At 38.0% G+C, this 67,263-nt stretch overlaps 4 protein-coding genes across 10 annotated transcripts; 2 read left to right on the top strand and 2 right to left on the bottom strand.

The window, feature by feature from the left end:
* The first annotated feature begins 27,407 nt into the window (after positions 1 to 27,407).
* Positions 27,408 to 37,180, top strand: prdm1a (PR domain containing 1a, with ZNF domain). Its single transcript, XM_079469927.1, has 7 exons — positions 27,408 to 27,560; positions 28,826 to 29,077; positions 30,609 to 30,728; positions 31,975 to 32,227; positions 33,921 to 34,828; positions 34,928 to 35,056; positions 35,154 to 37,180. The coding sequence occupies exons 1-7, from the start codon at positions 27,534 to 27,536 to the stop codon at positions 35,739 to 35,741; spliced, it is 2,277 nt and encodes a 758-aa protein (XP_079326053.1). The 5' UTR covers positions 27,408 to 27,533; the 3' UTR covers positions 35,742 to 37,180.
* Positions 37,181 to 41,122: 3,942 nt separating this feature from the next.
* atg5 (ATG5 autophagy related 5 homolog) lies at positions 41,123 to 58,487 on the bottom strand. 4 transcript variants are annotated; one of them, XM_079470145.1, is made up of 8 exons: positions 57,428 to 57,516; positions 56,909 to 57,065; positions 56,708 to 56,835; positions 55,556 to 55,634; positions 55,313 to 55,475; positions 54,825 to 54,919; positions 52,065 to 52,182; positions 41,123 to 45,017 (listed from the first exon to the last, which is right to left on the bottom strand). In XM_079470145.1, exons 2-8 carry the CDS (start codon positions 57,017 to 57,019, stop codon positions 44,881 to 44,883), a joined length of 831 nt encoding a protein of 276 aa, XP_079326271.1. In that variant the 5' UTR covers positions 57,020 to 57,065; positions 57,428 to 57,516; the 3' UTR covers positions 41,123 to 44,880. The 4 variants fall into 4 exon arrangements, with proteins under 4 accessions (XP_079326271.1, XP_079326270.1, XP_079326273.1 ...); XM_079470147.1 differs by lacking the exon at positions 57,428 to 57,516 and adding an exon at positions 58,435 to 58,487 and having other exon boundaries at positions 43,465 to 45,017; XM_079470146.1 differs by having other exon boundaries at positions 43,465 to 45,017; positions 57,462 to 57,528.
* On the top strand, positions 57,802 to 61,053 carry med18 (mediator of RNA polymerase II transcription, subunit 18 homolog (yeast)). 4 transcript variants are annotated; one of them, XM_079470154.1, is made up of 3 exons: positions 57,802 to 58,153; positions 58,822 to 58,932; positions 59,434 to 60,386. In XM_079470154.1, the coding sequence occupies exons 2-3, from the start codon at positions 58,860 to 58,862 to the stop codon at positions 59,985 to 59,987; spliced, it is 627 nt and encodes a 208-aa protein (XP_079326280.1). In that variant the 5' UTR covers positions 57,802 to 58,153; positions 58,822 to 58,859; the 3' UTR covers positions 59,988 to 60,386. The 4 variants fall into 4 exon arrangements, with proteins under 4 accessions (XP_079326280.1, XP_079326281.1, XP_079326279.1 ...); XM_079470155.1 differs by lacking the exon at positions 57,802 to 58,153 and adding an exon at positions 58,474 to 58,758 and having other exon boundaries at positions 58,846 to 58,932; positions 59,434 to 60,524; XM_079470153.1 differs by lacking the exon at positions 57,802 to 58,153 and adding an exon at positions 58,484 to 58,701 and having other exon boundaries at positions 59,434 to 61,049.
* On the bottom strand, positions 60,690 to 66,180 carry sri (sorcin). The gene is made up of 8 exons (XM_079470156.1): positions 65,783 to 66,180; positions 64,677 to 64,748; positions 64,199 to 64,268; positions 63,998 to 64,041; positions 63,738 to 63,885; positions 62,596 to 62,709; positions 62,381 to 62,439; positions 60,690 to 61,881 (listed from the first exon to the last, which is right to left on the bottom strand). Exons 1-8 carry the CDS (start codon positions 65,822 to 65,824, stop codon positions 61,855 to 61,857), a joined length of 576 nt encoding a protein of 191 aa, XP_079326282.1. The 5' UTR covers positions 65,825 to 66,180; the 3' UTR covers positions 60,690 to 61,854.
* Positions 66,181 to 67,263: the final 1,083 nt, after the last annotated feature.

Raw genomic sequence — 67,263 nt, 5'->3', positions numbered from 1 at the left:
TTAGTTTCCTTGTTGCTTGGAGGATTGCAAAAAAGTTTGCAAAAGTTGTGGTTTTCAATGTGCAATAGCTTGTTAAAGCTGCACACATTTTTCAAAAGTTCATCAACAAATCAGACCGTGAGAGCCCATCATTTGTGTGTGTATGTGTTTAAACTATAAGATAAGGTATATTTAAAAAAGGCACAGCCTACCACAGGTCAGAATGACAGGGTTTCTACACTGCTCTCCATTGCCCACATACTGTATGTTAAAAGGCAAGTGTGACGGCTTTCTCAGCTACCAAGCAGCCTTTAATCAAGGGGTTCTCTTTCTTTTTTGTGCCACAATCCCCCTCCCCAACCTACTAATACACCCACAAACTCTCCCGACATTATATTTCCTCTAAATTTCTTTTCCCACCTGTGCCCCCCAAGACTGGTTCTGGGTGGTCTCGGCTTCTGATTCTCGCCAGCAGTATTCTGGGGGTAGTTACAGGACTTCCTCCTCTGCCTCTTAGCTTCCTGTGGTATTACGCTTCAAAAGGCCTCACAACACCCACATACGAGACGCACACAAGGGATGTTTCCTCCGTCAATGTTTAGGGTTAACCGCTACTCCTCGGTGCACCCCTTCCCTTGCAAATCTGTGTGCCACAGCTCCAACACTGTACACACAGTAGTTAACGGACAGTTGGTAACCAACCACACATGGGTCCCTTTCCGATCTTAAATAGGAATTCATTCATTCATTTCACAACATTGTTGACACCTGTAGATGAGGAAAGCATTAATATCTTCATATTTTCTCTTAGAGTAAATGTGCAATGAAAGAGCGGAGCAAAATAAATGATTCATTAAAAAATGAAACTAAATGTTGTTTCTCAAGCACTTATAAAAATCTTTTGTCTTGATCAATTGTTTTGTTCTTTCTTTCTCCCTAAAAAACACAACACTGTTGTGATTTGATGGAGAAACAAATGTTATAAGAGTGATATAGTTTTATAGCAGCATTCATGTAGTACTCATGCCATACTGATAAACATCCATAACCATAAATAAGTTTGATTCATCACTCAAATGAATGTCAAATACACCAGAAAGTAAATATCTTTCTTCTTTTTATTAAAATGCATTTAAAAATGTGTATGCATGTTGCATTGGTGTGTTTGGAGTACAAACTAAGGTTCAGCTTTGAGAATCCTTTTCTGAGGTTTTGCCAAAAAAATACACACAACACATGTACAAAGTTTATGAAGTCACAGCCCGGGACAATGAATACAAAATATGATCACAAGAGAAGATCAACAAATATTAATAAGAGATCAATCGAAGTCGATGTAGCTCATTGTTTTGAGCATTTTGTGCCATGCACCTTATATTTAATAAATATTGCCCGTTAACCAGAAGAAAACTTCTGCTTTTCTCAAAGCTTAAAGAAGGACTGAGGGGCTTGTGGGAAAATTCATATATAGAGAGAGGCTATTTGAGGAGCTAAAGTGATGGTGATGTCATAAGACATTAGAATTGTTCCTGTTTTTCACACGCACATGCTTCATTTCTTGTAGGTTTAGACGTACATTTTCAACAATATATGAGTCTTGAGATAGAGTCTTGGGAGTGTTTGCACTTCATTGCTTTCTTCACACCAGAAAATCCTAGTCCTATTGTGACCCCACTCTGTCCATCACTGCATATGGCCCTGAACAAGGCAAAATTATGTGAAGTGAAAGTGTGAGAAAGTGAATTCAGAGCTTTTCCAGGCATTACCATCCAGAAAAGTAATTGCATTTGTGGTTTGATTTGCGGAAGTGAGAGTCATTGTTTGTCACTGGAGGTCTGACATGGAAACACTTTACTGCTGAATTCAGATGTTTACATCTGTATTTTACTTCTCACCACACATTTCTGCTTGTCTCTGTATCAGTTACCGCTCCTCTCTCTTTTTCAAATTACAATTAAAACTTCCTCAAAATAAAAAGCATTATAACGCTATAGGCCTATCCATTCTTTGGCTATTTGTAAATGTATAGGCCCACTGTTGACTAGACAGACCAAATAACACAAACACATACAATAATAATAATTATTATTGATGCCAGGCATTTCAGCCTTCTTAAGCGAATTGATGCATTTGTTTAAGAGAAATATACATATTCCATATTTACAACTTACAGCGATAATGTCTAACTTCCATAATCCGTTGGCCGCGCATGCACATGAGTGTTGGTGATTTCCGACAAAGGACGCAGGCGTGTCGTAAGTTCCGATGACGAACACGGTAGCGCAGCAAAAAAGAAATGCATGAAAATGCCACCCAGACCCCATGCACCGTCCCCTGAGTTCTGAGGAGTCACACCTGTTCACAATCGTGCACCACTCATCTCCCTATATAAGCACACACCTAAGTCACAGCCTTTGTCTTTTCTTGAACTGAGCAATGGAACCTTACAATCTCTCCATTTTATACTTCAGCGAGCGCCAAGATGTAGTCAGTCTCCTGTATTATTTCCAGTTCTCCTGAAGGAAGACCCCATACTGTTCTACTCCATTGCTGGGTAAAATCTCAACAGTGTTCTCACCTGGCATCTATGAGGTGTGTGCTTCACGTTCCTTCTCCAGCTTCCTCACCAATCATTCAAGATCTTCTCACCTGTTAAAACGTCACAGATACAACTGCAACAGTGTGCTGAAACCATTATAGGTTTTTTTTTGCTCTGGGCTCCAGATTTTATTGCCTTTTACAAGTTGTCTTATTACAACAGTCATACAGTAATTGGCAGCTTTGGAGAACATTACTCTTGATCCTTGAGGGAATTACACAGGGATTTTTTGGGACAGTAACTACCCTGTGAATTGTCTGTTGTTAATGATAAATATACAAATTGACGTGATCTGTTTAAGAAAGGCAATGCAAATCTTCATGGAGGAAATTTTCACAGATGGTGATTGTTATTGAGAAATCTCTGAAAGTCAGTTGTGGTTGATTTGTTGTTACTCAACAAAATAGAAAAAATCAGAGGTTACTGTCAACAAGAACAGTCACACTGGCTTTCATCTGATCTTCAGCACACTCTTTCAAAGCTTCTTTTTAGAAATGTTCATGACGTGTTTCTAGATACTAAATTACAATGTTGTGCAACTGGAATTCCGTTCCTATACACATTCAATAAAACAAACTATACACTACTCAATGAGAATTACAAACATAAACTTGTCTGTGATGGTCCTCAAGGGTCATTTGTTGAATTGTTCTACTATGGCCTTTTGTCTGTTGGTTCACATTCCACGGTAGGGGCGGTCTTAGAGGACGCTACCCCTAAAAGAATTTGGGAGGGGGGTGCACTAGGCAGCAAGCTTTGGTGGCCAAAAAGCATGAGCCTGTCATGGTTTTCAGCATGCCCTACACTGAGGTTCGCAAACCCATTGTTGGCAGTGACCAGAACCCTAACCGTCATGGCCGCCATGCCACAGACACCCATGCCAGTTTTCCCAAGTCTGGTGGTCCGAGAGTTTCTGCCACTGTTCTCTAAGCTGCCAGTGTTTCCCACCGCCTTATGGTGTGTTGGCCTAGCCCTTGCTCTCTTCTCCATCCTCTTAATTGCACGTGGCTCCTTTGTCTGTTTCCAGCTTGCTCATCTGCCGAATGTTACACGTGGCCATTTAATTGTACAAGTACAATTATTCTGGGACTTGGGGTCCTCAATCGGGTAGTTGCAAAATATTACTTTCAAATTAAAATTTTGAATTAAAATAAATTACAACCACACTTTTGCACCTTTAAATGTCACTTAATGAGATGTCACATGAAGAGAATTGTCCCAGATCAACAAAGAAATGTTGTTTTTTATCACTCCCTTACCAAGTCACAATGGGATGTCACCCTTCAGAGCTCACACATCAAGGTTATTGCCCATAGGAATGAATAGGTCCAAAGTCCATTTACAGCTTCTTGCCACTCAGCAGCCATGTTCTGCAATACCATTATATGAGTTCCCTAAGCTTAAATTGCAGTAAAAACACCCTTTCCCTGGTCTTTACTTTAGAGAGAGCGAAAGACAGATAGAGAGAGCGAGAGATCTCTTTGAATATACACACGTGTTCCTGCACTTCTGTCATGTGGACTGCCTAGCTAAAGGCTTTTCTCTTTGCCCAGTTTTTTAACCTTTTCCCTGCAAAGTTGCCCTCACCCAATTAGACAAGTGTTTCTGAAAAAGTAGGCAAAGATTAGTTATAGAGTTACTGGTCGAGTTTAAATTTCCTTTGTTAGTTTCTCAGCTCTAATTAAGCATTGGCTCCTGAAGATGGCCAGTGAAACAGATATGGATGTGTAGTGAGCTTTATACTGTCCCCCTCTCAGTTTACAAGCCACTTTTTCAATGAAACCCGCCCTTCATGTTAGATGAGAAGACACAATCGGGATGCATATGGCAGAGTTCCAGTAAAACCATGTTCCTGATTTTAAAAACCTCATATTTTATATTTTCCTATGGTTAAAAGCTTTTAGTCTTAACACGTATTGTAAATATTGTCTTTACTGATTATACAGTAAATCTTGGTATAGGGATATTTAGATATTTCTAGAGGAAAACAAGACAAAAATGCCGGACTTTGAACATCTTTATGGACTAATTGCACGAATCTAAATTTAAACTATCTAAAGTTTGACATACAGTACTGTAACTGAAGATGTCGGGCCTTTGCAGCCAACACCTCACACCGTTACACCTACCTTCCATAAAAAATTTACACTTCTCGTTTACACATAATGACACCTAAATGGCTTTCTCATCAATAAAGAGTCAAGATGAAAGCAGAGAGAGAGAAAGAGCAAAAGAAAAAGGTGTTCAACTACATACGTGCAAACAACACGCGTATGTGTTTCTTTGATATCGATGTCCAATAAGATCCAGAAGTTATTTCGATTTACAAGAGGAAACATATTTTATATATAAAATATGTGAAAGTGCACCTGTCAAAATCCAAAAGCAGCAATGGCTTACATTTCCAAAAAAACTACAGCATTCGGACAAGCAAAAGTGCATACGTCTGCTCGGATCCTGACACGGCTCTAAACACTTTTTCACGTGAAATACATAAAGAAAGATCAATAACATAATTTGTACCGTTACTGCAGTTTTCTACTGGTTTTGAACTGTTGTGTTGCATGTGTTCAGTCAAACAGTTAATCAAACTCTTCTGAGAAAAAATTTTGACAAAATTCTTAGATGCTTGAGTAATGTGCCCTCAGGTCTTGATGCTAAACCAGTCGAGATCCACCACTTTAATGCTCATGCTTTACACATGTTTTTATAAATGTCTCTATAGTTATATATATGTACAGTATGTTCATTATTATGTACATATCGATAGCTCAACGAGGCCACTTATTTTCCATCTTGTCTTGTTTTAATCTTTTCTTCCTCTCTTCTAACTTTGTCTGTGGCTTGGACAATGAGCAACAGCCCGCTGACTGCCTGAAAGTTAGTCACCTCCAAGACACCACTTCCCCTGGTTGAAATAGAGAAGCGTTTTCTTCCTCTCTTCTTGGCTTCTCCTTTTGCTGCAGTCTAGACCCCTTAAACAATGCCATCTCCAGAATTTTTAGAAATTAAGAGAGGCGCAGATCAAAGAGCGGTGTGTAACATGAGTCCACAGAAAGCGGGTTAAGCAGCATGCGTGCTCAATGCCGCTCTTTATGCTGGACGAGAAAGATCATAACGGAGAAAGGACTTCAAAGTGACAAGCCTCAGTCTTCGCTGGCCTATTAAAAGGGAGTCGGGGGAAGGGATGGTTGATTTCACAAGAGATGTGTGAGGTGCCATCACAAAGATGCTTTTTAGCATATAGAGGGTCTGTCTATGCGTGTAAGAGAGGGAGAAAGAGAGAAAGTTAGGGCCTGGAGCGCTTGCATTTTGGGAATGCTCCAAAGAACATTCATGGAGGAAATGTGGTGAGGTAAACAGGAGACAGGCTAAGAAACACATAAAGCAAGTGCTCATTCATTACAAGATTTATTAGTCATGTTTGCGCATTTATAAAAAATGTAACTGTGCGGCTTATTTCCAGGAGGTGCTGATACAAAGGTTTGGATTTTTACAATAAAATGAACCCAAAATTTGATGGATGGGCAAAGTGCACTCTGCATTCCCATTCCAGGTGTGTTTTTGCCAGTTGCTCGTGTCTCATCACCAAGCTATGTCCACTTGATATTTGTGGCTCACTGCTTATTCAGGCCGTACTTCTGCCTTCTGTGGAGATTAGAGGCCGGTTGTCAGACACACGTCTTGGCATAACACAGGGGGCAGCGTGTGGGGTCACAGGAGCAGTGTGTGCTACCGTGTGCCGTATAAAGCCAGGTGTCACTGAGAAGCTAGCACCGCATCACAGATCAGCCTGTCACAAAGGCAGGAGCAGCCAGGTCTAAAATGGTCAGCTGTTACAGGACACGTGTTGTTTTTCTAAGGCTGTCTCCAGTGTCTAAACAGGGTCTTGTTTAGTGGGTGTTCTAGCATTAACGCCCAGGGTGTAAAATAATCGTTTTATTTGTTTCTTGTAACGGAAGTTAAGGATCACAGCACCAACTTTCCAACCACGGTTAGAATCAAGGCACTTTTGCTACATGCATTTTATGTATTGAAATATACATCATGCCTTGAAATGATGTCAGCTTTGTTAATCAGATTGAACAATATGGGTTTCATTATCAGACTAAACCCAAGTGCTTTAAACTCTGTCGAGAGCTGTATGAACTGTTCATATATTGTATCAAGATTGTACTTCTTCATAACTTATTTTGATGTTGGGCGTAATAGTAAAATGTTTGCCTTGGGGAACATTGGCGTAAGTCAGTAGCGTGCATGTGTTGCAGTTTTAGCCTGCAGGGGTTAAAGAGACATGAGAGAACAGGTGTTTCTCATGTTGGAGTGAAGAGTTCATACTGTTAAACAAAAAGGGAAAGTCTAACCGTGCATTAAAACATGCAACAGAAATTGCAGGTACTGCGTGGGAATCGGAGGCTGACCGTACTCTACATTGATCAGAAACACTGTTCGTGTACATTATTTTATCCCACAGATCAACATTTATATCTATTGAGTATGATATTGGGTTGGGTTGTTATGCTAAGACTGGTGAGCTGCTTGGCCGTCTATTGCCTGTATAAACAGTGGCGCTATAAAGCCCAAGGACTTTCCGGCATGTGGACAGTCTGTGTGATGTAATTTTTGTAATTGAGATCAGATTTTTCTATCCACGCAGGCAACAGCAAATATAGAATGGATTTGTTCTAGATTGAGGGGTCAACAAGGTGGCAACATGTGCATCTGTGCTAATGCTCAATCACTTTATATGGTTTGCACGTTCGACTGTGCATGGGACAGAGAGAGAAATAAAGTACCTAGGTAGTCTCTTCTACATTAAATGTCGGATTTTAGACACGAGGAACTGAACTTATCTAAGTCTAATGTGTTTCCAGAGATTTTCAATGGATACTAAGCTCGTTTAAATTATTAAAATGTTCTGTATGTGCTCAAACACTATGTGAGTGTGTGTTGAGTTGTGTAACAGTGGCCTGCCAGCGTCCTGTTTGCTCATTGGAACACAAGCAGTCATAAATAAGGAGAAGTGGCCTTGCCAGATGAAAGCTGAAGTCCTGTTGTCTCTTCCTTACCGGCCTCTTATTAAAAGCCTTTTACATGTAAACATTCCAGCCTGTAAAACGAACAGCATTGCCTTTTAATTTGAACTCTTTCCTGCACATGCACACGTATTTGCTTTGTTCTTTCCAAATATCTATAATATTTGCTTTTCAAAGCGTTTTGCATTGTTTGAAGTTTGCAATTTCAGTTTATTAAAACGACTACTGCATATAAACACCCAATATATACAGTATGTAAAGGCACACAGATAAGGAAGTAATGCGAATTTATGGCTTATAAATTAATTAGATTTTCATTTGACAAATTTGCGAAAGAAATCATTGGCACTTGGTGAACAGGTTTTTGAAAGTAAAATATTAAACTGTTTTGCATCTTGACTTTTTCACATGGTAAACGGAGTATGGGAAGTATCGTTTTCTCTTATCTTTATGCAAAAGAGGCTACTGCTATTGATTAAATCCAAAAAGATATGAGCAGTTTTTCTGAAACTGAATGAAATATCATTCGATAAGATCTCTTTCATTTCTTGTATTTTTGCCAACAGTCAAGAAAAACCAGTGCCCAAAGCATATTGTTAAATATCGTTATTTTTCTTTTTGTCTTTCATATCCAATACATGATTCCTTTAATCGCCTTTTATAAACATTCATAACAGGGTGCTAAGAAAAAGGCACATTCACATTCATACATGTTTATGGGGATTACTATTAGCTAGGACCAAACTACCCCAAACGTTTTCATACGAACAAACACACATCTCTTCTCTAAAGAGATTGTGGCCTGCAATGTAACGCATTAATAAACAGAATTTACAGCGCAACTACTTTTTTACAACAATGTTCCTCTACTGTACATATCTGTAGATAAAGTGGAAACAACGTGTACATTTTAAGAAATAAATGGGTAAGAGCATGGAAAATAAAATATAAATATTTATGAAGGAACTGCATAAACATCCAAATCAAACCGCTCTTGAACTACTTGATTATTGTCTCAAAAGATCAACATGGATTTAGCATAATTTACACACATGCATGTATTGCTTGCACAAAAACTGAACACACACTTTTCCCCCATATATTATGTTTGCTATAATAATAAAATAAGATCCACAGTATCTTATTTATGGGTACAATGTGATTGCAGAAATGTAGTGTGTTCACGATATAATTTTTGTATAACATACTGCAGGTCATGCATAACACGCTTTATTAAAATAGTTACCCTTTAGTTTTAAAATACTTACAATATAAATATTTTTTAACTTTATTCCCCAAACTTTGTTTAATGTTCCCTTTTACCTACAGATATGTACTGCTGAGGTACATTATTGTTACAATTCTGATTAATTATTCAGTACATTGCGGGCCGTGATCTAAAGTGTTACCCATGTGCCTTGTCATGTGAGCCCAGGTGAGGTTTTTTCAGACTGATCTAAGCTCTAGAGATTGTAGCACTATGGTAAAGTAAACCCCCACAGACACACATGCGCACATTTGAGGCACTGGGTCGTGTGTTTATGTTCATCTTATATAGGCATGAAAGGGAAAGCATCTCTTTTAGCTCACCTGACCTGACCCATAACAGAAATCACCTCTGCTCATGAAAGTACTCGGTTTCCAGGCCTGGGGCCGAGGGACTTCCTTTGAAGTGACACACTACCTGTGTGTATTTGTGTTACAGAGAGAGATTCACAGAGATTATTCATGTTTATATTTAAAGCATCCTTACGTCCTTGTGTCCGAAAACGAAATATTTGTCCATGTAAATGTTTTCTCCCAGTGGATTGTCGATGTGTGTATGGGAGCCCTGTTGTTACAGGCAAATGGACGCAGTTTGGACGTATGTGTTCGAGAGCGAGGTGATAATAATCTGAGTCTTTCACACTCTCACACAGAATTGTTTTGAGGAAAATGGAGACTCTTTCTCCCGGTGACCCAAAGTTCACACATCTCCTCTAATGTGTGTATTTGTGTATTTCCTGTGAGGTTTGGCCTTTTGCTCTATAGAGGACAGGAGAAAGACATGTCACACCTGTCGAAAAGAAAAGTGATCAGTTATATCTATAATAAAGTTCAAGACTGATATCTCTGTCCTCACGCCTGTCTGCTCTGAATGTGCTGATAGGGTTGAATGAGATGGATGAGGGTCAGGAGAATGGAGGAAGGAGGAAGTGGCTTTCTTGCCTCGACAGAATCACAGAAGAGTGATTCCCCAAACGAACCAGAGTGTTTGCAGACAACGAATTAAACAAATGCATGAATAAAATACATTAAGTTTCCTATATAAAAAACCCACACACACCTGTAGTGAAAGTTTAAGTTTACGGAAATGATTACTAAGTTTTACTTTTGTATTGTCCTTTTGCGTAAAATGTGTTTACTTAGAAGCAACTAGAGTCTTTTACAGTATACTGTATATATTTAACTAGAGAAACAGACCCCGCTAATCTTGCATGACTTTCATCATGTCTTAAGTCTTCCCAAAATGCAAAACTGAACGGCTCTTGTGACGGGGCATTCATGAAATGAAAATCAATTCTATTAAGTCTCCAACTGAGCGAGAAATCCTTCCTGTTTTGGTGTCATAACATCATTGTTTGAACTTTTGTATGTACAAACTTCTTTATTCATTGCGCTTTTATAGATGAGTGTGTGTATGCAGTAGCTAAGTGTGTGTTAGTCGTCATGCAGAGATGAGTGTGTGTTCTTCTCTTATCTTAATGGAATCTGAGGCTGGCTGTTTGTTTAGCTGAGGGCTGGGGTGTGGTAGACTCCATTACAGGGTCTTTGTCATGCTAACCCGTGGCTCAGTGCTCAGCTCCCCACTGGGCTTCATCTCTTTTGTGTGTGCCTCACTCTCAGCGGGGCTGTCTACACTGCACAGCAGGGGCATGCTGGGGGGTGTTGTGCCCCTGCGTCAAGTCTCCAGTCTTGTGTGCTCTGTGGGGTCCCTATGATTATCAGCCCCTCAACCTGTGTGTGTCCCCCTCATCCATGTCCCCTCCTGTACTGCCCGGCCCACCCGTCACACATCATGTTTCTCCTCGGCTTCTCTCTCCTGTGGATTGGGCGTGAGATTGTTCTGCATTGAGAGCGAGAGCATTTTTTAGACTAATGTGTGTTTTAAGGATTTGTGTTTGGTTAAAGGGTGTGTTCCCCAATCCACCTTCTTTATACTTAAAAATAACCTTGATTTTAATTCCATAACATGTGATTGGAATTTTGAGGTGCCTCTATTCATATCGAAGACCTCTTTACCATCCTGAGGGCCACAGGTAACTTTGGATTTTCCCTAATCCCTTGAAGTGAAGTCTAATGATTTATCACTGTTTCTCTGTTTGAATTCACTTTTTTCACATCTAGTTGGAATAGCCGTGGTAAAGTACACACAGAAACAGTAATGGCTGTAATGTGTGTGCGTATAAACTCCATAGACTACAGTGAATTTGTTTGTGCACATGGCCAGCCTCATCTCACAGGAATTCGTAACTATTTTACAAGATGCCCAACTTGTAGGAATTCGTATGATGTAAATCATACAAAAACATAGAATTATTCGAATTTTTCTTTTCAGATTGCCTTCCACTAAACCAAATCAAAAGCAAATGATACGAAAACGTACAAATTAGGCATCTCCTAAAATAATTACAAATAATGAGATTGTGTTGCCATGACTGTTTGTTTTTGCGCCATTATTGAATTGTGTTGCTTATAATGAAAGGTGTGGTCTTAAGCTGGGCATGGCTCTGAGGGGCAGATTTGAGGGGGATTTGAGCGAACGCAGACACTTAAACATATGTCTCTCTGGAGGAGGCCACAATGCTAATTTAAGAACAGAAGCATGTCCCTCTTTATGATCACCCACAGGCACGGGGCAAAGAGAGACAGTGTTCTCAGAGACCTGTTAAACTGTGTTGAGGTTGAACAAAGTTTCACAGATTCGTTTTAAGCTCCTTTTTTTCAAGATCATTTACAGTGTTTTCATTTTCAGGTTACCTTTAAAAAACTCTGATAGTGTTTTCTGTCGTGTAAGTAAATGAATATGTGGGTTCAAAGAGTGATGGGTGAGCATGGGAAGCAGTCCATATACTCTATTTTGCACATTCAACAGTTATGTAACAGTCCAAGAGAATATACACTACCAGTCATTTTTGCAAACATTTGACCAAAATATTGGCTTGTACAAATTTATGCCCAATTTGTAGACTTGACTCAAATTTGAACATTTTCCAATGCCGTTGAAATCAAAATGGATTTGTATAGTACACCTGGCAATTTAGCAAGCTGAATACACTAGCAAACAACATATTAGTCCAGACGGTCATTATATAGAAAAATTAATTATTATACATTATAGAAATCTGGAATCGAGAAAGGTTTCGTTTTTTAAATTGTCCATACACAATATTTGAAACCAAGGCATTCTTTTCTCTACATTTTACATAAAAAACATGCAACAGGTGTAGCCTAGTTGATAAAAAAGTGGGGGAAAACGTTTAATCATAACGCTGTTCGTGCAGACTAGACTTGAGGTCATCATTCGGAGACATCTTTGCTTTTGAATTATGTTGGTTTTAAAATGTTGGTTTAAAGTTTGGATCTCCTGGGAACTTCTAGAGATTTGTATGGTCCTTAAGGGAAAAAGCGCTCCATTTTAAAAGCTTCCATTGTTGTCTATTGGTTTTCTTTCTCATAGGCAGCCTTAAATGTTCATTGCTTAATGTCCATTACCTATCTGTAAGGCATTAGGAGCAGCGAGTGGGTCAGTGGAATATTAACTCATTCTTCTGCAGTGTAATTGCAGCCCCAACATCCACCGGTGAATGGGTGGAGTTCATTGGCTTTGTTTGTCTCTTACCGGGCAGCTGCCTTCGCTGCAGCGTTTTACTCTTTTACGGCTTTTGTGGTATTTACAGTGGAGCCACTCAATGCAAACACCCTGTTCACTTTGCCACTCTCACCCCTCTTATCTCCTCTGTCTTTGTTTGAGCGTTGATTTCAACATTTCTGTCTGCCTCTCCCTCCCTTTATTTCTCACTGTTTCTCTCTTCAGGGCAGGCATTCGGTTTTATGGGAGCTGCTCTGCGCCCTGCTGGGGCGACAGCTTGACCCAGTCTGTGTCCACCCTGTCCCGCAGGCCTGGGATTGTCTGCCACTAATTGGGAGGAGACTTTAAAGCTCTTGTCTACCATGGCCAGCATAACCCCGTCTATCGGTCGAGCATCAATCAATATCCATCAATGAGTAATTCAGCAATCCTTCACTGCAGATACACACATACACTCAGATGACAGATAGACTGTCATTTTCTGTCATAAGTGGGGTGTTTTTGCGTGTGGGAATCTTACCTGTCCAGTGCTCCAAATGAGTAGTTTGTTTTCTCTTGAAAACAGCAGACACGCTGTCTGTGTGGACACAAGGAGGCATGCTCATAATTCACTACCTGCAATCTAACCAGTAACCAGTTGATAAATGCATGTATGCGAGTTATGTGATGTTCGATTATTTTCTTAGTAAAGTTTAATATAGAAAAAAAACATGTTTATAATTTTTTCTGATCCTCTGGGGTAGATGCAACTTGTCCTTTAGTGTAAACGCCTACTTTTGTGTGTGAGTGGACACTTTTTGACCAGAACAATCAAATATCTTTACATTATGATGTCATGTTATTAAAATGCTATTTATTTATTTATAAATTTAACATGAAAAAAATGTAAAATCTTAACTATTCCCCTCTGACTTATCTGTCTGATGCATTGTGGACAGGAAATGCCAGAATAAGCAATCGGTGCAAGATAATATCACACAAGGACAAACAACAAGCGTGAGAACCAGATTCCAAAACACTGTCAACCTCAAAGAAAGTTATGGTAATTGTAGTGACTCATTCCTGGCACACCCTTTCCCAAAAAGCTTCACTTTCCACTACATCTTCAATGATGCTGCCCTAAAGCACCCCCAACAACCTCTGCCTTCCGCACTCCAACCTCTTCATCTCTGGCTCTGGGCTTTTATGTGCCTCCAGAATGTAATGTTTATGACACAACCTGGGGTCGCCTTTCCCAAAAGCCTCGTTGGTCGCAAATTCCGTCGTTCCAGCGTAGTTCAACGATTCAAGTGTTTCCCGAAACAAACTTTCCAACCAGGGCCGTGCACAGACATTGCCAGTGGCAGTGGAAGAAACAAAACAAAACAAAACAAAAAAAGGGGGCACTAAGGGTTGGGGCAGGAGAAGACCGCACACACTTTTAGAAATCACACTATAGCACTTAGTAAATATGTAAATTGATATTTTATGTTGTACTATGCTAAAATACAACTCTTTAAAAACATTTATAGTAGTCAATATTGCATTTTCAGGATAATTTCAACATTTTACAACATTATTTACAGGTGCAAAGGTGATATTGATACATTAACATTGACAAATTAACAGTTTTTAACATTTATTTAATGGTTTTCAGGTGCTCTCTTGCTATCTGGCCTACTAATAATATAGAGTCATATTATATTTTGTTAGATTAATGGTTTCAACTAAGAAAATAGATTATAATGGGAAATGTAACCTACTTTACAGGAGTACATTATCATTTATTAATATTATTTCATGTTAATTTAATACATTAATAAAATCAAATGTTGTCACTGTTAACATTAGTCAATGCACCATGAAAACTACCACAGAAAAAATGGCAGGTGCAATCCTGCGTGTGAAAATGGATGTGTGTCGACTTGAGAGTTGCGTCGATTGCGTGAGTCTCACGGCGAATGCGTGAGAGTTGGCAGCCATGTCAATAATAGCACCTATTTGTAAAGTGTTACCACAATTTCTACAAAGTCTGCCATTAACAGCGAATTTGGCTTTATTTGTATCAGATTGGTACAACAATTTGATTCGACAAGAATTCCAATTCCCTTCTGAGAACGTGATGAACGGGATGAAGACAGACATCTTGCAGACAGAGACTGGGTAGCGAGCGGGAAAACACGGAGAGGATTTGCAGAATCAGTGGATCTTTAGCGGAGTGTTTACAGACGTCTTTTTTTTGTGTGGATCTTAAAAGGATGCCTGCCCGGGATGGAGGTGGGGCTGAGAGGGTCACATCAGACGACGAGGGCAGAAACGACGGCCCTGTTTCCAACGATCAATCGCAAGCAGCCTTGCAGGGTTGCATGGTTGGAGCTTTGGTTAGAAGCATAGTACCTTTTTATTATGACATGTAGAATAACATGCATCATGCCTTTGAGCAAACTAATCAAGCAACATGCAGTGTGTTCTATATCCATCATTCCAAATAAATACAAATTTAATCTTTTAGTTTGTTAAGAAAATAAGCTGCATGATCCTACGTGTCCGGGGACCCTGGGTAATCCATAGGGGAGGGACATAGAAACGTGTGAATTAATGAAATATCGTGAAATAAAACTGATAACAATAGTCGCCGTATAATGCAATGTATCATATTAACAGAAAGAATTTGAGATTAATTCGATCTGAACGTGTTTATTAGTAGACGTCATTACTCCACCACCTGTGTGGCGTCATCAACTAGATTGCTGAACCAACTTGGTTCAAACGATTGATCTCCGACAGAGTTACTACGGTTTCGGGAAACAGTCGTAACTACAGCGTTAATTTAGCCAACGATGCATCTCACTACGGTGGATAACCAGCGAGCACCCCTGTTTAGCATCTAACAAATGCATTTTACAAAAGAAACATTTTTGTATTTGTATTTTATTTCAAAATGCCTGTTCATCCTTTCTGTCTACAGTCATGTTCAACTTTTCAATGTCATTTTATTTTTACAGCGCAATTCACAGTTTTGCATTGCACAGTTTTGCATTTCACAGTTTTGCATTTGCATTGATTTCACGGTTTTGCATTTCATTTTATTTTTATAGAGCCTTTCACGGTTTTGCAAAGCAGCTTTATTAGGCAGTGGTTAAATACACATTAAAACATACAAACACATCACACACCACTGTATAAGGTCAAAACCCTAACCTTTGGATTCTAAATTAAACATGAAATTAAAGTTGTTTTAACCCGTGTTCATTTAATATGACCCAACGGCTGGGTTTGTATCTTTTTTTAGAGTGCATGTTATTGGTAGATATGACTTTTATACAATCCAGCCTCTATCCCCCGCCCTTTCCCTAAATGCAATCCCAGAAACCGCTGCATTTTCAAATAAACACAATTTAGTATATGTTTAATTATACGTTTTTAATGTAACTTTTTAAGACCACAATGCATAAACACGCACAACATCTGGGCTTGTGACTCTTTCACCCCCAAACCCGTCACAGATCTGACGTCTGCTTGTAAATCATCTTTGCTTCTCCCATTAATCCAAGTGTCCCTAAAAGTTTGGTTCAAATATGGTGACCTTGTGCATTTCTTCTTCATAAAACACACACACATACTAATACACATGTGTTATTTAGTGACAGAGGGGGGGTTCGAAGGTGAAGTTACTTAGATGAGTTTTAATCAGGGAAGGCCTTGTCCTGGACAAATTTGTGGCCCCTCGTCCTAATTCATCTCCTGGACTCCATCCTTGAGTTGTCTCTCTTACTAATGAAAAGGGTTCATTCCACCTGAAGGTCAGCTAGACTCGTCTCATCACTCTCTCCTCCTCTCTGCTCCCTTCTCTCTTTTGCTCTCTTTTATTTTCTCTTTCCAAGTCTTAATCGCCCAATCCCATTTTTAAGAATTGTTATTTACCATTATAAGGTGATCATTTATTTACATTTATGTCAGACCTATAAGGCTGTCTTTCTGTTGTAGAACACTAAAGTAAATTTAGCAAAATGGTTAGGCGGCATTTCGGAACGGAACGGAGGTCTCAAGATCCAAACCTAAGAGACAGATGCAATAATATCAAGAATGTGTTTTAGGAACTACAGTTCTACAGTGCAGTCAGTATATTTTGTATAAGTATTTTGTCAGCCAACATGTTTTGACATTTATATTTTGACATTATTTGATCAAATAAAGTGCTTGTGCAAATGCTTGCTCATATGACACAGATGTGTCTTTTCTCTTTTATCATGTAAACATTTCTCCAATCGTTCGTATGAAAAAACGCAGCTTGGACGTGTCTCCTTTTGTTTCATGAAGACAGAATGTGGATACAAACTGTATGTTTGAGTCAACTATCCCTTCAAAGTTTTCACAGGCTCATTAGGGCCCTCCTGGTGATTTTGGTTGGTTTGATTGAGAAGAGAGAATAAAAGTCTACAGATTTCCCCGGGGTACCTTGATAAACTCTGAGTGAGGCACACACACATGCAGTCAATACTTGACCATGATAACTGCAGCCCCATCTGTTGCTGAGACCCCACCGCCTCACTGAGGTTACTTCATCAATTAAAGGTAATTAGCAGCCGTCAGATTGTGTATGGAAATTGCCGTCCAAGCAGTGCTGTGTGTGTGTTTTCATACATTGTGGGGATGTCTTACTCACTGCTGGCAGTTTGTGCAGCACGAGTCATTACGTCTATGGAAAGTCCACACAGAATGTGTATGTGTGCGTGAATGCGTGCGTGTGTTAAATGATCCTGTTGAATCTGACACGATAACACATTGCTAGCCGCGAGTAAATTATATTACAGATGATATTACTTGTGTCAGATCTTCTCCTCCTCAAATTCTTTACTGCCAGAGTGTGCGCAGGTCTTTGTGTTGGTAAATGTGTTTGCGTGGCCTCATCTTGACAGCTGCGATACAGATGAAACATTTGTCATGTCCTGCATCTCTCATAACAGTTTCTTTAAAGAGAACGAAGAGAGGGCCCGTTAACACACACATCACTGCAGAATGCTGAATCTCTACATAAAACACACACACAGATGCTGCTGACACGGTGGCTTGAATTGCTTAAAGTTTGAAGCCATGAGGACCGGCCAGAGGAACAATTCAGTGAGTCACAGACTCCACACAAATACACACACACACACACACCGAACACACACACAAACGACCGCACACACAGAGGTTTGTTTAAGACGTTGTAGGGCTTTTCCGTAGACATAATGATTTTTATACTGAACAAACATTCTGCATTCTTACATTTTCAAATAAACATAATTTGGTATGTTTAATAAACCATTTGAATTGTGGGGACTGTTTGAACACTGTAAGGTGTGCATTAATACCGTTTAGTACATGGGACGTTCCAGTCAGTTTGAAATGAACTGGTGTAAATAACTACTGTTTTCACCTGTCTGATCAAGAATTACACTGTAAACACCAAAATATGCTTAAACTTGTTTTTAACTTGACAAAGGACCATGGTTTAAGCGGAATAATCCACGGCTAGCCGTGCATTAAAGGATTTAATGCACTTCGCTTCGTGTGGTTCTTTGCCTCCACCAGCCATGGATTATCCCTTACATATACTGTATAAACTGTATATATTTATATATGCGACTGATTCCTGCAGCAGTTGTTGCGAGCACAGGTGTCAGTGAATCGCACCGTGAAAGAAAACAGAACTTGACTGTCCACAGCGGACTGTCAGCATTTATCTCTGTCACTTCACATCTTGCTTCACATTTTTTCCTGTTTCACCTTGATCTTTGTGTATGGTGTCAGCTTTTATTGTCTCTAAAAGTGGTGTGAAGGATTTGTGACCTTTGACCCATGAGGTATTAATAGAGTGCCTGTCAGGGGTCAGGTACTGTGGCTCTATTGTACATGTGAGATTCAAGAAAGCAAAGCATTTATGTTATGCCAATCCTGAAATGTCTTTTTTGACAGGACCGTTTCTGTAATCCTGTGCCTCACAGAAAGAGGTGTATGTAATTTCATATAGGAAATGGATTGTGGACAACCTTTCTATTAACCAATCAGATTGCAGGTTTAAGTTTAGGATTAATGTTACATTTACTGTAGGACCGTTTTTATTAACTTACTTTTCCTTCTTATTTTAGGGGTAAACTGCGGTTAGGGTTGGGTCATGGATAGGACTTCAACAGCAAAAGATGTCCATGTGAGCGTGGTCATAATGTAAACTCTGAAGTCATAACTAAAGAACATGCTAAACTGAAAGTCGATCTCTACTGTGGCAGATAATGGGAAGGAGAGAGAGAGAGAGAGCGAGAAGCTTTCACTGACAGTAAAGAGTGCACGCAGCAGAACAGAGGAGAGAGCGCGAGGTGATGGGGGGAAAATGAAGAGATGAGAGCTGTAATGGAGTTCTGTTACAGAACGCAAAGAAAGAAAAACAATGGCTGTCGTTAAAAGGGAATGTGGCAAGTGTGTGGCAGACGGCCACTGAACCCCTGACCCTCAGCTGCTCCGGAGCTGCCCGTCTGCGTGCTGCAGGGCGACAGGTGATGCCGCTAACATTCGCCTGTTTGGGATAACTGGAGTGACTCATGTTTCAGATGATTTGTGCACAAGGACGGAGCCGCGGCTCACACACACGGGCCGACACTTTCTACAAGCAATCTCACCGGACGGCAACATGTGCTAAAAGTACACACATGCACATTTGGTGTTAAGCACTAGCATGCGTACAGGAAAGCAAAATCCTGCTCACTTTCAACACACACAGCAATGTGGCAACAGTCCAGTAAATACTACTACAACATCCAGGCCTACTGATACCTTTATCAGGATGTACTGCCTAGCGGGGGAAACCTCAATATGTTTGATTTTATAATGGCATAAAACAAGCTGAATTGCCACCCTGCATATTCTCTGAAGCGTTGTTATGACTCATAAACAAGTGACGCATACGCATTTAACAAATATTGCAAGTTTCTGTTGTTCAGCCACTGATCTTTGTGTGTGTTCTCTGTAACCATTTGCTCCAACCTGTGTGTTCTTGTTTGTTTTGTGTCTCTGTGTTTGTCAATTAGAATCAATTTGTAAATTCAGCTGCTGGTACAGCACCCACCAGCACAACCCCACCCACTCACACTCACACACACACACTAGCTGCAAGTCAGTGTGTGTGTCAGGCTGACGTTACAACTGTGTAAAGTCTAAATTGTAACGAAAAACATCAAAATGCATTTCGATGAAGAAAATGTATGTGCCTTTAATAATGCACGACAAATAATACAACTGTTATATTTATTAAATACATATTGATTGTTATTATTTTATCTTGATTACCTGCTCATGTTTGATATACAGAGGGAAAGTTCCTGCTCAATCTTATACATTTAGTCATTTAGCAGATGATTTCATTTAAAAAAGCGACTTATAAATGAGGTAAACAATGGAAGCTATTGGAACAATATTAGTACAACAAAAAGCATAAGTGCAATGGAACTGTTCTCTTATTGCCTACCACAGGCTACATCTTTTTTTTCTTTTGAACTGATCGTTCAGGTGCTGACGGAAGAGACGTGTTTTCTTAAAGATTGCTTCTCTGCATTTCTCTTAACCTATCTCTCTATCTGTCCCATACACAGGACACAGGTAAGAACAATATTTGATATGAATTGGCAGTAAATCACAATCAATGCTCGACTAGTTTAACTGTCAGGTCAAAGGTGTCTCTCTGAGACTTTCTGTTTTCATACAGAGAACTTTGTACATGTGTGTGTGTGTGACCACCAGCTTTCATTACTCATGTTGCTGTTGGTTTCAGCCACTGACTCATGACAGATAAAGATGGGTGTGCATTTGTTTATGTTTTTGACTGCTCACAATGTGTTTGTGTTATTGTGTCACAGGTCACTCTTTCTTCTGTTCTTTCTTGTAAAGAGTTGCGCTAATAATTGCAGGTTTTGCTCCTATGACTTCCTGTGTAATTATTTTGCGGCTAGCGAGCTGCCAGCCATCGGCATGTCTGTGTGTAAGTCGTCATTTTGTCTCAGATGAGAGGCGTCACTCGGCCATTCAGGTGAGGTGTGACTCACTCTGGTCGAAGGATCTGTTAAACACAGGGGAGTTCGAGTGGCCAGTCAAACAGTCTCCATGTGTTTGTCAAGGGTTGTCATTCAATGATACAATCAACACATACACGCACTTACACTCATTTGATTCTTTAACAGCAGGCATGCGTCTGTAAGTTTATGAACAGTGCCGGGTGTGTGTTTGCTGTGCGTGTTTGCGATTGTAGGATTAATGGGGTTTTAAAGGGGCAGCGTCAGAAACATCTCCGTCCTCCTGCAGGGCTCCAGCTTTGAGAGCAGCTGTAATTACAGGTCTACTGTCAATCGTCAACAAATTACGGGGATCAGAGTCTCTTTCACATATATAGACACGCACGCATACAGACAGATATTTTTAGCTGCTTATAGTTGCCAAGATGCTCTGAGATTAAAACATACCTGTTTTGCATTTATCTGACTAACCAGTAACTGTCAAGCTCTGTCATAGGGAAAAAATGGTGTTTCGTGTTGTTCATTCTCTTCCTCGCCTCAGCTTTAATCCTACTAGTAACATGGCCTGGTAAACTTCCAGTACTGTTTAGCATGTTGACAAAATGTTAAATGCTCTCCTACTTGGCATCTGACAAATAAATAAATGTAAATGTAAAAGTTTTGAATAATAAGTGTGCACCGAGCATTTCTTTCTAAATGACAGCATATCCAACAAAAGCGGCAAATACAAAAACATTGCTCTGCAAATATTGTCTGTTAAAATAAGCCCTTACTGTATGCTGTAGGTATACAAAATATGAAGAGTTTGTTTTCAAAATGAGATAACTTTTTACATTTTCATAAATTTTGTTTTTTATTATGTTACCATGCTTTTATTGTGTTAGTTAGCTGTATTAAGTTATTATGGCTTAAATCAAAACAAACCAACTGCAGTTTCATTGATTGTAATTGGAATGCACAGCAAAAAAACATGATTTTGGAACCAAACTCTTCATATATTAATGAACATATTCAAAATATTTCTGAAACATCACACTCATCACAAACATCTGAATTTCATGTAGAAATATGCAACTCTTTTCTCAAGTATGTACCTTTACAAAACCTGTTTATTTGCTGCAAACTGTCATTTATTTAAGGCAAATCAGTGGCAATGTGTGCCAGAAGTTTGGCACAGGGATTGACGTTTTACTTTTGACTACATTTACATGGACATCAGTAATCTTATTATTTGAGTAAGACAATATTATGATTCAGGCGTTAACGTGACTTTCTTTAAGAATACACCTTTCAAGTTCCAGTTTTACATTAAAGTACATAGATTGATTATAAGTCCTTTTATAGCCTACGTCATTTTAATTCCCCACGTGATGTTACGTTCCTGCTCTTGAGGCCATCAAGGCACTTCATAATATAAATTTCTTTGAGAATTGTTAACATTATCCTCGTTTCCCGTTTGGAAGATAAGCTTTGAAGCCATTTTCTTTTGTTTACGGTCAAACGGTTGACCACTGCCGTGTGTGTATCCTGTCGCAAACTGCCACGGAAGTCCTACACGCCGGTAATAATGCAATTAAGACGTGTACATGTCTATACTGCACTTCCATAATGCGTCTAAAATAGGAATATTCAATTCGATTTGTGTTTAGTACGATTTTGACTTGTTTTGCGTGTGTGTATGTACATTTACATTTAGTCATTTATCAAACATCATCAGTCTTTTTTGCCATAGTCCGCATAATGCTCATGACTGCATTTGACAAGTTGGGTCAAAAAGAGGGCACCCAGAGGTGGATTGGGGTAAATCAACACCCCACAACTTTACACAACATTTAAAGAGACCCCCACTGACCACCCACACCAGACAGCATTGGTCACTGATGGATAACAGCTATCTATTTCTATGGTGACATAAGAGCTCCTTTCCATGTCCTCTAAATATTGACTTCATGTAAAAAGACATTGTCCAACAAGTTTTATTGTAGCTGCAGAAAGGGAGAAAGGATATTGCGTTTGCTTGTTAAATGAAAGCTCAGCGATATTATCCTAACTGTTTTGATATCACTTTGTTTCTTTTAAATACTATAAAAACGAATGATTGGAAAATTAATGTTAAATAAATCAGCGAGTTTATGCATTAGGTCCTTGATCAAACAGACTCATTGTTCTGACTGTGGTCACATACAAACAAATACTAATGTATGGTTTTTTATATAGTGACATGGTGGGGTTTTTTCGATCGCCTAACCCTCCCCAAAACGTTACCCTACAATTTCTCTAGAACATTTTTGTATGTTTATTAAGCCACCAAACCACGTTTACATCATGATAGTCTCATAATTATTGGTTTGTAACCTTAGGTTACCTAACCTGTATACCTGTATACCACACAAACAAGTATACACTCGTCTGTTACACCCATCACTCATTATATCACCCACACATACAGTATATACACACAGACCGTCATTTTAAACCTATTAATAATCGACAAGACACATACTAAAGTAAAAAAGTAAGAGTCTTTCTATGTGTGGCATGAATTATTAATTTGTTTATAATGCTGAAGAAATATTTGCAGACATTACACTGCCAGACACAGACCTGCGACAATCTCTGCTTAATGTTACATGCTTAGAGTATATTCATAAAACATCATCCAGTTGGTTTCAGAATCAAACATCAATAATATTTTATTGAATTATGTATTTTGTTACTTGTTAAATAACATTATATAATATTATCTTTATATCTATAGAGAATGATGTTAATGATGTAAATCGGGCACACTTGATCCTTACAATAAACCGAAAGTGTCAATTATTATAAAGATATCTCTACTTTAATCAATTTAATGTCGTTTTGTAATTGTTGTTATTATTACCCGTTTTGAGATATTCACGTTTGTGTTTTTCGTACAGACACACAAGCACAACTGCTCAAACACGTTCACTGTATACACACACACACACACACACACACACGCATACAAACAGTACTCTATGACTCTGGTGGCCTGTTACATTTGGAGGTGGTAAAGGTATCGCCATTCGATTTGTTGGCAGAGATCCATAATAAATATTTCCTCTAGCTGAGAACTGTGCCAAATATGATGGACCAAAAGGATTCGTATGCACTATATTTGAGATAAATGCGTGTTGAAACATGAAGCACATAATCGCTAGTCTGTTTTTTTCAAAGTTATTATTGAATTATTTCTAGATAAATCTGAAACTGTTTTTGAGTATTTGGTCCTGGTGTTTGTGTGGAGGTGCTGGAGAGTGAGGGCATGTGTGGTTACACTGTATTTCTGGCTTTGTTCTTCCCACATGCTTTTCTCTGCCACTTTGATGGGAGGATGGTGCGCGCATGTGTGTGCATGCGTATGTCTTGTGTAAAGATCAGAGAGACTCAGAAAGCAAAGGAAGTGTGCCACTGGGGTAAACTCACTTACATGGACTCTATTATCAACTATACATAACATTAGCTTACGCATGAGTAAATGTTTTTGTGACTACAATAAATTTCACTTAAAAGGATTGCTGCCAAGAAGCTGCTGTGTTCTGCACATGAACTGGTATTAAACTATTGTTATGCATATGTTATGACAAACAAGTAATGTTATACAGAAAAAGAAAATAAAACAGCATAATGTATTAAGATTATAAATGAGTAATTATTGGCTTTATTTAGTGAAGACAGAGGTGAGCAGCGGAACCAAAAATATATGTTACTTTAAATTAAATATAACATAGAAATATACTTTGCAGACACAGGAATCGGGAGTTATATTGTCATTTAAGTTTCCAGTAGCCTACTTATAATAGTTTAAATGATATACTTCAATTGAGCAATTTACAGTTTCTAAAAATGCAACTTAGTATCAATTCCAGTTCATTTTCATCAATGTACATTGCATAGAGAAATACTTGCAATAACACCATGTGTTTGAATACCCTATACTGTCTTTATTTATTAATCTACTACTATTAATCCACTATTTTCTACTATTAATCCACTATTTATTATAATGTATGTAAGGCTGCGTTGCAACAAGTTAAAACATGAAAAGTGCAAAAGAAATCAAATTGAATTGAATATATAACGTATAGAGTTAACTCTGTGTGGGTGAGCATTTCAGGATTTCCTGCATTTCATGATTCTCCCCTGCTGATATGTTTGCTTTGTTAATGAGTTCATTAATCCTAATGAGGATCCTTGTGTGTTTTGAGATCTCTCTGTCTGTATTGTATCATTTACAATCATTAAAACAAGTAGGTAAAATGTACTAATGTACTAGTTTTGTACTAAAACCCATGTATGCCTATTGAGCCATTCATTTGATTATCACTTCTAGTCAATAAACAGTCAAAATCAAATAAAAACATCAGTCAGTATGTACATTTCTATAGACACTTGCCTAAATCCATATAAAAATATCATTTATTTCACGTCATATTTTCTTTGTGTACATTGTATAAATAAAGTTTTCATTTTTGTGCCTAAATGATTTCTCATTGTAGACACAATTTTCTTTTACATGTTTTAGTCAAATCTAATATGTTCATTATTTGTGTATATGTTTCCAAAAGTTATGATTGTTAAGTACAATTGTGATATGAAAAAAAAAAGTTAATTAGAAATATTACTGAACTGGTGAATCTTCTTTCCGTAATATTCACGCTCCATTCATAAAGTTAATAAAGTCTTGTGCTGTGCAGCTGAACTTGGTCTATTTTGTTCAAATGAATTCATCCAGATCCTGTGACAAATAATTGTGTTTTTATTGGTTTAGAAAACAAAATGAATCTCAGTAAATTCAGACAGTTAGTAATACCTGTCACAATTTTAGTATGCTCCTCAATTAGTACAGATAGTGTCTGTCTAGTCATTAGTATTAATCATCATGCCGCCCCCGCTGATGTCGTAAAGAGACAGATATATCTCCAGATGGCTGCTTTGAGGAAGTGGAGGGATTAGGAACTCCATGTTACCCCACATGAAAAGCACTGGGAAGGGTATCATACAGAACGTGCTGAACACATGCAGATCTGCCTCTCTGAAACACTCACACACGCACGTATTTACTTAGCTATGTGAATGGAAGGATAGCATAGACTTCTAGTTTTTATGTGTGGCTTATTAAAATGACTACATACCAACTGTCAGCCAGACCCTAATGAAAAATCTAAGAGTACATGGTTTTATTTTTACAATTACTTCACAATCATTTGACTTATTTACTTTTCCAATATTATAATGACAATGTCTCCAAATTTAGCCACAGCAAAGTTTTCCCACATTGATCTCATCTCTGGGAATATTTGTTTTCTTCAAAGTAAAGCTAAGCTATTTTCACTTGTGTTATTCATATGTTCTTTTTTCTTTCCCTGTGGTGCGGCCATGTAATGAGCTCTCTGTAAAACTAACGCTGCTGTCAGGTTTGTCGAGGCACTATTGTTTACTACTTTTCTTTCAGGCCACATTAAACCCTTTATATAGACAGTAAAAGGACCATTTGAATTTGACTTCAGAGTCCACCCTGCCCCCTGGCCTCACCTTCTTCAGAGAAAGAGAAGGTGACTGATCAAGCCCTAGAGGGTTTTAACTCTCTCAAGGTAGATGATAGCAGCGATGGCCTTGGCCAAGACATAACAGCTCTCCACTACAACTCTTGATCAGTGTTTTAGACCTGGTCATTCTGGCCCATCTTATGATGATGATTTCAGTGTGAGCAGCTGTGGACCGGATTGGGGTGGGTTGTGGTCTGAGTGGGTTTTGGGCAGCCCCTGGGGCTCAAACAATCTTCTGGGTTGTCTGCTGCCAGGAAATAGGTTGTGACTGATGTGGTCAGCTCTTCGTCACCAGCTGAATTTTGGATGGGTGACAGTGTTTCTGCATGTGAACGAGTGGTCTGCACTGGCCTTTGCAAAGAGAGATTTTAGACAAAATGTACAATGCATTTGGAAATATAAATATAAAAAAATTAACCTGCACAAGACTTATACTTAAATGTATATGATCGATGGTTTTGTATGATGATCGATCAGTGTGTACATCCTTAGGATGCTCCCTGGTATTTGAAGACCGTTCTAAAGCTCAGACAATGGGACAGAGAATGCAGGTGGGAATGGAAGGGGCGTGAGGTTGGGTGTATGAAGAGGAACAAGGACGTCAGTCAGCTCCCAGTAAACGGCACTATAGTAACTGAATCACCGTCACAGGATGTCCTTCCTTCACAGGAAGGGAAGAGAAGATACATCAACATGTTCGCTTTTCTCTTCAAAAAAGAATTTACCTCTGGGTCTTTGTTTCAAAGCAGCCCCTCCGTGCCCCTCCGTGTCTCAACAATTCAAGGACTGTTTCCAGCATTTCAAATAAATCATTTTCACTTCACAACTATGCTGTAAATTGTATTTTCTCTCTCTCAAAAATAAAATGTCTGTGAAAAAGAGTCCAGAAGTGTTAGTCTTTAACTTTTCTAATGTAACCTTTGTATTATACAATTACAAAATCTAGAAAAGGCACAAGGATTTAGTAGACTCTAAGAAGTCAACCACAGGAAGGTGTTAATGTTTTAAAACAATACAAAATCTTATGAACGTTTTTTGTAATTGTCTCCTAATCATGATACATTTTAAAGTTTTCTATCTGTTTAATAAAAGATGAAAAATTATGAACATAATCGTCTTGTAAATATATCAGACTTTTAATCGTACAGAATTCTCATTTCAATTTTGTCCCTTGAAAAAAAGTGTGTGTGTGTGTGTGTGTGTGAGAGAGAGAGAGAGAGAGAGAGAGATTCCAGCGATATGTGTAGCAGTGGAGTAATTGTTAGATCATCGTCCTCTGGGGGTGGAGTCATGGGCGGAGCCACAGTGCCTTCAACAAGTCAGAGAAACATGCTCAGAGAGTCAGTCAATCTCAGGCACTTCCACGAGAAGTCACTTACCATCTGGACTAGCAGAGGAACAGAACAGAACCGTAAGCTGCACCTGTCCCACACACACACACACTCAGGGGAGAGATCACACACAGTCTCTATGTGTGGCTGGGACCAGAGCCTCCTGGTAAGAGCACTTTTGTCTTTTTTCACCTCTTTTGAGAGGTGTTTCGAGTTGTTTTTGTATGGGAACATTTTTGTTTTATTTTATTTTATATATTAATATATTAAATGTTTTAATTTATTTATTCATTACATGTGATGTGGTGGTTTGCTCCTGTGATGTAGATTATCAGTATAATTGGGGCTAAATTAATTATAAATGTAATATAATTCATATAATGTTATACTGTTGGCATTTGTTGAAATGTTATTTAGTTTAAATATAACATTTTTAAATCTCACCTGCAGTTATGATGCTGAATTTATAAAAGTAGTTCTAAATGATTATTTAATTTGAAGATTTTAATTTAAAAATATATAATTGTGTTTCCTTAATATACTGAGATTACTTATGTCCATGTTTGCTAAAGTTGTTCAGTTTCATTATGAGTTTTGATTCTATAATTGTCCTTCGCGGAATTATTTTTAACATATTTAACACATTATGATTAAATACAATGTATTAATATATTTGAAAGTAATTATCAAATAAATATCAAATAATATGTTGCATTTTTATTGTCATTTATGGGCCATTGTTTGATATATATTGAGTAGCTATGAGAAAAAAAAGAGCATAAATCATGTTTCTTCGTTTAGTGTGAAAAAAAACAGTTTTAGATCAGTTCGGCCAGGTTTAACATAGCATAACATCAGCATAGATTTTGGCTTTGAACAGCACACCTTCATGTTTTAGTTTGTAGTTGAAGATTATTGTGTTACTGAGTCTCCCAATAGGAGAAGGTTTTTCTCTCTCTCTCGCTCTCTCTCTCTCACACGCACACATGTATTCACCAGGCTGATTTGGTGGTTCCTTTGCTATGTCACTCAGACTCCAATTTTAGCAACATTCAGATGCAGACAGGACTTCCTTCCTATGTTTTCCTCTGTTTGAGGCTATTCTTCTACCCAGAGGAGAAAACATGGCGAGAGGAAGAGGAACAAGTGATAAAGAAAGAAAGACAGAAATGAAGAGGATAGAGATAGAAAGAAATAGCGATCTCTCTGTCCAGTCCTTATGACCGGGTCAGCATAGCCCTTTAATTCTGTATGAAAAGATTAGAATTGTGAATAATAGAAATTCTCTAGAATTCTTTATTTTTATTTGTGGAGTACAAATATTTTTTTGGGGAAAAAAAAAACTTACCTTTTACCTTATACCTAAATTAATGTTTTATGTTTTAGTTACGTTTGACTGTCTATCTTGTGATTTCTTTCTCATTTTATTAGGCTGCCTCTCATCACAGCTCAGCAATGTTAACTACAGAGGGAGCACCCTACACCACTGACAATGAGGAGTTCAAGATGGACGTAGAAGATGTAGACATGACAAAATGGACAGAGGCTGAGTTTGAAGAGAAATGCACCTACGTAGTGAAGGATCACAGTTGGGAAGGTCCCTTGGAGAAGGTGGACCTCACCTGTGCCGAGGCATCCTTACCTCGAAACCTAGCCTTCAAACACCCAGCGGACTCCAAAGAGGTACGGCTCGCATACTGTCTCATACTGTGCGGCCTCACACATGACACGCTTGTGACATGCAGGCTTTCCTTTTTTAAAAGCACCACCAGATTCTTCAGATTACAGGTGCACACCATATGGCAATGAATGTCATTTCTGCATTGGATTCAATTGGATTCAATTTATTGTCATTACACACATACATGTACAGTGCAACGAAATGTACCTGTATGATCTGATGTCACGAGAAGAGATTGCTTCAGAATGTCACTTACAGTAGACCTGTATGAGCCGAAAATGTCACAAAATCAAAGAGAGAGATGGTTGTGATAACACAACTGGTATTATTATCTGTGTTGTCATCTGAGCTTTTTAAACAAGTTTCACAGAAAATAAAGCGCTCCTGTTTGTGTGCGAGAGAGTGTTTAATAAGCTAGCTCACATTGTTACTCTTCTAACCCAAACACAGCACCATGTGACAAGCTCTTTAAGCCCAAGAGTGCAAAAGTTGAGAGGCCAGTCATATCATTTGTCATTTATTAAAGGTGTTTTATCTGCACCAGACTGCTGTGTTTGTGTCCACGACAATCCACAATCACACTACTTTCCACCTTTTAACAGCTTATGGTGGCTGATTCTTTGATTAAGATTAACTTCTCTTATTTTGAAAGTGTTCACAGATTAATGGGAACAAGGTTATAGATTTTCTCATCAGTGCCTCTGTCTGTCTTATCTCTTCCTGTGAAAAAAAGTGAGCCCCTTTTATGAGCACATGTTTATGAGGTGATAAAGAGTTAACCCTCTTTCTTCAGAAGCACCTGAGCTTCAAACAGGGAAAGAGTGAGTGAAGTCATGTGGTGGCAGAGGAAGATTATAATGATGAGAGAGGATTGGTGGGAAGAACACTATGAAGTGAGCTTAATGAGTTGTAATCGCTCTTTGTGGAAGTTTGTGGTGAGGGCTGTGTGGAAACATGAGGGACGGGAGATTGGTTGTAATAATACTTCGATGCAGACGCATGCCCACACAGAATGTGAGCCGTTCCAAAAAACTATCACAAGTCTTTACAGCCCTTGCATGGTGTGAATTAAATATTTGCCTACTGATTGTGTGCTCAGCATCATAAAAGTTTTCCCCAAATCAATGCTGAAAGGATAGAACTACTAAAGTTCATTTCGAATAAAGCACCTGTATGATCTGATGTCGCGAGAAGAGATTGCTTCAGAAACTGTGCCTGTGTGGTTAATGAGAGGTGAGACGGGACAAACGAGTGGTCTCTCTCAGCCTTAAGACGTGACCTTCATGACCTTTGGTTTCCTGTGGCTGTTAGGAGAGGTGACGGATGAAGAGAGGCATGGCTCCATGTCTTTCGAATTTGCACATCTGGCTCACAATTATTTCTCTCTCTACACACACATGCACATCTTGCTAGTACACATGCAATATTTTTATAGTTCTTATTAGTTTACAAAAATAGAAATCTAATTGTGAACTGAACCACCTTATTGTCAACATTGTAAACCACATATTTTCATTTTGGCTTTTTACCTAGGTCATTGGTGTGGTTAGCAGAGAATACATCCCCAAAGGTACCCGGTTCGGCCCCCTTGTGGGAGAATGCTACACTGCAGAGAATGTCCCGAAAGACGCTAACAGAAAGTACTTCTGGCGGGTGAGTTCGTTTGTTTCAGAACCTCTCAATAAAGTGGGAGTGCGCAAAAAAAGAAACAATCTTTCCTGTTCCACTGACCGACTTCCTGTCTAGTGTTATCGTGGAGATGGGTATGTACAAGCAGTGGGTTTACATGCTCAGGGAGTTCAGAAACTGCTGAGTAAAGATGTGGGAACTGAATTGCTGCATTGGCGCTGAATGAGTGCGAACATGGCCATTCGTTCCACGTAGCGTAATCTTTCTTTGACTGTGCAGTGCTCAGCGAGTGGAACAGGAAGTGCTGAATGACTCTATTGTGAATATATATATATATATACAGTTTGGTTCCAAACTGAGCTAACTCTTTATTTGAGTTTTTATTTTTTTTATTGTGCATTCCAAATAATGTCAATCAAACTGCAGTTGGTTTGTTTTGATTTAAGTCATAATAACTCAAACAATACAGCTAACTAACACAATAAAACACAATCAAATCATGATAACATAATAAAAAACATCATCTCATTTTGGAAACAAACTCTTCATATGTGTCTGAAGAATATGTCAGCCTAATAGACGTATGCAGTTTTTCAGAGAAAAAATATCACAGCCAAACATGTGCCACTAATATAAAAATTACTCAACTCTATCTCTTACTCTCTATCTCTCTCTCTCACCCCATTTTGACTTTCAACTGCTGTTGCTTTTACAGCTGTTGTCACAAAGAAAGGGCAAAGTCAACGTGATCTCGTTTTGTATTGACTTACTTTGTGTCACTTCCGTATTGCTTCCAAATTAAAGATCCTCAAGTGGAAAATATCTGGTCTTCGATCATTCTTTCCTGTGTTACTGTCAAAGCTTTTTCATGTGGACAGATTACTGTTGTCATTTGTGCGACTTTAAAGCATAGAGAAAGAACTAAAGGAAACTTAGTTATGTCAACGTTTTAGAGGGAAACCTTGCTGAGAAATAATGATGTTCCTGGAACTAGCAAGTTCAGGATAAACAACTCACCAAGACAGGAGTCCCCCTGCCACACTTAAGACAAGTCCTAGAACTACATCAGAGAGCTGGATGGATAAACTCTGAGACACCACCAGTGTGGGGGGTGTCTGCTGACTCAGTGTGTTACTTAATAAGACCAAACCCCACTCGTCTGTCTCAGAGACATGAGAATGACACTGGAAGACTAGAACATTGTAATTAAGATAGAGAGAGAAGTATTTACATAAAAAGAGATTTGTTCTAATTTTCTTCACATTTGTAGATTTACTCAAATGGAAAGTTCCATCATTTTGTGGATGGTCTGGATGAGGAGAAGAGCAACTGGATGCGTTATGTGAATCCAGCTCATTCCCAGCAGGAACAGAACCTCGCCGCCTGCCAAAATGGCATGAACATTTTTTTCTATACGGTCAAGGCTATTCCTCCAGACCAGGAGCTGCTGGTGTGGTACTGCCCTGAGTTTGCTAGCCGTCTCAACTACCCAGCCTCTGGAGATCTAATGATGCAAAAACTCAGTAAGTTCTACATAACATTTCATCTTACTCTATGTGCCATTTCTCAAGTAAAAAAACATGTCTACCCCAGTGTAGAGATCTCTTTGTTCTGCAAAACAAAACAGCCTCTTCTGCTAAAATCTGAATTATTTTAACTACTTAGCTTTTCTGTTTTCATCCTCTACAATGCATTTGTTCAGACTAATTCGAATAAACAAAGTTGTAATGTTACAGTCAATCATATTTCAAGGGTACTTTTAAAGTTTCTTTGCTTAACACACTGAAGCAGCAATACAACACTCAAAGCCAAAGTGACGGGACAGAAGGAAAGATTGATACATGAGTGGGGGGATTATAGGTAGGTTGAACAGGCCAGCCAGTGTGACTCCTCTCCCTTGAGTCATGCGCATGCCTTGGAGCTACTGGATGTATCAGACCCCAACAGACATGCACAGAAGCCTGTAATTAGATTTATTTACTCATGGCTTCTACCCATCTACTAAAGACTCAAAAAAGAGGAGCAGACTCTGTATCTTACAACAAACAGTACCAGCCCCAAAGTAACCACTTTCATGACTCAGCCCAATACAATGGGGCTGATATGACTGACACAAACCTCCCACATGAAACAGATTTAGAAAACCCCAATCAGGAGCCATCTGGGGTAAAATGACGTCACACTTATCTCTTGTCATTTTGTTGTCCCACATCAAGAGGTATGGCAGTAGCTTCCTCCTAGCTTTCCAATTGAAAGTAGAGGTGAGGCTAATGAGAGCAAGGAAAAGAATAATAGCATCTCCATTGACTAGTTGAACTTCCTGGTGGTAGGGCTGTGCTGATAGATTGATATCTCTGTGATCACTGGCTGTTTGTTTTTGGCAAGCTCTCTAGGGAGGAAAATAACTGGTTCTATCTGTGGAAGAAAAGTGGGAGGGAAGAACTGATAACCTCTTGGTGTGTTTACACGTAGCTGCTGGGACAGAAGGATAGGGGAGTAGAGGCTATGGTAGATCTTTTGAGGGATACTTATTATCTGCTCAGTCTTATTCATCCTTGAATTCCACACAATTATCCCTGTGAAAGTTCGGTGAACAGGAAGCAGGAAGTTATTTAATTGTTTACATCCTTTTTGATGAGATTAACTATGCAAGATACATGGGAAGGTTATTGTAATTAGCACCCATCTTTTATGAAATGTGGAACTGTTGCAAATAATAAGCATTTGTTCTTGAGACCTGAACATAATTCGCTATAGGCTTGGAACCCCTTTTACTGTGGTGGAGTAAAATGGAAATGTTTTAAGGTTTTGGCATTTTGAAACTCATTTTAGATCCATCACTAAATAAAATTCCTTTAAAGTCTCTGTGGACACTAAGGGGAAGAGATTTAGGCTTGTAGATTTCTATTAGCAGGATACCATCAGTTCCCCACACCCACTCAGTGAACCCCATTAGATAGTATCAGTGCATCCATCCCACCCTGACTGGGGCAGCTGTCAGGCCTCACATCCTGTCTGTAGAACCTAAAACAAGGTAATTTGTCAAAGTGTCACACTAAATTAACCAATGGGTTGCATTGTTGAAACTTAGTTTAAAGAGATCAATGTGCTCTGGGGCAAAGAAACTTAAAAACAGCTATCACTGGAATTACATTTATTAGTTTTTCCCTTTTGGTAAAATGAAAAAATAACATGTGTTACATTGTGTGTCAACAGAACAAAACCTGATTGAACCGAAGAACCCAGTTAAAAGGGAACACAGTGTTTCAGAGATTTTGAAGGATGTACTGCAAGAACCCACCAGACCACTTCCCACTCGTCCCCACTGCCTCACGAGCCCAGACCGGCCTCTTTACTCCACTGTTCCCTTTTCACTGCGTTCCACCCTAAATGAGGAATTCTTAAAGAGTAGCACAGCATTTGTGCCAACTTGCTCTCACAGACAGTATTCTGCAACACCGAGCCCTTCAGCACATAGCAGTCCTGAAAATAGCCCAGTAAGCAGCCCAACATCCCTTGAGCCAAGGGATACCCCGCTCTCCTTTTCCCCAGCACTCTACTGTCGTGGCTTGGGTCATTACCCAGGCTACACATCAGCAAGCCCGATGTCTTTCTACCCTAACCTGCACTACTCACGCTACCTCATGCCTCACTACCCGGTCAGTGGTGTGAGTGGACCACCTTTATTTCCCCACATGTACCCCTTTTACAGCGGATTGGTACCCCCTCATGTACCCTTCCCATCTGAAAGTGGCCGGCAATTTCTGTTAGCACCTGACACTCCTGCTCCTAGGAACATTTTGCACCCAGCAGCCACCAGTGCCTTTTCTGCAGCTACTTCACTGAAAGACAAACTACTCCATGGACATATGCATCCCTACACTCCCACTGGTGGCTCCCCAACAGCTGGTTCTGCAGCCTCCACAGGTAATCTGCCTACTAAGCCTACCTCAGCTCTTTTGGGTACCAGTCGCCCAGAGGACGAGGCCATCAACCTCAGCAAGATGAAGCGAGGCTCTGCAGGCTACAAAAGTTTAGATTACCCATTGAAGAAGCAGAATGGGAAGATCAAATATGAGTGCAATGTCTGCAGCAAGTCTTTTGGTCAACTGTCTAATCTTAAGGTGAGCAAATAAAACAGGACCCCACTATTAATTTTGATTCTGATCTAATGTCTTTACATCTGCTGGTAGTACTCCCAGCTTACCTGACTTTGTTCGCAGGTGCACCTGCGTGTCCACAGCGGCGAACGGCCATTTAAGTGTCAGACCTGTAATAAAGGCTTCACGCAGCTGGCTCACCTGCAGAAACACTTTTTGGTCCACACTGGAGAAAAGCCACATGAATGTCAGGTCAGCAACTTCATTTCAGTAATAACATCCCCTCTTTTAGAAGTCCAACTATGCTGAAGAAAAATGGGATTCTAAAGGTCTGCTTTTTTTTCCGCAGGTGTGTCACAAGCGCTTTAGCAGCACCAGCAACTTAAAAACCCACTTGCGACTACACTCCGGCGAAAAGCCATACCAGTGCAAGATCTGCCCAGCCAAGTTTACACAGTTTGTACACCTCAAACTGCACAAACGTCTGCACACACGGGAACGTCCACACCAGTGCCCACATTGTCACCACAACTACATCCACCTCAGCAGCCTGCGGCTCCATGTCAAAGGCTACTGCATGGCAGCCACCCCTTCTCCAAGCTGCAATTTGGATGAGCTTAACCGTGTCAATGAGGAGATCGAGCGCTTTGACATCAGTGATAATGCTGACAGGTTGGAAGAAATGGAAGGATTTGACATTGAGAGTTTGGTGGAGAAGCAGATCTTTGGAGTACTCTGGCAAGAGATGGATTTTAAAGTCTCTTACCACAAAGGCAACACTGTAGGAGACCTCCGTCCCCCAACACCACCATTACCCGCATATCATCTGAATGATCCTGGCTGTGAGGCCTCTGTCATCAGGGTTTGTTGTAGCAGTCCTCTCTCACTTCTTCCTATCAAGGTTAAAAAGGAGACAGAGGAGGCCATGGAAGACTAGTCAACTAGAGGTTTAGCTGCCTGACTAGTTCTCTAGACTAGGTTGTGGACAGCTTTAAGTGTTCACAATATTTCTTAAAGGAAGCAGGCTTTGGCCTTAATGTTCAGGGACTTAAAGTACTCAGGGCTAGCAGACGTTGAAGTCTATCAGTGGTCTAGTATGTCCTTCACAAATGACAAAGACAATCATTTTCTTTTATTAATATTATTGTTTTATTAATATTATTTGCTCTGTTTGGTGTTTCAATTCGTTTCTTAATCTATTTATTTATTGTTCAGTGTGTCATCTTTCAAAAGCAACACATGGAAATAATGTTTACAATGATTGATTAATTCATTGTTATTTACAATTTTATATATATTTTGTCTAAATGTTTCGTATATGTTGTCATTCTTTTGTGGATAGTTTCTTATAGAAAAGTCTCAGTTGACTGTGATTTCATGATTGCAAAAATCTTACCACATTCATGTTCTTTTTTCTGTGGGCTTCTCTTTGTTAAAGGCCTTTTTTACTCTAGGAAAGGTCAAAGGATATGTATCAATGTTTTATGTAACATTTGTTCTTTTCAAGTTGAGCTGTACACAATATAATAGTTTCAAAAAGGGCATATTATGTATTATTAACAACCGTTACCTCAAAATGTGGGAATGTACTGTATGTGTGTCTGTGTGTATAGTGTGCCTGTATGTTTGTAAGAGATGTCAGTTTGTTTTGCTACTTGAAGAGGAATGAAATGTCTTAAATGTGCAGGTGAACATGTGGACCAAAGAGCAGGCAGTCTGGCTGTGAACCAGAGACTGACTTGTTTTTTTTTAATGTGTGGCACATTACTGATACCAAATTAAACGAGGATGTGTAGCCTAGTTACCAAAGTTATGTCTAGAATGTGGGAATTACGGAGAGAGATATGTGCATATGCAATGTAAGCTGTTGTAGCCCTTTGTTCTGCTGGTCTTTGGTGATGTGTGTGGACACTACATCACTCTGGCCTTTGTATGCACTGATCCTTTTTCTTTCGTCAAATGTTTGTACGTATTCCATGTATGTAATGTGTAAGTGATTTTGTACAGTAAATTTAGTAGGACAGTGACATCAACATGTTCTGTGGGTTAGTAGCATCTCATACACTTTCTGTCCTAAAGTCTAGCAAAGTCTACAGTCAGCTTTAAATTAAATAATAAAATACTGTATTGGTTTAAATACTGGTTTACATAGCTACAGTACAGCTTGACAAATGTAAATTATAATATAATTCTTCAATGATCAATGTACTTGTCCCTTGTGTGTTGACTTTACAGAAGATTTGGTGTCATTCCATACATCACATTTTCAATCAGGGCTATTTCATTGCATAAAGCGCTATCCCACTGTACATATGGAAGGGATAGCCACTCATGTCAGATTTCAGTTATTAAACTATTTATTAAATACAAAATGTCATAATAGGGGGTTATTTGTGTTTTTATAAAGTATTTCAGAATACAAATTACAGCATTAATTTGACATTAAAGGCCCCAAACATATGCTTCCGTTTCAACAGTTTAGACTGAAAGTGTTTGTCATGATTTGAAGGCATATTTCTGAATGTTTCATATTAGTTATGAGTTATGTATACTCACACTGGAACGAGGATAGCATCAGGGATGCCCCCTTCAAGTCATACACTTTTTGCATTGTTCATAGAGCCACTTGTTCAAGCAATTAGAGAAGATGCAGACACACTCAATATAGCACTAAAAGTTGTTCTTTACTCGTAATAATAGGGAAACCACTTTTACTGCTATATAGAACCATATTTTGGTGTTTCGGTGGTTCTTTGGGATGACCAAGGTTCTCCATAGAACCGCTGAAGAACCATACAGGGGCTTGACAGGTTCCTTATATGGAAACGGTGCTATCAAGCACATCGGTAATCCTAAAAGTGCACTAAAAGTAGTTCTTTTCTCGTAATCATAGGGGAACCACTTTTAGTGCCATTTTTGTCTTTATATCGATGACATTCTTATGACTATTTTCAACCCAGACTCAAGTCTACCAAAACTAATTTCATGTCTCATTGCTGTGAATTTAATTTTAATTTTGAATAAATAAATGTATTTTTCCATTTATTTGCAGAAAATGAACACTGGGGAAAAACATCAAAATAACAGAAAAGATTATATGTATTTTTTCAGACCTCAAATACTGCAAAGAAATCAAGTTCATGTTCACTTTTAAGCAATAAAAGAATAATATTTGAACATGGATTAGGGAAGCTCAAAAAATCTTTTTATATGATGACCTGGATTTTGATCAGTTTTCACGCGTCTTTCACATTTGTTGTTGGATGACTTTGTAATTCCTGAAGTTTGATATTCTTGGAATCCTTGTTATCATAATGAAAAACTTTGTACTTATCTAACCAAAGATAAGTTAGATTTTCAAATCTATTTTGAAGTCCAAAATTTTCAAAAAAAAAATTTTTTAAATTGTTTATTGTTTTCAGTGGGTAGAAATTTATATAACTTAGTATCATAACATTCTCTGAAAATGTGAAATAAAAAATTTATTATTGAACAAAAGTATATTACATGAATTTTCCTGAAAAAAATACGTTTTTTGTTTGCTTTTTGTTCATTGTTTTAAATTAAAATGTAGTTTTCTAGAAAGAAATCAATATGTTGGCACAATTTTGATCCCAAACTTTTGAAAGGTAGTGTATACAGCGTATATATATATTAAATAAGAGACTGATTCAAATTTTCTAGATGTATTATGGTCATTTCAGTCCAGTCGTTCCTGAGGTTTGATTTAGTTGAAAATCAACAGTGACATAAAGTCATCCAACAGCAATGTGTAAGATTGACAGCATGACACGAAGACTTTGATAAAAATGTAAGTCACCACATAAAAACCTTTCCTAAACACTGTATATGTACAACTATTACTGCTATATTGCTTAAAATGAATATGAACATGTTTTCTTTGCATTATTTGAGGTCAGAAAAGTTTCTCCAGTGTTCATTTTCTGCAAATAAATGCAAAAAGAAACAATGTTTCTTTTGTTTGAAATATGGGAGCAATTTTGTTAGTAGTTCACAGGATAAAACAAAAATGAACATTTTACCTAAACACATACCTATTGGTACATTTTAAATGTACGTCTCCGAAATGGTCTCTTAATTTTTCCGTGGCTGTATGTCTCTTTCTCTCTATATATACAGTATATATGTATATACATACATATACAGCTCATATAAATAATAATTTAGAAATATCTACTGACATGCAACTATAGAAAGAATGCACTTTCATTGTTTAGCAGATGACGGTAATGTAATGCGTATGTGGCTCAGTCATGCCTGTTCTCTTCCTGATCCAGTTCTGAGAAGTGTGACTACATCAGATGGAATTCCTTTCATAAATTTATAGGCCTCATGTGAGCCTGTGGATGGTATATGGTAATTGGGTGTCGTTATTTCTTGCTGAACACTAAATAACAAAAACTACAGGAAACACCAATCAGAATTTTTTTTTTAAGATATTACCACCATAACTTAAGAAAAAGAAATGTTGTGTGGGGGTCTTCATCATCATCATTCCCTAAATAATCAGAGCACCTCGGGGTCCCTCAGCACCTGTCCATTAGGGGCCGAAGTTTATGACAGGTTGATTATTTGAATGTGACAGAGGGGGGAGGTCAGAAAAAAAAATTAGACGAGACCTCCTGCAGGGGAAGAGGAGAGTGTCTTGTTGTTTGTCTTTCTCCATCCACAGGTTAGTTCCAGGTGCACTCAGATACAAGAGGGATGTTCAGTCCAGACGGAGGGGAAAGTTGTCTTCAGACAGCTCGCACAACTTCACAGGACTCGGCTAAGTTAAGGCCGTCGAGTTTTACTTTTATATCCCGATCATCAAGAGTAGGGGAGTGGATGAGTAAGTGTAGGGGAGTGTAAGGGTAATGTGGGTAGAGTCGGCAAAACTGAGTGGAAAACTCATGAAAGAACTGCAGGAGATATGAACCGTGTCCTTTCCTCTTTAAATCAACTTCAAAGAGTGCTTGCTGCTTTAAACAGATACCTTCTCAACAATTTCCCTACAAACAGAGGACACGAGAAAATGTGTCTGTACCTTCATTATAACACACCTTCATTGAAGGTGAGACGATAGATGAAGGCTAGTGTCCACACTAACATTTTAGTGACCAGTTTACTGAAATGAGTGCTTTAAAAGTGCTATCCTTCACTTTGATGTCCACTCCGCAGCATAAGACCACCACACCCAAGACACGTCCATAATCTAAACTCTTTGTAAAAGATTGACATTTATATTGCAAAAATAAGAATACAGCCCTCTGCGTGATGAACTATAATGTTTGTGTAACTTAATTTTTTTCTAAGCCTCTGCTGTTGCTTAAAAGTCTCTGAGCTAAATGGTGAGGTATGGCACTTTGCAGAGTCCATTGCACTTCACGCTGGTATAACTAATGGTAAAGGGTATAAGGGATTGCACTTTAAACAATTTTTCATTGTTGGCTGCTCTGATGTTATCTCGTTGTTATAAAACAATGCCAATAAAGAACCTGATTGATTAACCTGCGTTTACCAAAAGCATACTTATAGTTACTACGGCCCCAAGTTCTGTTGTTCCAGCATAGTTCAATGATTTCATTGTTTCTGTCAACTTTATGGACAGAACCCAAGCGCAGGCAGATTTGAAGCAGGAACAAGATAATCCAACAAGGTGCCTTCAACAGGGATGATGATAACAAATAATGACATGAACCAACAAGAGACAGAGGGAAACTGGGACTAGATATAGGGAAACACTGACAAGGACTGATGACACAGGGAGAGTGGCGGCAGGTGACATGAATGAAACACTAAAGGAAAGCTAACAGGAGGATTGCACGAGGCAGGTGATGGGAATGAAACACTAAGGGAAAGATGGACCAGGGCTGGAGACAAGACTAACACTAATGGGCCGCTAACAGGGAAACAAGGGGGCGGGACTAAAGGACGCGACACCGGAGAGAGAGCACGGCGTGACAAACCAAAACAATGTTCTCTCTCCACACAAAACACATGGGACTGACATGATCCTGCCACAAGACTCGAAAACCAAGACAAGGAGAGGCAGGATCATGACAGTTTCCCAAAACTAATTTACTTAAATGATGTTGTGTTTTCATAAAATATGAACCACAAACTAAAAATGTTTCAAAGTAAAGGACCAATCCAAAGATCGTTTATGTATTTGTGTTATAATGTATGTTATTCATCTTATTTCGTTTTTCAAGGTTTGATTTAAAAGTTTCAGTAAAAGTATGTTTAACATAGGCCACTATTTTATTGTTGTGTTTTCAATAAATATTAATGAACCACAAACTAAGCATTCATTTTGAAGACCTTTGTTTATTATACAATGCGAGTATATCATCATATGTCTTATTAATTTTGATAACAAAGAGGAAATGCTTTTTGTTGAAAAAAATGGAATAATCGAAATGTCTAACTTTGGAAAACTGATCTCGCTTATCCCTCCAAAAATGTGCAGTTGCGCCCCGGTTAGAAGCATCATTCCTTATTTCTATGACATGTATAGTAGACTAACATGCATCAAGTTTTTGATCAAAGTAAGCAAATAACACGCAATGCATTCCATATCCATCGATCTAAATATATACCAATTCAATTATACATCTTTTAGTTTGTCAAGAAAATAGAAAAGCTGTTGTTTGAAAAGTGCATAGGCCTATGCGCATGAACTGCGTGCTCTCTGACCCTGGGGAATCCTTGAGCGGAATGACGTGGTAGGATATGTAAAAAAGAATAAAAAAATGTGAAATATATCAACATATAGCAGTAATGTAGTCCTTAAATGCAATGTATGTTATTAACAGCAAGAATTTGACAACAATTCGATCTGAACGTATTTATTAGTAGACGTCATTACTCCACCACCTGTGTGGCGTCATCAACTAGATTGCTGAACCAACTTGGTTCAAACGATTGATCTCCAACAGAGTTACTACGATTTCGGGAAACAGTCGTAACTACACCGTTAATTTAGCCAACGATGCATCTCACAACAGTGGTTAACCAGCGAGTTATGGCGTTGTTCAGGAAAACACTGATATGAAAGACATTTGATTAATGAATGACATACAACTTCGATTTTTTTGTACCAACTGGACGAAAAATATACTTTATAAAGCTCTATTCTTATGTTTGCCACCAAGGAGAAGCTTTTCTTTTGCAGGCTTTCATAATTGATTTATTATTTCAATGGCCCTTACTCGACTGAAACATAATCCCTTAGAAGTTTGCAAACTCCTTGTCCCATGCAGGTTTTGTTCCACATGAGCTGTATATGATATCATAATTACTAATTATAACTAATTATACAGGGAAAAAACACATATTGGACTCCCATAGCTTATATAACATCAATATAAATTTCATGTGTTCATGCATTCGTATAACAACAATGAAGCAGAAATATTAACTGTTGCATTTCACATGCTATTATTATACAGCGATCTGAAATGCTTGACCCTGATAGGTTAGTCTTGACATTCCAAAATATGTTACTGTATATGCAGTCCGATGTGAAGAATGACTGCAGATTGTCTATAGCCTGCCAGGATATCTTACCATTGCAACGCAGCACAAAAACTTTACTATTTGTGTAACTATCCGCATGTAGCAGCTCACTGAATAGCTGGTCTAAGTAAAAATGTGTAACAGGACATTGGCAACAACACTTCAGTAAGTGCACATGTGTAACAGGAATTATGTTACTACATTTTGTAACAACAATATATTCATAAAGTTTGTCCAATTCCTTGGTCTTCAATGTTGCAGTTACCAGTTTGGAATACAACAATAGCTTATGGAAATCATGAAGATTCCTATGTGCATGCCATGTATTTAACACATGATGAAAGGCATGACAAATGTTAAATCAATTCTACGGTTTCACCTTGTTATACCAGTGTAATGACATGGTGACCCTTTATATTGAGTGGACAGTTTCTGAGGAGTTACCGTGTAAGTACTGGTATAACAAGGTGAAACCTTAGTATTGACTCAACATTACTCATCAGAATCAGAAAAAGCTTTATAACCAAATAACACAAGCAATTTGACTTGGTGACAGGAGCTTAGTGCAGAAGAAAGTGTACACATGGTGCAAATATACATTGAGAATTAAGTAAAACAGTAATGCATTATATACAAAAGGTAAAAAGAAATCAGACAAAAAACAACATTGTTAAAATGATGTGTTATTTACAGGTTTAACCTATTGTTTCTACAATGTACCGTTTCCAGACATGTCATGCCTAGTCATGCCTTTAGTCATATGTTTAATCATCATGATTTCCATAAAGCGTCATTGTATTCCAAACTGGTAACTGCAACATTGAAGACTAAGGAATTGGACAAACCTCTGTGAATACATCGTTGTTACAAAATGCAGTTACATAATTCTTGTTACACATGTGCACTTACTGATGTGTTGATATCCCAGTTTACCACATTTGACCAAAATGACGTGTAAAACATTTCGAAATGGACCACTCTTATCATTATGGATGAGATCCTTGTAGAGAGTCTCTTTAGTAGTCTGATGTCTTTTTTTTACAGTAAAAGCAACCTGTGAGCAAAGTAAATGTAGTCACAGTTGGATCAGACAATGACCCTATAAAAGCCTAATAGAAATGAATAGAATATGCATGACAGATTATGACCATTTTGCATTTAATAACTTATTCAATGAATTTGTGCCAAGTTGTTTTGGGGGTAAAACAAAGAACCAGTATAAAATGTTTTGATCGACATGACATAATCAAATGATAATGTAAAAAAGACAATTGTAAATAACCAACTGCATACATAGCATTTACAGTATGTGCAAAACAACAAGAATTTGCTTTGCACAAGTGACTACATGATGTGGAAGGTGTTTTGACTGTAATTTGTGATCTGAACAATGAACTGAACCAACTGATAAAACTGCTAGATTACTTTTATTATTTGTAAAGAGAAGAGAGCTATAAATATTTTTTTTATTTAAATGTGCTTTGAGTATACCTAACAAAGACAAAAAAGCAAACACTGCAAGAAAATGTACAGTTCAACCATGCTAAATCATTCTTTATAGCATGTTATGAGATTTGAAAAGTTGCAGCATTTTCATTTCTGTAAGTTATTCAGTGTCACAGAAACAAAATAGTGCTGTTTAAATGTTCGTTTCAGGAAAAGTCTGCCGAGAAGACGTCTGATGGGGGGGTCAGCTCTGTGGTTTACCCCGTTCGGTCTATATGGGGTAAAACACTCACGGATTCCTCTAAACGAATAATCACTCTCATCTGTGTTTTGTCTGCAGTTCCACATCCCCCTAAACACATACAGCCACTCAGCCTACAGGCTGCACGGTACAAAAGTGTTTCTTTTGTCAGAAACGGAGAGATGTGTGAATGAGAATAACCCCAGGTGTATTATTTAGACGACGTGTCCACATCGAAGATCATATACATAAATGAAAACTCATTTCCAAGAAGATGGAAAAACCCTAACAAAAATGAGAAAAACTGAAACCCCTCTTCATCAGACAAACACCAACTTGATTCAGTCTATGACTAATCAGACTGGAAGCATCACCAAATGTATGCCAGAACCAGACACAGTGACGCATTAGACCCACAAGGTGCCTATATGACGACATACTCGCTAGCCCACAAATCATTAAGGCATTAAATTTAAACACAGAATCCCATCCTCATCATGTGACACATGATAAAACATTAATAATAAAGAGTCAACGCAGTTAGTAAATATCAAATGTAACACGAATGAAAACATTTCATAGCCTGAGGCTGAGAATGCAGTGTGAAGGGGGTACAATCGCATTAAGCTCGAGCAAGCATATGAATGGAAAAATGTCAAGACAGCAAATACACAGGACGCCCATTTGAGAGCTTTAAAATGAAATAATAACAATGTTGGGAAAGCATATTTATCTGTGCACATAATTCTGCTGTTTGATGACCACTGCTCAATAAGGCCACTGCAGCTGTGAGAATGAGATGATGGGTAGCGCCATCAGACCGCCTCTGAGGAAATTCATCATCAACGTTCAAATGGATTGTCTGAGTTCAGTCACTCGGTGCTGGGATGACGCTGATGTGGAGAAAGTTGTCCGGATGGCTTAAGTGTTCGCTTAACCACTGGATGGGTGTCTCCAGCAGGGGTTCGATACCGTGAATTATAATCTGATATCTCTTGGGTTCGTCTAGAGTGAGTGAGAGAAAAGGCACGGTTGGTTATCACAAAAATCAAAAAGAACTTTTACAGACTTTAACTTTTTCTCCTGCATAGGGATCTTGTGAAGGCTTTCTTTTGCAAGAGATCATTGCATGTCCTTAACCCTATTTGCACGAGATTATCTGGGGACCTTGTGTGATCATATTCCTTTCCTGTGATTTTACTCGAATTTACAGACTTGCATCCGATGCTGAAAATACATTTATCCTTCTCGTCTTCACACCGTATTTATTATTTAAAGACAGTAAAATGTGACATACGTTTTTTTTTTAATGTCGAAAAAAAGTCTAAAGACCGAGAAAGGGTTTCTAAAAAAAGGGTTACAAATATTACGACTGTTGCATCCCCCATGCCTGAAATTGCTTAGGGCCCCCAAATCGTCTACGACACACGTAACGGGACAAAGTTTTGGTGGAACAAGACGAAATATGCTAAATAGTAAAAGTTACCACTAATTAACCAATTAACAAACCTTAAAAGATGAAATTACTTTTTTTTGCATTAATCTACACTACATACACGATAATGACAAAACAAAAAAAACAGAAGCAATTTTATGGACATTTTAGACCTGTTTTAATTTTTTTTCTTTCCCATTAAATTATTTTTACATATATTCTCAACATGATTATCTTGTTATAATGCACAATGACAAAATGATCTCGACAGCTATTGTATGCGTATTCTTATGTCTAAATCATCACTTGCACAATGGATGGTTTAAACCAAATCAGATACATTATCTAGAATTCATTTGACCAAATGTAGTAATGAGTAGCTGTATTGTTGGAGGGGACACAGCATAATTACTGCTATTATTAAGCACTTCATCATTTAGAAATTGACCAAGTTCAAACTGTGCAGCTAGTAACACAGAAGGAAATGCTAAAGGCAGTAAGATTACCCTGTTGACCCATGGAGGTTAAATGGTTAATGCAGTTGGAGGAAAAAGGTTGGTTGACAGCAAGTAATGAGTAATAAGGACATCAGCATCTGCTCTGGCTGACCTTCTCACACCTGTGAAGTACATCACAATCTACTGGATCACTCTCAAAAACGGTGAAAATCTGTATGTTCTCAACCTTCAGATTAGCAACAAAGCATCTCTTAACTGAAATGTGGCTAAAGCATGTGGATAGCACCACACATGCGCACACATAAATAACGTCCATTCAATTTGCTCCATTTATCATGTGTCATGTGAGTGGTTGTAGCTCAGGGCTGGAGAGTTGAGGACACTGATAATGTGGGCGCAGGAAGGAACTTCCCATAATAATGCATTCTTTTGTTTATTAAATGAGTGGTTAAAAAGGCATGACCTCAGCTTTCCCTCTGAACTCTGTCAGCTAAATTATCTTCAACCAGATTGAAGTTAAATGTATCATTTGTGTTTTCGTAAGAGGTTAGTTTATACGGTCAAGAACATTTAAGGGGTTACTCCACCGAAAAATGAAAATTCCATTTCTTTTTTCCAATTTTGATATAGTTTTAGTCATAGTCTTGATGAAAATGCTATTTAGTTTTAGTTCATACAGTTTGGTACTTTTGGTCGGGAACAAAAAAAAGAAATAAACAAATCCTACCAAAGATATCCAACCCAACAGCTTACGTGTAAAGTCGCAACGTGATTGGACAGCTTTTATAATGTATATTTGAAAACTGAACTTACCGGAGATCCTAAACAATGCTGCGTGCGGCTTATACATGTTCAGTGTATGCCTGAACATATGAGGGTATTTTTAGCAAGCCGGTAACTCGCGAAGACCTCATGAAGTGTTTAAAGCAGTCAAAACGGTGGCAGGAATTCCTTCGTTACATGCGCAAGCACATATCGAATAATCACTCCTTTTATATTACCAGATCACTTGGTCGTATATTGTTATCACTTCCTGTTTTTGATTCAGTTCGTTGCCTTTGGTCCGTGTTGCGTTCACATTTAAATCGAACCGCGATAGATTTCGTTTGAAAGTGGACCGAGATCCATCTTTTCAGCATCCTCGGTCTGCTTGTTTGGTTGGCAGCGTTCACACTTACACAAATAAACCGCACAACAGAGCAATCGCACCAGAGTTCGTTTTAATCTAACCAAACATGGCATATATGAACACACCCTTAGACATATTTTAGTCTACCCATCCTTAAAGTTTTAGTCAACGAAATATTTAAAATATTTGAATCGGCTTAGATCTACAACATATTTAGTCTGCTAAAATCTAACTGGTTCAAACCAATTTACTAAAAGACTACAAAGACTGTTTTGACAATTCACTTTAGAATGAAATTAAACCAGGTTTCTGCTTTTTACCAAAAAGTTCGGCAACTCTTGGATATGCATTGTTGCAACACAGAGGATATAAGACCACGAGATCATTAGACCAATTCATTCAATCTCATTTGGACTCAATTAACTTAGTTCAAGGGCGAATTCATTCAGTCAACCAATGAGCTCACACTCAAACGCTATTGGCTTATGTCTCTCTAAAGAAAAGAGCAGCCCTCTTTTGTTTGAGACAGTCAAGAATGAGAAATGCCTTTCAAAATCACATACAGAAACTATATTATAGTTCTTTAATCGACGAGGGTCCGTTTAGGCCTTAAATATTGTAATGACTCTCTAACTAGTGAAATAAAAACATTGATCAACCGCGTGGAGAAATAGAACACGGGTTTCCCCTTCACCCAGAGACTTTTCTCTAGTGCTTATATGACATAAGCAGCACATGCGCGCAAGCTGATGTCCGCCGGGTGGGAGTCCGTGGGCAAAAAATATTTTCGTCTTGATTTTAGTAGTTCATGAAAATTTTCGTCAGTCTTCCAGAACACAAAATAAGGTCTGGGAGCTTTCTGAGTCCCCATGGACTGCAACCCAACCAACTTTCAAAGCACAGAAAGTGAGTAAAGACCTCGTTGAAATAGTTCATGTCACTCCAGTGGTTCAGCCTTAATTATATAAAGCAACAAGGATACTTTTTGTGTGCAAACAAACAAAATCCTGACTTGCGTATTAGTTTCCAACGTTCGTTCACCTCCTCGCTCTATATAAGTATTAATACTCAATTTCACAAGTAATTAGCTGTGTATAAGGTTAGACTTTATCTTTTTTATTTGAGTGTGTCATATAAATAAAGGTACTATTTACTCTAAAATAGAGGCGAATTCTGCAAATTGTTAACTCAATTTTATTGAGTAGGTTTAGTTTTTAGAGCATATTTAGCCGTAAGAAAGATTTAAAGAAAAAGTTTTTAATTAAAAACTATAAATTAACAATCTATATTTGATTTACATAAAACAGACTAATGCTCTGGACCTGTATGTATAAAGCTTCACAGAAATGCTCTTAAGAGTATTCTCAATGTTTGATTTAAGTGTCAAAAATTGTAGACTTTAAGAGTAAGACACTTTAATAAAGGAAACTAAAGGCAACTTTCAAGTTGACTGATTCTTTAAAGTCCCCGCGAATCGGATGTTGCGATAATTTTTACGACTGTATTGTGACGCATTTCAGAGTAAACTGGAATTTTAAATGAGAAAAATAGTAGGCGTGGCTTGTGTTTTAAACTGCGATATTATTGGATGTATTAAAACAGCCGTTGCATTTTGAAATGGAACTGGTAGCAGACTGACAGTTGAAGGGGAGGAGTAAACGGATGCTCCGCCAAAGCTGTCTTACATACATCATTTAAGATGGATATTCACTAGAAGGCGGATGGGAATTCTCAGATTTAATGGAATGTTATGAAGGCACGTGAATTTTAAAAAGAGAATGACCAACGTTGATAAACTATTCACTAAACACTGCAATATGTCATGAACAGATAGGAATAGTAAATTTTATTTTCACTTGGACTTAAAGTACTGACTTTCAAACAGAGATGCAAAAGTAAAAAAAAATTCTTTGCATTATGTGCAAAAATATTACAAATTTGTTTCCATTTTTGGGTCGATTTCACACACTTAATTTAAACAAGTAAGCTGCTGAATCACATACTTCTAAATAGCTGTAAAGACCTCAGCTGCAAATCTTTACAAATGGATAAAACATTTTTATATTGCTATATATTATACCATTAACTCCCTTTCATCATATCATTCCGACACATTGTTTCTTTATTGAAAAGCCCATGATCTTTGTCTCTCTACTACCATAAACTGTTATGAACCACACTTATTCTAAAGTCTAGAAAAATGAGTAAAATGATGTCATTCGTAGAATTTTCACACACTTAAGACTACATTTTAACTCTAAGATGTGTTATACATACGGCCCCTGTTTTATATGTGCCCACTGTATAGCTGTCTGTATGTATTGTGCGTTGTTGTTTTCTTATGTATATAGTGTCAAATTTTTGCACGGGAAATTCAATCAACATCAGAACTCTTTTTCGTCAGTTATGACAGACACCCACTGGTCCTAGCATAAATTACTACTATAGGCATTTCCTACAGTATATTCTTTCGTTAGACCAATAGATCACTGCTGCAATCCAATAACTGTCAAACACTTCAAACAGATTCACATTTCAAGGTTCCAGTTCCAACACTGAGAAGTCCATGTTTATCTAAAAAATTGGTTTTAATAGCCAGGGTACAAATAGATAATTTAACATAAATCTGTTAAAACTCCCAAATCTGTTAAAAATACTGGAAATATTTCAGGTTCAATATGTATAGAATTATTTGTCCCATTTGTTTCAGTGTTGTAAGAGTTCTACAAAAAAATGTAAAGAAGTTTAAGTAACAATTTATTTTACAGCGCCCTTGTTACACGTGCTACATGTATTTCCTATAGTATCTACTATAAGTTATGCTTAATTATATGTAACTGACACTAAACCTAACCCTATAGTAAGCACATGTAGTTCATTTTAATACTCAATACTTAAATGTATAATAACACTGTAACACAGGCACTGTAAAATGTGCGCTATTCCCATTCCATCATTGTTACATTAAATAAACAGATTATTAGCCTGGATTTTATTCCACCTGTGTCATTTGCAGTTGAAGGCTTTGCTCTAAACCCACAACATTCAGTCAAATCTAAATCAAAGAAATAATGAAAGCAATATGTGTAGCTGTTTATCAGTCTGGTACATTTTGAGAAAAAAATGGTTTAACTTCTAAATCAGGGAGCAAGACCCCTCCTTTCCCACATTTACAGCGTAGGTAAGTGCCACCTGAAAGTCAACCCACAACAGTTAAGTACTGGTGTGGGTGGTCTTGCTGAAGGTTTCCTCCCTAGTAGTTGTGGGTTGACATGAAAAGCTGATGGGTGGTGCTTGCAATACATTTATTTGAAATAATACCACCATTCACCTATTTACTTAAAAATGTCCCAAGGCCTAACTTTTCATCTCATGCAAATTAGCGAGAGGTTTTGAAATATACTTTTTCGACATATAAAAACGTTGCCTTATCACGAAAAGCATAGGAAAGACATCACAACATTCTAAGACAATTCTAAAACATTTCACTGGGCGTCTATGAAACGTACATTTAAATTTGTGTATTTGGCAGACGCTTTTATTCAAAGAGACTTACATTGCATTATACTATACATTTGTTATTATGTGCAATCTCTGGGATCGAACCCATGACCTTGGCATTGCTAGCCATGCTTTAACCACTGAGCTACAGGAAAGCCCAAAACATATTTGTCTACAATACAACACTGCAATGAACTTACATGTGAGTGCAACTTTTCTGGTCGCATGTGATCTGTATTTGTGGGAAACCCCCCTTTATTTCAACTGTAACATTACTGGAGAAGTCATCTGTGATATAACACCACCATTGACATACTGCTTTCATACTCACTGCACAGCTGCACCTTTTTACAGATGTTAAAATGATAAATGATTGACACAGCAAATACAACAACAGGCTTGTATCATCTTGAAACAGAAATAACTCAGCCATGGAAATGAATCAGGTGCCGTATGTGAAAAGCATATTTTACTCTTATACCTAGACTTATTAATAAATCAAGCGTATAGCGTTAGTTCTGGAGTCAAACTTGCATTAGCTGATCCTCATCTACCTATAGAAATATGATGCTATTGCAGCAAATTACCACCCTCTGTCCCCAACTCCACCACATATTTACCATCAAGACTTGTCTTTCTATTATTCCTTTTCATTAAACTCAATTATGTGTTACACTTAAATATCATTACGAACTAATGACATCTGTTTGTTCTGTTCTATTTACCCTTGGGGGGGTACTTGCTGCACTCTCTGCTCTTATTCATGCTGGCTGCATGGATAGGCAGGGAGTTTTTCCCAGAACAGAACCATATCGCTATCTAAACTGTCTGCTGATGGTCAATCATTTTTGACAATAGTGATCCTGTCAAAATGTGATTCAAAAAGGTTCCTAAGGTGGTGTTTTTATTAGCCCGTTGTCATACAAAAACGCATGTCACATGATGATCACAAATGATCTGCTTATGGCATCTGACCGAGGTTGTATCCCCTTATTGGTGCTGCTAGACCTTAGTGGTCCATTCAACACCATTGACCACAGCATGCTCCTACATAGACTCGGAAACTATGTCGGCATTAAGGGAATAGCTTTGAAATGGCTTAGATTTTTATTATCCGACAGTTTTCAATATGTAGCAATAAACAATGAGGTGTAATGCAAATCAAATAATTTTTTTCTCGCTGTAATCTCAGGCTGTCTTCTGTTATCAAAGCATATCTCACATGAATGAAAACAGAGGAAAGCAGACACTGGAGGAAGACAAAGTGCCACTTTCTCCTTAATCGTACCACCAGGTCTTCAAACAAAGCAAGCAGTTATCGAATCAGGTCGGTAGCCGCACAGATGTGCTCTGCCATGCAGGTAGCTCCACAATCAGGTGCTCCGCTTGTCACTGCTATTGTCAGCTTATCTACTTCCTCTCGGGATGGTCCCTGTTTTGACTGTGGATTTCATTCACACAACCCTGATATTTTGTTATTTTGATCCCCTTTCTTCACGATTTGCTTTTATAAAGAGACTACAACTTACCCTCCACACATATGGCAGCAGGAAACAGCTCCTGTAGCAGGTCTCCTAGCGTGAACGGGTTACCCTCTGGAGACACGGGGCGGAAAAGCTTTTGAATAAATGGCCTCTCACTCATTGTCTAAAATGAGACAGATATGAAACCTATTAAATACAGTCACAATGTATTTTCTTTACCTTAAATACTTACATTAAAATCTAGAACTTTCCTACACGGAATAAAGATACTTGAGTAAATGTAATAAAGAACTTGATTTTTAATGTACTTAAGTATAAAAGGTAAAAAAAACATTTTAATCCACTACATTTCTGTAAATTCTTTCTACAGTATGTGTTACAACTCTTTTTTTTTAACAAACTTTTTACAAAGAAAAAACTGTATTATGTAATAAATGTTCTTGGAAATACAATTGAGAGCAAAAATACTTCACTCCTGTCCACGCCTGGAAGTGTTTGGTCATATTTAGATTTTAAAAAACATGATGTGTTATGATGTGTAACATTTTTTGTATAGTCCTTTTCTATTATCTCTGTTTCACAGGAGCTGTTCAGACAATATTTTAGTACAAGACAATAATATCTTTATCTGTTAGAAAACTAAGGTGACTGTGGCAAGGTTCATAAACCAGTTAAAAACACAAACTATCTAGAAGATTCTAGATGAAAAGTTGCAATAACAGTAACACAAGTTCATTACAATCATTAGTTTGACGTGATAGGCTATACAGTATTTTACACAAAATGTAAAACATAGAAAGAAATAAGCAAACTGTACTATTATGTTACCCTAACATCCTTCACAGGATTTCACCCAAAAATTTTGAAAAAGTGTAAAAAAAGAAGATGTAAAGTAAATGAATAGCTGCAGTCCCTCAAATAAAAAGAGGACCACCAGCAAAGCCCACCATAATACTACATTCTCAATGTCAAACATGCTTTTCCTAAAAACACCTGTATCAACAAATTTCCTTTACATTACTTTAAAACAAGGTATGACATGTTTAGAGGCATTCATTTTTACTGACAGTTTACTCTTATTTTTCAAATTCAACATTTAATGGTTACAGATGCATAACCACGTTTTTTTATTAACAGAAAATGATTACTGTAAAACAAAACTATTTCTTCGTTTTACTACACATGAATATTCTGTCAGTCATTTTTTGGTCATTTGAGAAGATCTAGTAGACCATCTAATTGTTTTTCTTTCAGAATGTTTTATTTTAACTCTGTTTAAATTACAACATATAATGCACTCAAACAAATCGGGACGTATTACGGTAGTAAGACTTTCAGCAGAAAAAGCAATGAAATACATAATACGTTCCTATTTAAACATTGTGTTTTGTTCAAGGTCGAGAACACAGTTATCTTTATTATGATAATATTATGCGTTACCGAATTGTATGTTTTCTAATTCAACTCTTACTGCCATGATGTTTCAGTGGTTTCGTGAGAATGACCCACTTAAAAGTGACTGCATCTCAGTGTTCTGACCAAGACCTCTGTACTTCTTATCTTTAAGAAACAACCTTGTTTCTTTTTACGACCAAACAAAATCACCAAAGCACATTCAAGTTCAGTGTTACTATTCTATTCAAACACATCTCGAAGTAATAATTACTAAAACTAAAGGTGTCAGCATTTTAAACCTGCATGGTGGGGTGTAATGTTCAGAATAACTGGAAGAGATGGTAAGTAAATTAACAGCTGGCAGTCACAGCGTTGTCTTTCCTTTAACCTTGAACAAGCAGCCGAGGTGTCGAATGCTGGACAGGATCCAGTTTTCACACACAACTTGCAAGCGGTCGGTAACACAAGGTATCATTCTTTTAGATCTGGACCACAGTGGCTTACAGCAGCATGACAATAGGAGTCAATCTTGGTGCTGTGAACACAACGGCTCAGGTATAGCAGCTGACACCGGCTCTGTCAGGTCTCAGGAAAAGAAGGTGTCTCAGAACGCTGCGATCACGTTACCAGAAAAACTGACTCACTGATCACTTGCACCAGGATGATCTCCTGAGTCAGAGAGGAGAGAGTGTGACAAGTGACAGCAACTTCATTGCTTTTTGAAAAGGCTTCATTAATTATTGACCCCAGCATTATCCAAAAGGCCTCTGATACTGATGAGAAGTGTGATACGCTGGCTGCCGACACTTTCTTTTCAACTCCCCTGACACCCTAGCTGGCAAAGCAGCACATGAACCGCAGAACAGACATCATTAGCCTTTCTCCAGAAGCAAAAGGCCAGAGAAGATGCATTCTCAGGTCTCGCCCATGATTAGAGGCTACTCTTCAGAGAATGGAAACAACTGTGCTTTAGGTTTTATTGTGTGTTTCACACAAAATTCTTATTATAGGGCAATTGGTACCCTTGTGCCTCCTCTCAATCCAGGTATTAAGAGTTTTTCACATATTAAGTCAAAACGGATACAATGAAAAACAAATACATCACAAAGTCAGTTCAGACATTGAAACTTTCCAAACATTTGAAACTGTCACCAAATTAAAGGTTCAAGATATTCATGTTTGTAAACATTTCTGAGTAACTTAAAATTTTAAGGATGACTCAGGTGAAAGTCTGTCCGACCTACAAAAATGAACATGTACATCTCAACATGCTAGCAGTAATATGTAACTATCTAATCTTTCAGTAATCCTGGCTGGTAATAATTTCTAATACATCCTCATCAATCTTAATTTTGACAAGATGGAATTTGAAGTCAACAGTGTTACATAAAGGAAAAAACAATGAAATACCTGATATATTCTAAAAGGAATGTAGCGGAAGCCTCCCTCTTCAGTGGGGTACTCCATGAGTTTACGATTAATTGCCCAGAACTGGTCAAATTTATCTAAAAAAAAACACATTCAAAAACAAACATTTAATTAAGAGTTATCCAATGTCTTCTTTTAGAAATTGTTTCCATTAACGTTCAAATTAACTCCCGACTCTACCTAATGTATGTCACAACTCACATACTCATTTTGACATTCACAATGAACAGACAAAGCCTATGGTTTTGATGGGTTAAGGCTAAAATACACTACAAGACCAGATTTTCAGTCTGGACTTGTTGCAGAACGTCTGTGTCAGTCTGCAGATTTTATCAGTTAGTGTGTTTTTATCTGAAACTCTCAAAAAGTCTGCAAGTGTATGATATCTAGTTAAAAATAAATCTGTTCAGATTTGAAAAGTCTTGCAGTGTATTCCAGCCATTAGCTTTAAAGAGTTCATGAGTTCTCACCGTTCTGAAGACCCATCCACAGCTGTTTATGGTCTTTCTTCTGCATCTCATTGATGACCTGACCCTTGTGTTTAAGAGCATCAGCCTCTTTAATGCAAGACATAAAATGGGCTTCTATCACAGAGTTTGATGGGCAGTGAAGCAATTCATGTTCTGGGAAGTTCTACAAAACAAAGCAAAATACAACTGTAGCATATTAAAGCGCTCATGACTAGGGTCAAATGAATAACGCAGTCCACACACCTTAAAGTGCACAGTGATATTCCACGGGAGAGCTGTGTTTGAAGCATGAAGGTCAAACAACACACCAATGGGGTAGTGCCTTAAAAATGACAAGATCATATTTACAGTCCATAAAGTAAAACACTCCACCATCAGCAAAACAATGTATGCCTCACATGGTTGATGCAAGTGCCACAGAGCATATAAAGCACAAATTCAGACACTTGTCTGCCACCTAGTGCTGCAACAGAGCAATACACTACTCACACCTGAAACCTGAATTTATGTTTTCTGGGTTCAAACCCAGGGAACACACATACTGATATATGTGATAAAAATTGACTTGAGTGCACTGTGTATACACCAAATGTATAAATGTAAAATAAATCAATTAATTTTAAAATATCTTATTGAAGTACTATGAGTGATGGGTTTTCTTTGGAATAACGAACAATGGTTGCCTTTACATTTCCATATAAACATTTGCCAGACACTTCCATCCACAGCAATTTACACAGAGTTCAAGATATACGATTCAGGACAGGTGCCCAGGGAGTATCATTGGTGTTCTAAGAAATCACGCTTGTAACAACACTGAACTGAGTAAAGCCTATCCTCCCACTGTTTAAATGGGATACTTCACCCAAAAATGAAAATTCTGTCATCATTTTCTCACCTTCGAGTTGTTCCAAATCTGTATACGTTTCTTTGTTTTGAGAGATATTTGGAAGAATGCTTATAACCAGACAGATTTTGACACCCACTGACTACCAAAGTAGGAACAAATACAACGGTAGTCAAAAGTGCATCAGAACTGTTTGCTGTCCTACATTCTTCAAAATGTCTTATTTTGTGTTCAACACAACAAAGAAATGATAAAGTAATTTTTCCTACTATGGGAGTCAATGGGGGCAAGATATGTTTGGTCATAAACATTCTTCCAAATATCTTTCTGTGTTCATCACAGCAAAGAAATGTCTACAGATTTGGATCCACTCGAATGTGAGTATGTCTAGGTGAAGTATCCCTGTAACATTTCCTTGACAAGTTTTATTTTCTATAAATACATGAATTTGTCGTTTTAGCATGGAAAGTTGACGTCACTGAAATGGTCACGAATTTCTCACTTTTCAGAACAAATGTTTGTAACACACAGCATTTAATACCACATACCATTTAAGTGGTGTTCCTTCATACTCAAACCACATCTCCTCCACGTCCTCTGCCTTCATTACTTTGAGAAAATGTTTCTTGACTTTATCAGTAACTAGTGTCAGGTAGCTGACCCGTGGGAGTAGAAGCTGAAAGAAGATTAACACGGATCAGACTAAATGAAACCAATAATTGCAGAAATGTGTCTTGGTCTTAGCTTACATAGTAAGGTTCTGCTTCTCTCTCTGTAATCTCTTCAGGGGACAATGTGAAACAGGCCGGTATCTTTCCAAACCAAACATCTCTCAGCACGTCCTTGTCATCTGCCATCATCTGCTTCCTCCAGGTGACACATACAAGGCCTTATTGAGTTATGGATCTGTTGAGGACGCAGACAGTGAGCATCGGCATAATATTTGAAAACAGAAACTTCCGCCTAACACACTCGTGTAATTAAAGGACAAGAGGAAGCGAACCGACCAACGATCATAAACTGCGAGTTTACACAAATCGAATCAGATTTATTTAACGATCGAATTATCTCTAAATATAAACAGTTGTTTAATGCAAGCAGAGTACTGTGAGGTATCGTCTGCAGTACAGAAAACACCGATAGACTTTCACTTAAAGACATATAAATATAAATGTGTATTTTTGATAATTGTTCCTATTCCTTAAGATTCCTTTGTAACTATTACAAGGGTCATGTGGTAACAAATTCATTACGCAGTGTTTACTAACAATGATTACACCAACAGAAAACACATATTCGCACTTGAGATCACTTCCGAACTCCAACGACAGCCTTCGATAGCAGCCGCGTTCATAATAAAAGTCCCAACAAGTTTCAAAATAAAGTTGGACCGTTTTATCCATATAGTCAATATGTTTCTTTAATTTGCAATCGTATCAGCGGTTAATAAATCCATAGTATTATATTATAAAGATGCTAGTAACCTCACCACTGTACACTATACAGAATCTTAGATCCTATCAATTAATGAAGTATCGCCTTGGCGTCAAAGACATAATATAATACCTAGAACCGGCGTTGGCGGATGCTACGCTCCTGCAATACGTCAACGGCGCCGCCATATTAGGTAGGGCAAAAGCCCACTGAACCCAATACAAGTGAACGGGAGAGCTGCGCTTTTTGTCATTAAAAGCACAGTCGCGTTTGCATTTCAAGGGTTTACGATATACGTAGAGTACAAATGTATCATTGTACTAGTTAATTAATATATCCATAGTTATACTTTTAAACTAATCGTTGTCATACGGAATTATGAAATGTAGCCTACATTAACCGTGTCTGTTATTCATGGGAATCCATTAGATGGCACAGTGTCTAGTGATATGTAACGGATATGCTAGACAAGCAACAGAATACAATAACCTCACGTTGCAGTGTTAGTCGAGAATAAACACAGACATGTTGAGATTGTTCGATCAAATCGACCACCTAAGGTAAAATGATTTAATTTACATCATTTACATATTGTCAAAAATATTTTAACTGGGGAAAAGGCTTTTTCTGTCATCATTTTATAATAAAAAATAATATTTTACGCACGGCGTTGACGTACTATCTAGCGGGCAGTGGCCTGTTGTTTATGGTTAAAATTAGTGGCTAGAGGGATACAAGTGCGGCTACCACAACCCTAAACCTAGCCAGCAAAAATAATACAAATATAGTTATAAACTGATGTTAGCGTGACAGAAATTATGCGGTATTGAAGTGTGCATACCTTCTAGCTTAAACCCGATGTTACGGACCCCAGTACAGCAGGTGGCGATATGCAACTAAACATATTGGTTGCGACCCGCCATTAAAAGAGAGAGAAATGCTGCGCAGGCGCGGTCTGACGCGCCCCGTGAATTGTTGATTTGAACGTTAACCGCAATTTAATCGGCGTAATAATCGATTTCTTTACCGTTTTAACCATTGTTCATATAATGATAGGCTGTTTTACTATTATTCAAGTTATTCTTTATATTGGCAAATTGTCTTTTTTGTAAGTTTCCTCCAGCAGTGCTATTTTGTCCACATTGCAGTTAATATAACAGTCACTGTAAGTTACCTGTCTTAAAGTTTGATATTTACCCGCCGATCTTTTTATCGCACGTGTTAAAAGGCTGGATTTGATCAATTCGAACAGAGAAATACAAAAGTATGGAGGCTCCACCGGTCTCTGTGATGCCCGTGACGGGTGGCGCCATCAATATGATGGAGTACTTGCTGCAAGGTAAACAAACTCATTATCACTGTACATTATGCACATAGTTATATCCAGATTCTACATAAAAGTACAACGGTTTTGGATATCCGATTCCGCCACTGTACTGTACTGTAATTCACAGATGTTTACTATTAAAACAATTTAGATTGATGTATTATGTTTTGGGTTTAATTCAGCCAGATAACATCCCATCAATTGAAATCCCAATAAATTTTCCCACCAATACAGTCCCCATAATAACCATGAAATCCATTCACTTTTCTGTGTGTGACTGTTTCTACTTGGACAGGGTGTACTATAGTAAAACAAAAGTATGTGTATTTAATAAAACATATTAAATTTTTTACACGCTTATGTGCTGTAACGTAACTAGTGCTGGTGATCGCTCATTTTTGTATGTACTGAAGTGTGTTGTAAGAATTAAAAAACACTCTTTTCAAGTAAGGATTAGACATGCGGTTGTAGCTTAACTGTAAAACTGATGTTGATTTCTCCACTGGGGCACAGGCAGTGTATTGGATCAGTCCCTGGAGAGTCTCCTACATCGACTGAGAGGTCTGTGTGATGACATGGAGCCCGAGAACTTTGCCGACCATGAGTTGGTCTATCTTCTGAGGGGTCAGCAGGGCAACCCGTTCATCCTCCGTGCCCGTCGTTCTCTCCTTCAACCTACCTCACCTTGGCACCTACGCTATCTGGGCCAGCCCGAGGTTGGGGACAAGAGCCGCCACGCCCTGGTTCGAAACTGTGTGGATGTGGCTGCATCACACAGTTTACCAGACTTTCTCAATGAGATGGGTTTCCGCATGGACCACGAGTTTGCAGCCAAGGGCCACGTGTTCCGCAAGGGGCAGATGAAAATAGTGGTGAGCAAACTCTCCCGTGTGCTGGTGCCAGGTAACTTGGAGAACACGGAGCCCCTCTCTTTGTCATATCTGGTTGAGCTGAGTGTGCTGGCACCAGCGGGACAGGACACTGTGTCGGAGGATATGAAGAGCTTTGCAGAGCAGCTGAAACCTCTAGTGCATCTGGAGAAGATCGACCCCAAACGTCTAATGTAGTGCACTTACGACTGAGGAGTTTAACAGATACTGTAGACAAAGATGCTTATATTAGGCGACAGCTGTAAAAGTGTAAAACATATTTGTTTTGTGTCTATTCTTATTCTTATAGCCCTCCCATTTTGTTTATGGACATGGTCACCCTCATGATTCAGTTTTCAGAAATATTGATTTCTGTTTTAGTCCAGATGATAAGCCACAGATCGTCTTCTATATTCTTGCATTCTGTACTAAACTAAGGTCTTATTTTAATTGTGCTGATATGCATTGCTGATTTTCTAGATTATAAAATTCTTTATTACGTTTTCACAACAAAGATCCACATACTGCAAATGCAAGCTCTTAACACTCTATATTAATCTTTATTTAGCCGTGCAAAATTCAATAAATGCAACTTTGAAGAACTCTTCGCTTAAAGACTTGCTTTGAAATTAAATTGCCTCTGTAATGAAGTGTGCAAACACATGCGCGCGCACACACAAACACACTTTATTTTTTTAAACATTACTTGGACCAAACAATAAATAAAATGCAGTCAAAATAGGTTTAGTATATATGGAAATTCCTTCAATACTGTTTGCAAAGCTTCCCAGGTTGAGACCTTATGAAGCTGGATGATAAAATGCCGAGTGTACGATTTTGCTAATTCCTATTTTGAAGATATAGAGTTAATTTATTTTGGATACATTAAGCTATAACATAATTCCCACAGTTACAAGTGATGATAAACTTTCGATCAGTATTGTACATGTTTACGTAAAATACTCCTTTTGTGAAATTATTCCCACATTTTGAATAAATGGGACAAACTGGTCAAAATAAAAAAAATGCAGATGTTTGCAGATCTCAAATACTGCAGAAAAGACAAGTTCATGAAAAAGTTTAAACAACACAGTGCTAATGTTTTTAAATGAATATGTGATGGAATATGCCTTTCATGTAGACTTTCATGCTGCTGTTGGGTGACTGTCACTCCTGAGGTTTGTTTCTGTTCAAATTTAACAGACGCTGGACTGGAAATGCCACAATACATGCAGAAATGCTGATTAAAGAAAAAGCTGGAGTGCGTGTATGTGTGTTGAAAACTAAACAGAACTTAAACGTTTTCCCTTTTTCTCAACCGCATTTGTCTAACATTTGAATACAGTTTACGTATTCAGATGCGTTACCTCTCAAACCCTTCCCCCTCTCTAAATCTTCTCACTTCGGTTTAGTTTGGATTCATGTATGTTTAATATGTCTGACAGTGGAATATCCTATAGGGCCCATGATTCTTTATTTCTATTTTACATTATTTTTTTAATTCTCCCCATCAACACTGTAATGACAACTTTCTAAGAATCTGAATCATGCAGTGTTTACATAAAAATACATCTGAGCTAACCGTCAACAATATACTGTTTATAACTAAAACATTTTTAGTGTGTCAGAGACACGGTTAAAGTATAAATTAATATATTACTACACTTTGTATTCCGATTAATGTAATTAACTAGCAAAATATAAAGTAATGAATAAATAATAAAACTGTAACAAAGACAGATGTTAAACCAGATTTTAGATGTAAAAACATGTTTTAATTAAGGATAAACAAATAGAAACCTAGAACCAGAACTCATAAGCATTACAGCAACAAAGAGTCATGGATACATCATTTGGAAAAATAGGACAACAAAACAATTGACAATTGTTGACAAGAGCCCGAAAGAATAGAGGATTGACTGAAATGTGTTTAAAATGAATGCTTTATATGCGTAAAAACTGATTAAAGCTAAAACTATGTATATCAAAATTATACATATTAGTATAGTAGTCATATTAGTGTAGTCTTTCAGATCGGGGAAAACGGGCATCATGGATCCTTCTTTTAGATGCTCATCGTACACTGAATAAACTGTGAGAAGATAAAATATAGAAATACAATAATTCATCAAATTAAAACATGTCATCTTTTTTCTTTTTACTTTTTTTGCTGCAGTAGTGTAATTCTATTAATTTATTAAATCCGCTTTCTCAGAAACATTAGCATTGTTATACATTTTCTGGTGTAATTTGTTTACTCCACAGATTCTTGTTTGGACTGAGATTCTTTTGAATAAAAACACAGCAGAAAGCCTAGGGGGAGTTTATCAACAGCTTATAAACCCTCGCTGTAAGAATACAAAATATTGTTGATTATGTCCAAAAATAAAAAAGATATCAAAATTTAAACAAGCCCTTACATAAAAATTTACATCTTTCATATACAAAGGGTGTGTCCTCCGGAGCAGAGCTGTTGAGATCGAGGGTTGTAACTTTCATATTCAACGGCTCTGCTCTGGAGGTCACGTTGTCCTCTAAAGCAAGCAGCCTTCGAAATGAGACACAGCTACGTTTATATTTTAAATACTTACATCATCATATTGAAATGCTGCCATTCCCTGTTGGGCCTGGTCCCTCTTTCTGAACAGATCTGATTACAGGACAGTTTTACAATAAATGGATCATCTTTCTAATTTATTCAACTCATTTTATCCTTCCAATGGATTAACATTTATTTATGTGAAGAACCCTATTTACATACAGAATATAAATCACAGAGATATTGAAAAAGTAGAGAAGAACTTACCAGTCATGCTCCTCAGTTTGACACAGCATGCAACATAATCATCAAATGAGATCTTTCCATTAGAGCTGAAACGCCTTATTACACAGCTCATGGTTTGAGGACTTAACCTGTATCCTGCACAACATCACAACAAATAATCATAAAATTCACATTCAATTTACACGAAAAATGGTTTTGATGGTGCTCGGGAGCTTTCTGAATCCGGCCCATAGGCAGCAACACAACTGCCTTTCAAAGCGCAGAATGCACGTTATGTTGCGGTCTACGGGTGGGTGTTAGAAAGCTCCCGTATCCCATCAAAACTATCGAAACTCAAAACGAAAGTCTGACTGTGCGTTCACACCAGATGTGAATGAAGCATTAAGCGTGAGTGATTTACATGTTAATTCAATGCAAAGACGCGATAGACATTCTGAGGCGCTATTCACGCGAATGATCCCTATTTATTCATACTGTTTTTATTACATTTATTACATTCAGGCTGGGAGATATTTGTTTTTTGCAGCTGTGTGAATATACTTTAAGTATTTTACACACAATCACAGAGAGAAGAAGACCTTTGTTACTACAGCAGTAAAGACTAGGCTAATGTATATTGGCTCAAATTACTGTAATATTAAAGAGATCCATTACAGGGAGAAATGACAACAAGTATTGGGGCTCTTATGGGACACCTAAAATATCCTGATGTTGTTGTATTAGATAACAATACAGTATAAAGACATCACAAACATTGTTGGGTGTGCCTCATAAATGCTTACATACATGTAGAGAGATGTAAAAATATTTTAATCATATACAGTAGGTCACTACAGTGAGCAGCTACCAAAAAGCCATTTCTTGCTCGAGTATGGGTTCTGATGCCATAGCTGCACATTAACTGCTAAAGGAGAAACAGCGCAACCTTCTTTACAACTTGACTTGACAATGTCATCTCTTTAAATGTCTATCCAGATCGACTGGAATATTTTACTAAATGATTTGAAGATACAAACTTTGGTGCCAGCAAGTACTGTTAAAGGAAGAATCCCGTTGTAAATGTTTTTACAATTGTATTTTGTTATTGTGAACATTTTATGGCGGTCCATCTTGTTTAAATAAAGGGAAATTAAATAAAAGTGTATGCAGACATATTGCTTTACCCAAAGAGGAGACAGCCTGGTTCATTTCCTGCGAGTCAACTGTGCCACTCATATCTCTGTCGATGCTCATGAAGTGCTGCTTCCATCCACTAAGTACTGCCCACAACTCCTTAAACTCATTGAAACCCATGGACCAAGACATGTCTCTCTGATGAGCAGCTAAGTTATGTGAGATAACAGTTTTAATTCAATTATAAATAACAGGTATTCCAACATCAGTGCACTGTACATTATTTGTCTCAGTGCCTCAGTAAGGATACATCAAGCATGCTGATCATCAGTCTACATGTCTCAAGGTTGAAAGCTGTAAAACATTGAAAGTGTGGAAAAAATGTTACAGATTTGATTCATTTAACTAGAGCATATCTCTAAAATCTATTTAAAATTCTAACCGTAATCCTAAATGATGAGAAATGGACTATGAATAACAAATAAATAAAAACACGGATATGAACTCTTACGTCTGTAGCCACCAGAGAAGTTGGCCTGAGTCAGGCAAGTTTGAAGTTCCTCTGCAGATATTTGACCATCCTGATTTAAACAACAAAATTATAAATATTATCTTATGAATATACTTCAATATAAATATTGTACTTTTGCTTTTTACTTTTGAATTGGAATTCCAAATACAAAGCATTGTATGTTGTTTTGTTTATCACCAAACCCGAAAGTCTTTAGAACACTTTTGGAACAGATGATATCACATTCGTTTTTTTATAAAGTATGTGCATTATTTTGAAGCTCGAGAAAAGATCAGAACTTTACACTGCCATTTCACCTTGAAAATCGGTGAAAAGCCATAAGGGGGTTTTGACTGATCATGAGGGGGAATAAAGACATTTGGGATGAACAATTACAGAGGCAGACAGTCTGTACAACACAATCTATTGCTCATTTCTAAACAATAACTTTGGTAGAGCAAATTAGAGACCGTCTTACCTGACCAGCAACTGCAGCAAAGTATCCATACAGAGGGTCCTGCTGCTGTTGTCCAGGAAATCCCCCTCCATACTACAGGGGAAATAGGAAAGAGGCTGGATTTAGTCCCAAACATGACCAATTGTTCATAACATTGTGACATCTCATAAAAAAGCACAACGTTCATTGTGGTTTGTGGTGAAATAAACACTTTGTTAGGTACATGTAGACTCATCTCTTACTCTCTCAAAGTACAATCCTCCCTACTTCTGCATATTATGCAAATGAGATATGAGATACCAGTGACACTTTCTCTTTAACCATTTTCAAGCTTTGGTTTTGGGATGTGAGAGGAGAGAAGAATGGGGAGATGACCACAAGCCTCGAACATGGGTCACCTTAAGCATCACCCAAATATAAAGTGTCTAATTTCTTTAAATAACAGAACAATTAAACCTGATGAATACAAAAATGTGTTAGGTTTTAGTTCCCCACACAAATTAAAATAGCCTATTGTATGCAAGGCCATGTAGAGAAGAGGTTTGAGATTTGTTGTCTGTTAGTTAAGTTTCAACAAGTTGCGTTTGGACAAAAGTGCGTTCTTATTCTTGTAATAATTTATTCTACATTTTTGTGGAGGTGTGTGGTTGGGGGCGATTAACCGACAAACTGCGTGATTTGTAGCGTCTCCACCGCGGTTAGAAGCAAAATCATACCGTCACAGCCCTAGGGCGACATTCTTTGGACCCTAGGCACACCTGCTTCTACTTAACTTATTTGGTCATAAGAAGAAACCTGAACAAATATCGCTTGCAGCTATTTCTTGTATGCTTTTTCTGTACCAATATAAAGGGCTGCATGTGCGGAAATAAACGAGTGATAGAGTTTGTCGCAAATATTGTTCTCAGAGCTCTGCTGAGAACACAACACTATTTTTTATATTTTTACACTGTAGGCCTAGTATACACATTAACAGTGTGTATCTTAGTGACACACCCAGTTCAAGTTACAGTATCAGTCTGTGCATTACATATGGGTGTGTTTAATGCATCTGCGTTAAATGCTAAAGTTGAACAGTTCGTTTATACAATTCGTTTCGTCAACAGGACAGTGGCGTAAGATCTTACCCCGACGGGACCAGCTGGTGCACCATATCCCTGAAAATTCATGTTCGACGGGGATCTTCACTTCGATTCTTTCGCTTGGGATGATATTGTGTGCCGATTAGCAAGCGTTCACTACGGTTCCAGACAACCAGATGCTCTGGTTAAAGTGCCTGAATCCCCGCCTTCTTCCGGTATGGAAGTGGCATTTACATCAAATATTCCGGGGAAAACAAATGATAATCTTATAGAATAAAATGTACTACACAAAAAACTACAGTCCGTTATTTTGTCTACTGTCACATGTAAACATACTTATGAAGCATTGAATGAATTAAAACAATGTCTTGTTGTAATGGACTGTTTAGAAACAGCTCAACATTGCCTACTCGCGACATCTGCTGTTACACATGTGTAAACACACCACAGTGCATGTCGCTGCTCTCTGTAAAATATATGAGCCTTTTTTATCTTTATTTATTTATTAGTATTCATTTATTTATGTAGAAGTTATGCACTGTATTTAAGGTTTATTTTTACGGTAATTTATACTGTTTATTACGTATTTAAAATGTGACTATATGTTTATCTTTGACAGTAAAATTTCGATTAGATCAGCTAGCAGAAGTAACTCATTTCTTTGCACATGTCGAAGTGTTTATTTCTAAAGGAAATACTATGTAAAAGTTGTATTGGTGGTCAGTGTGGGTGCTTGCCCTTATCGAGTCAGCAGGGAAGTTACATCATTTTTACATTCTTTGCGTGGCCGTGTGTATGTTTATCAGAGTCAATATGACTCTAAACAAATAACTTAATAACATAAATAAATAAAATAAAACCAGCATTCTAGCAAGCGAGAAAACAGTCGCATAGCAACATAAACCTCCCAGACAGTGATGGAGAGTCAGTAGTGTAGATGGAGCCTCGTGAAGCTTTGAAGCTTTTTAGTGCTTCACAAAACGGTTCATTTCTCGAGGCTTCATTTGGTCACAATGCCATCTGGTGGCCAAAGAGTGTAAAACAAGCACATACATTACAGATGTGCGTGATGTTGTCTGTGATACACTGTATATTGCGTCCGTTAAGGCCTAGAAATAACTGTGAAGAAAAACCTCACTGAACCACTCAGGCGGAAGCGAGGCTTCAGACGTCATCTATGGCGTCATTGACCTTAAGCAATAAAAGCCCTTCACTAAAAAGCTTTCAGGATTACACGACACACGCTCCGAAGCCTCGGCACAGAACGTAACATCATGAACAGTCAGAGATGTTGCTTTTGTACTACCGAAGTGATTCGGAAAAGCTTTTCAAACCAGAGCTCGACTAGAGCCTGGAGTCATAAAATGTTTCACACAACTGACCAACGCAAAAATAAATGAAAATAAAATAGAAGGAATAAATGAATGAATCTGTCATGATTCCGCTATCATGTCATATTTATTCTTGGTCTTACAGCGGAGTCATGGCATAGCCTTGGGTTTTGTGTGAGAAAGACATGGCTTTGT

This window comes from Barbatula barbatula (genome assembly GCF_947034865.1).
Source record: "Barbatula barbatula genome assembly, chromosome: 12".
NCBI classification, from domain to species: domain Eukaryota; kingdom Metazoa; phylum Chordata; class Actinopteri; order Cypriniformes; family Nemacheilidae; genus Barbatula; species Barbatula barbatula.
Note: the sequence above shows the minus strand (reverse complement) of the source record. Positions and strands in the feature narration are given on the sequence as shown.

What these genes read in the sequence shown, in the direction of transcription:
- med18 (XM_079470152.1), top strand. Translation starts at nt 58,860, where the DNA reads ATGGAGGCTCCACCGGTCTCTGTGATGCCCGTGACGGGTGGCGCCATC. An exon ending in GATGGAGTACTTGCTGCAAG is followed by an intron (nt 58,933 to 59,433) that starts GTAAACAAACTC and finishes ACTGGGGCACAG; the next exon opens with GCAGTGTATTGGATCAGTCC.
- sri (XM_079470156.1), bottom strand. Translation starts at nt 65,824, where the DNA reads ATGAATTTTCAGGGATATGGTGCACCAGCTGGTCCCGTCGGG. An exon ending in TGATGATCAGCATGCTTGAT is followed by an intron (nt 63,886 to 63,997) that starts GTATCCTTACTG and finishes GCTGCTCATCAG; the next exon opens with AGAGACATGTCTTGGTCCAT. An exon ending in CCAGGCTGTCTCCTCTTTGG is followed by an intron (nt 62,710 to 63,737) that starts GTAAAGCAATAT and finishes GATGTTGTGCAG; the next exon opens with GATACAGGTTAAGTCCTCAA.
- atg5 (XM_079470147.1), bottom strand. Translation starts at nt 57,019, where the DNA reads ATGATGGCAGATGACAAGGACGTGCTGAGAGATGTTTGGTTTGGAAAG. An exon ending in GTGGATGGGTCTTCAGAACG is followed by an intron (nt 54,920 to 55,312) that starts GTGAGAACTCAT and finishes GTTTTTTTTTAG; the next exon opens with ATAAATTTGACCAGTTCTGG. An exon ending in TTCCTTTTAGAATATATCAG is followed by an intron (nt 52,183 to 54,824) that starts GTATTTCATTGT and finishes GTCTCATTTTAG; the next exon opens with ACAATGAGTGAGAGGCCATT.
- prdm1a (XM_079469927.1), top strand. Translation starts at nt 27,534, where the DNA reads ATGTGTGGCTGGGACCAGAGCCTCCTG. An exon ending in ACCCAGCGGACTCCAAAGAG is followed by an intron (nt 29,078 to 30,608) that starts GTACGGCTCGCA and finishes CTTTTTACCTAG; the next exon opens with GTCATTGGTGTGGTTAGCAG. An exon ending in GTCAACTGTCTAATCTTAAG is followed by an intron (nt 34,829 to 34,927) that starts GTGAGCAAATAA and finishes CTTTGTTCGCAG; the next exon opens with GTGCACCTGCGTGTCCACAG.